Raw genomic sequence first — 72,089 nt, 5'->3', positions numbered from 1 at the left:
CTGTGGCTGGAGAAGTGCTTGGCCAGTTGGGAGGGCGAGTACTCTAGCTTTCTTGGATTGTAACAAAGTGAATGGGAAGCCGGCCAACCGGCTGTACTGACAGCCGGTAGGTGTGGTGGGAGGCCGGCTTGTGTTATATAGGTTCTTTAGTCCTTCCGTTTTTCGTGTGGGCATCCTTTACTGCCTTTGGCTCTTGCCACTCAGACATTCGGTTCTTCGAGCTACGACTTCAATAAGAGAGGGCTCGGGTGCCGGCACACTACTTGTCTGACTGCAGCCACAACTTTAATATAACTCAAGGCGGCCTGTCCCCGGGCCGACTGGTCGAACCCGGTGCCAGATAGAAAATCAAATGTAATAGTACATTCATAGGTATGACACTCGTCATCCATAGATAAAAGAGGGTAGTCCCCGAGTGCGCCTCGGGGGGCCCGTTGTCTTGTACTTAATACAAAAGGTAGCGTGATGCATACTGCTTTTAACTGTAAAATCTTCTTAGGAGATTGGCGTTCCATGGTCGTTCTGATTCCTTGCCAGAATCGTCCCTCTTGCGTGCCTTCGGCTTCTATGCGTCGATCAGGTAGTAGGAGTCATTGCCTAGGGCCTTACTGATGACGAATGGGCCTTCCCAAGGGGCCGAGAGCTTGTGCTGGCTGGCTGTTCGCTGGATCAGCCGGAGCACAAGATCGCCTTCTTGGAAGGATCTTGGCTTGACCTTCCGGTTGTGGTAATGGCGCAAACCCTGCTGGTAGATGGCGGACCGGCTGAGTGCTAACAGCCGGCCCTCTTCCAGCAGGTCGACACCGTCTTCTCACGCTTCCTTGGCCTCCGCCTCCGTGTACATGGTGACCCGAGGCGAGTCGAACTCGATGTCAGTTGGGATGACAGCCTCGGCACCATATACAAGGAAGAAAGGAGTGAAGCCGGTTGACTTGTTCGGGGTAGTACGCAGACTCCAGAGGACAGCCGGCAGCTCATCGAGCTAGCAGTCGGCCGAACGCTCCAGTGGTACGACCAGTCGGGGCTTGATGCCGGAGAGGATGAGGCCGTTTGCTCGCTCGACCTGGCCGTTTGACGACGGATGGGCAATGGATGCTAAGTCCAATCGGATGCCCCGTGTCGTGCTGAATCGTGCCAGTGCTCCCTTGGAAAAATTCGTGACGTTGTCGTTGATGATTCTATGTGGTATACCATACCGAGTGGTGATATCTGCGATGAATGTCACAGCAGTCGGCCCGTTCAGCTTCTTGATTGGCTTCGCTTCAATCTACTTGGTGAATTTGTCCACGGCGACAAGCAGATGTGTCATGCCACCGTGGGCCGTCTTGAATGGGCCCACCATGTCCAGCCCCCAGACGCCAAAGGGCCAGGTGAGGGGGATGGTCTTGAGTGCAGAAGCCGGCAGGTGCTGCTTGGAGCTGAAGACTTGGCACCCTTTGTAGCATTTGACTAATTCCTTGGCGTCCTCCAAAGCAGTCGGCCAGAAGAAACCATGGCGGAAAGCTTCGGCGACAAGTGATCTTGAGGCCGCGTGGTGGCCGCGTTCGCCTTGGTGGATATCCTTGAGGATTGCTATGCCCTTCTCTGGCTCGACGCAGCGCTGGAAGACTCAAGTGACGCTACGCTTAACAAGTTCTCTGTTTATTATTGCGTATGATCCGGCTCGGCGTTGAACTAGTCTTGCCGAGATCTCATCAGTCGGCAGCTCTCTGTTTACTAGGAAGTTGAGGATGGGCTGGGCCCATGATGGAGCTATGACTTCTTCTATTGTCAGTACGGCTACTGTGACCCGAGTGGCTGGGTTGGGTGGTGAAGAGTGGGAGTCGGACACCGCCTGTTGTGTCGTTGCAGTCCCCGGGCCGACTGCTGCAGTTCCCGGGCCGGGTTCTGAAGTCCCCGAGCCGGGTGCGACTACGGCAGTCCCCGAGCCGCCTGCTGGGTTCCCCAAGTTGGATCCGACTGCATCAGGGGCAGGCGGTACGAAGATGGAGTCTGATTCTGGAGACGGCTTGACAGACGGTTTGAGGAGACGTTGGAGGGAGACGCCGGATGGGATAGCTTGTCGGGTGGAGCCAATTCGTGCCAGGGCATCTGCTTGCTCGTTGTCGGCTCGTGGCACGTGGAGGAACTCGCATCCTTCAAAGTATCCACTGATTTGCTGGACGAGGAATCGATAGCTCGCCATGTTTGCTCCTTGTAGTCTCCGGCTATGGTGATGATCCCCTTTGAACTCGGCATCTTCATCTTGAGGTAGGCGTAATGGGGCACAGCCATGAACTTGGCCAGGGCAGGTCGGCCAAGCAATGCGTGGTAAGGGATCTCTAGATCCACTACTTCAAACCAGATCGCTTCCCGTCGGAAGTGGTCCTTGTCTCCGAAGAGAACATCCATCTTGATCTTGCCGATTGGAGAACAGGACAGGCCGGGTACGATGCCGTGGAACACAGTCCGGCTTGCCATGAGTTGCTTCGTCTTGATGTTCAACTTCTCCATGGTGTCGCGGTACAGTATGTTGATGCTGCTTCCACCATCAATCAGCACACGGGAGAAACGGGCAGCTCGCCTTTCTGTCGTGAGGGTGGCGTCCAACACCAATGCATAAGTGCCGGGAGACGACATCACCTCTGGGTGATCGGCCCGGCTCCAGCTGATAGGCTTCTCAGACCAATGCATGAACTCGGGGTTGCTGGAGGCGACCGCGTTGACTTCTTGGTGCTGTCGGCGCCGACTGCGCTTGTCTTCAATTTGGCTTGTGAAGACGACATAGGCGGCGTTCTCATCTGGGAACTCATCTTGAATGGCTCCGACTGCTGGTCGAACAGCCGGCTGCTGAGGGGCTGGAGGCGGCGGGCCAGGAGGTGGAGGCGGCAGCAGCCCCTCACCCTTGGATATCCACGTGAGCCAATGGCACTTTTGGGTCGTGTGGTTGGACGGCTTCACACCGCTGTGGAACTTGCAGAGGGCATCAAGAGTTTGCACGTAGGAGAAAGCCGGCTGCCAAGCCAGCCTGCCGCCCTTCTTCTTGGGCGCGGGCCGCTCTTCGGGCTGTTTGTCTTCGATGGTGGCTACTTGCCGACTGGTGGAAGGCGGCATAGGGGCCTTGCGCTTGTTTTGATTCTGGTAAGGGCGTCGGTTGGAGTCTTGGGAGCCGGAGCGAGCACCTTTCCAGAGGCGTCCACTCGAAGCTCGGTCTTCATCGAGGAGTCGGCCGTGGCGTACTTGTCTGCTATGATCAGCAGCTCGTCGAGGGTAGTCGGCTCATCGCAGAGGAGTCGGTGCTTGAGGAGGGTGCCCTCCCGGCACCCGGCGGTGAAGTACTCTATGGCTTGAACCTCGTGCACCCCCTCGCAGGAGTTGTGGAGCTCGGCGCAACGCGTGAGGTAGTCGCGAGTTGATTCGCTGGGCCCTTGGACGCACAAGGAGAGCTGGCGGGGCTTGGGAGGCCGCTTGTATGTGCTGGTGAAGTTGCGGACGAAGACTTCCGTGAAGTCTAGCCAGCTGTTGACGCTATAGGGCTTGAGGCTGTTCAACCAGGTGCGTGCCGTGCCTTGAAGCATGAGCGGGACGTACTTCACGGCAACGCGCCTGTTGCCGTTTGCTATGCTCACTGCGGTGGAGTAGTCGATCAACCAATCTTCCGGCTTCATGGAGCCGTTGTATTTTGGTGTGTCTCTTGGGAGTGAGAACCCTTTGGGGAAGGGCTCGTCGCGGATGCGGGGGCCAAAGCAAGGCGGGCCGACATCATCTTCTTCTTCTAGCGCCAGGGATCGCGCTAGGTGGTCGATCCGGTGGCGGGCATCATTCTCGCCGACTACTTCGCGGTGGCCTAGTCGGCCGCCGAGAGTCGGATGCGTGACAGGCGGCGGGGTGGGATATCTCTCCCCACGAGGCGGGGGGGAGGCGGATTGCCTTGTCGTTCCACCGCTCGGGGGCGGCCTTCTGCGTCGCGCTCAAGGGTGACCCGAGTTCGACTACGGCTAGCAGCCGGCTCCTTGTCTTTTCTTGCGCGGGCGCCGCTTGCAGTCGGCGTCCGGGATGTCGCGCCGTGCTCTTGGCGTGGGGGAGGACTTTCAGCGCGGGCGCCGGCTTCATGCCGTTCTACGGCCGCGTCGATCAGTTGCTGGATGCGTCTAGTCATGTAGGGGAGCTCATCAGCCCCCAGCCCGTTCAGCTCATCTACGGCCGCCTGAGCGGCACGCAGGTTCTCGAATGACGTGGCGTAGACTGGGCGGTCTGCTCCCAGCATGCTGGCGATGGCCGCGCCGCGCTTCTTGACGATGCCGGCCTGGCTCGGCCCGCCAGGAGGCGGCGTATCGAAGGCGGCGTGGTCGACTTCGCGCTGGTGAGCCTCAGTGAGGCGTCTCATGGATGCTATCTTCTGGCCCTCCGCGATGAGGGCAAGGCGGCGTGCCTCCAGAGTCTCGGCGTCGGCGTCGGCCGGGATGGGGACGGACAAGTCGTGCAGCGCCGCTTGTAGGGCGTCATGGGCGTTCTCGCCCGAGACGGCGCCGTGGTTGATGACCAGCACCTCAGTGACAGCGCTGCTGCCACTGTCGGCTCGAGGGAGAGGGTCGTCGATGATCACCACGTTGGTGGGGAAGGCGTCAAGCGATGCCGTGTCGGAATCGACAAGCATCAGGTCGGTGGAGCTGACCGACTCCAAGTCCATAGCAAGCTCGCTGGAGACATGAAGCTGGTCGAGGAGGCTGACGAGGCGGCTCTCGGGGCAGTCTGTGCCCGCGTCGGACGCAGGCTCGTCAGAGATGCGAGCCTCGCCAAGAAGATCGGCGAGGCAGCTCGCTGCGCAGCCGTCGTCGACGCCTTGCAGCGCGTTGGGGCAAGCGCCATCGAGCGTGGCGGGCTGGCTACGCTCGCGGGGGAGGAAAAGGGTTCCCGTCCAGAACAGGTCTCCGGACGACGGTGCACCTGGCCCCATGGTGGGCGCCAAATGTCGGGTGGTAGGTGCGACATATGCCAACGGGTGGCTTATCATTGTGGGAGCCAGTAAGACATCACCGGTACCTGGAAACGGGATAAGGCGAAGACATGCACGCCGGCGAATCTTACCCAGGTTCGGGGCTCTCCGTGGAGATAACACCCCTAGTCCTTCTCTGCGGGGTCTCCACATGATCACTAGATCAACACAAGTAGCTACAAGTGCTCCTTGAGTTGTTTGGCTAGAGGAGGAAGAAAGGCAAGGCTAGCTCTCCTCTTCCCTCTACGTGGTGTCTAAAACTATCTCAGAGATCCACCCTTTGCATGGGTGCCCTGGAGGGGTTTATATAGGCCTACCCCCTAGGGATACAATGGTAATTCGACTGGGTGCGGGTCCCAGCCGTCAGTGTCTGTACTCGCCGGCTTCTCCGCCCGCCGTTGGGGCCCGCCGACTGGTGGGTCCCGCCGGCTGCCGGCCCCACCGCCTGGGGGCCTTGTCGGCAGCTCGTTACTGTTGCCTCGCCCCTGATGACGAGGGCTTTGTCGAGGTAAGCGTGGCTACAGTGCCGCCGCCTAGCGGGCTCTCACTGTAGCCTCACCTCGTCTTGTCTCCTTAATGATGCACATACTTCGAGGGAGGGAGGTAGCCGGCTACGCCCCAGGCCGACTAGGGGAGGCCGGGTCGCCTTCGAGCATCTCTCTGGCTGAAGGGGCCCGCCACCCGCGGGCCGTACTGGCGCCTATCGTGGGTGGCGTCACGGTCAACATGGCAACAGTGCCGCGCCGGACGGGGGATGGCTGACCCGTACGGCGCACTGTGGCCATGCATGCTCCGGGATTCGGGGGTGGCAAGCTGTACTGTGGCCACGCCCCATCTCATCACCATTATGTGGGTGCAGCCCTGGTGGGTGCAGTCTTGGCCGGCTTCTGGGAGTCGGTCTTCTTGTGGCCAGCTTCTGGGAGTCGGTCTACTTATGGCCGACCTCTGGGAGTCGGTCTACTTATGGCCGGCTTCTGGGAGTCGGCCATCTTATGGTTATCTTCGGGAAGGTTTTTGAGGTCGGGTCACCTTCCGGTAGTCGGCCTGTGAGATAGCCGACCAGGGGAAGCGGCCCTGTGTTTTGGATGCTTGAAGGCCCAATCGGCCTGATAATTTTTCAAAGAGTCAGGGGGTTCGGTTAGGCTACCCGTGGCCATTTACTCGACACTTTGCTTATTATAAGAGACCGTTCTGGCTTGTCCTTTAGCTCAAAAGGATTGGGCTACCATGCTGCACTTTTGTTACCATTATCATTACATGCTCGTTACAAATCATCTTTGCTATCAAACTATCTGTTACCGAAAATTTCAGTGCTTGCAGACATTACCTTCTGCTCCTCGTTGGGTTCGACACTCTTACTTATCGAAAGGACTACGATTGATCCCCTATACTTGTGGGTCATCAAGTGCTCGCCCACGGCCCTGGCCATGCCCGTTACTCCTGTTGCCGCCGCGACCGCCAGCTCGCTGCTGCCGCTGCTATACCACGGCCCCGCGAGCACCCATCCGCCGCAGCCGAACGGCCCCATGCCCACTATTGCACCTGTTGCTGCCCGGCGGTGCACGCCCCCATGCTCGCTGCCGCCCATGTCGGCGCCCTGCACTGCTGCGTCGCTGCGCTCGGCCGACCGCCCACCTACGCCGCCACGACCGCCCCGCCTCCACCGCCTCTGGCGGCCGCCCCGGCCCTAGCTGCTCTGGTCGGCCACGCCATGGCCGTGCGTATGCACGCTCGCCCCTGGTGGCCTCGACCTGCTTAGGATTAGGGGGTTAATCCCCTTTTTCTTTTACAACTAACTCCCTAACCCCCCACTGACAGGTAGACCCCACCCCTAATTATCATATTAAAAAGAAAATGTTAAAAATGTGTGTATGACACATGGGCCCATCTGCCAGATTTGACCAATCAACAGTCAACTCTGTTGACTGCTGACTGGGCTGTTGACTAAGTCAACTAGGCCCCTGGCCCCACATGTCAACCTGAGTGGCTAGCCCACTGCTAGGGACAAAAGTATTTAACTGTGTTTTTGTTTATTTTTATTTTTGAATTAAATAAATCCAGAAATTAGAAAATCATTAAACCTAAAAAATAATAGTAGAAATCATAGTAAAACTTCCAGGCAAGCAAAACCTCCTTGATCATCCCGATATCGCCTACTCCTTCTTTCTACGACTTGCACTAGAGTAGTGTAGTTGTTATTGTTCATCGGGTTGATCCCATACTGATGCATAGCCTATCCTTGTTACTACTGTTGTTAACTTACCTACAATCCTGAATGCTTGGTATAGGATGCTAGTATTTCATCAGTGGCCCTACATTCTTGTTCGTGCCATGCTATACTATCGGGCCGTGATCACTCGGGAGTTGATCACGGGTATATACTATATACACATTATACTTGGAACATGTTATGACTAATGTCGGGTCGGCTTGTAGAGTACCCGCGAGTGATTCACGGACTGGGGGATGAAAGCACATGTTTCCGGACGACCCTCTGAGTGGATCTTTGTGGCAAAGCGACAGGGCGGGATGAGACACCCAGGAGAGAGGTGGGCCTAGTCCCTGGTCGTTGTCCGCGGTTATTTCATAATAACATGCTTAACGAGATTTGGATATTTGATCTGAGTTGGTCTTTTGGCCTATACGCACTAACCAACTACGCAAGGACAGTTATGGGCACTCGACGTCGTAGTATCAGTCGAAGCTCTTCAGACGTTAGCGACTGAGTGGCGCACGTCGGGTTGGACTAGAACGCCTGCGCTTGTATAAGGGGGATAGGTCTGCTCACCAGTCGCGTTCGCAACATGCATGAGTGCAAAGGGTGATGGGCCCAAGATCCATGCGTGCATATGATGTAGACCGGCGTGCTGGCCTCTCTGTTGAGTCTAGGTAGGGCTGCGACGTGTTGATCTTCCTGAAGGAAATATGCCCTAGAGGCAATAATAAAGTTGTTATTTTATATTTCCTTATTCATGATAAAGGTCTATCATACATGCTAGAATTGCATTGATCGAAAACCTTAATACACGTGTGAATACATAAACAAACATAGTGTCCGTAGTAAGCCTCTACAAAAATAGCTCGTTGATCAAAGATGGTTAAGGTTTCCTAACCATGGACATGAGTTGTCATTTGATAACGGGATCACATCATTAGGAGAATGATGTGATGGAGAAGACACATCCGTTAGCTTAGCATAATGATCGTTCAATTTTATTGCTATTGCTTTCTTCATGTCAAATACATATTCCTTCGACTATGAGATTATGCAACTCCCGGATACCGGAGGAATGCCTTGTGTGTTGTCAAACGTCACAACATAACTGGGTGATTATAAAGATGCTCTACAGGTATCTCCGAAGGTGTCTGTTGAGTTGCCATAGATCAAGATTAGGATTTGTCACTCCGAGTATCAGAGAGGTATCTCTAGGCCCTCTCGGTAATACACATCATAAGCTTGCAAGCAACGACTAAGGAGTTAGTCACGAGATGATGTATTACCGAACGTGTAAAGAGAGTTGCCGGTAACGAGAGTGAACTAGGTATGAAGATACCGACGATCGAATCTCAGGCAAGTAATGTACCGATGGACAAAGGGAATTACGTATGTTGTCATAACGGTTCGACAGATAAAGATCTTCGTAGAATATGTAAGAGCCAATATGAGCATCCAGGTTCCGCTATTGGTTATTGACCGGAGAGGAGTCTCGGTCATGTCTACATAGTTCTCGAAATATTCGATGACGATATAGTCTTATATGAGTTATGTGATTTGGTACATGACGAGGAGTCTTGAAATGGTCGAGAGGTAAAGATTGATATATAGGACGATGGTATTCGGACACCAGAAGTGTTCCGGAGGGTACCGGGTACATATCGGGTCACCGGAAGGGGTTCCTGTAGGATCGAAAGTATGTCTAGAGGGGGGTGATTAGACTACTTGACCAAATAAAAATCTAGCCTTTTCCCAATTCTAAGTCTTGGCAGATTTTAGCGCACAAATCAAGCAATCAACCTACACATGCAATTCTAAGAGTATAGCAGCGGAATGTAAAACAATTGCATATGAAGGTAAAGGGAGGAGTTTGGAGGGAGAAAACACAATGTAGACACGGAGATTTTCTATCCGTGGTTCCGATAGGTGGCGCTATCGTACATCCACGTTGATGGAGACTTCAACCCACGAAGGGTAACGGTTGCGCGAGTCCACGGAGGGCTCCACCCACGAAGGGTCCATGAAGAAGAAACCTTGTCTATCCCACCATGGCCAACACCCACAAAGGACTTGCCTCACTAGGGTAGATCTTCACGAAGTAGGCGACCTCCTTGCCCGTATAAACTCCTTGGTTCAACTCCACAGTCTTGACGGAGGCTCCCAAGTGACACCTAACCAATCTAGGAGACACCACTCTCCAAAAGGTAATAGATGGTGTGTTGATGATGAACTCCTTCCTCTTGTGCTTCAAATGATAGTCTCCCCAACACTCAACTCTCTCTCATAGGATTGGATTTGGTAGAAAGATGATTTGAGTGGAAAGCAACTTGGGGAAGGCTAGAGATTAAGATTTATGTGGTTGGAATGGAATATCTTGACCTCAACACAAGTGTAGGTGGTTCTCTCTCAGAAAATGTATGTTGGAAGTGTAGGCATGTTCTGATGGCTCTCTTCACGAATGAAGAGTGGGTGGAGGGGTATATATAGCCTCCACACAAAATCTAACCGTTACACACAAATGATCAAACTCGGTGGCCGAATTAGAAAACTCGGTCAGACCGATTTAGTTCAAAATGTGAACGTTGGGATTTTCGGTGGGACCGACATGTCAACTCGGTGGGACCGATGTCGTAGGGTTAGGGCATAACGTAATCTCGGTGAGACCGATTACACAAACTCGGTGGGACCGATTTTGGTAATAGACAAACAGATAGTTAGTCAGGCAAACTCGGTGGGACCGATTCGCTCATCTCGGTTAGACCGAAACGTTACGAAGGGGAAACAGAGAGTTTGCATTGCAATCTCGGTGGGACCGATCGCTCATCTCGGTTGGACCGAAACTTTATGAAGGGAAATAGAGAGGGTGCAATCCCATCTCGGTGAGACCGATATCCCTATCGGTGAGACTGAAGTGACTAGGCTTTGTGGCAGTGGCTATGTCAAGTGAACTCGGTGGCGCCGGATAGAAGATTTCGGTGGGGCCGAGTTTGACTTTTGGTTTGGGACATATGTGGATATGAGAAAGTAGTTGAGGGTTTTTGGAGCATATCACTAAGCATTTTGAGCAAGTAACTCATTAAGCAACACCTCACCCCCTTTTAATAGTATTGGATTTTCCTATGGACTCAATGCGATCTTGGATCACTAAAAGTAAAATGTAGAGTCTTGTGCTTTGAGCTTGAGCCAATCTTTTTGTCCTTAGCATTTTGAGGGGTCCACTTTCTAATCCATGCCATGCCAATCATTGAGCTTTCTTGAAATATTAATCTTGAGATAGCATTAGCTCAATGAGCTATATGTTGTTAGGAATTACCAAAACCACCCAGGGATAGTTGCACTTTCAATCTCCCCCTTTTTGGTAATTGATGACAACATATAGATCAAAGCTTCGACAAATGATCATAAGATTGAAAAACATCGTCGCTTTGAGAAGTATGTGATAAGCAAGAGCTCCCCCTAAATTTGTGCATTATTGAAATTTGCTTTTGAATGCAAATGCACAATCGATTAGGATCATGGGTTACTCTTCCATATCGCATACATCTTGGTCGAGCGCTCAAAATGATATAACTTAAAACCATGCACTCTTCACCAAGCAATTGAATGATCATATAAGGATATAAGAGATAATATCATCCAACAAGCATTAAGGTAGCATATGATCAAACACATGATCAAACAAGTATCTCACACAAGGACATAGAGTATTTAAGCAAGCACACAATAAAGTTCAACCAAAATAGCAGGAGAGAGAAAAAACAACACTCTCTCTCGAAGCCTATGATCTATACATTTTTCTCCCCCTTTGGCAACAAGTTACCAAAAAGTTCAAAAATGCATAGTACTAAACGTCTCTCAGGCTTGGTCTTTGGGAGGTGGTGTAGAGAGAACTCCAAGGACGAAGGCATCTGTTGATGTAGTTGGAGTTGTGGAGTGGCTGCTGGAGGTGGCACTGGAGCTATGGCTGCTGGTGTTGATGCTGTAGCTCTAGAATCTCTCACTAGCACTGCAGCAGACCTCTGTCCTCTAGGCACTCGCTCAAATGCATCAGTAGTTTCCTTGCCTCTCTTCTCTTCTACTTCCTCCTGAAGCTGCTCAACTGCTGTTTGAATCTCAGTTACCTTCAGATCAAGATCATAAAATTTGGTTTCTATGATCCTCTCAAAGCTCTCCTGGTTTTGAGTCAGGGTGGCCAAGCCCTTCTCAATCCTCAGTGTAGACTGGATCAGATATGCAAGTTGATCTTGCTTGCTCTTCAGGAAAACTTGAGATGCCTCTTCAACACTTGGCATCTTGGCAGCTTTCTCAGCCTTTGCTTTGGCTCTCTTCTTCTGTGCTTGAACAGATGTGGGGTCTTCCTCATTCATCACAACAGTGTTATCTTCAAAATCAGGATGTAAGGGTAGATGCTCCTTATCCAACAGATATGTTCATGTGCCCATCTTGGAGTTGATGAGCTCCAGAATGTGTGGAGCATACCCACAACTTCTCTTCTGGTCAGCAGCAGTCCTCTTGATTGTCTCTACAATCAAACTCATAACCTTGAACTTCTGAGGGACATCAAATAGCTGGAGCAGGTTGATAGAATGCCCTCTGATCATCTTGTGATCTCCTGACTTGGGTAGCAATGTGTGCCTTAGGATCCAGTTGATGGTAGGTAGACCAGACAACAGATAGTGTACAGATCCAAGCTTATGTGTCTCCAAAGCTTTATCTGGGATCTCCTTCTACATGTTTGCCATGGAGTTGTGGTCTTTCTTCTTGGTGGCATACACATCCAAGTCATCTTCATGTTCTTCAGGGGCATTTATTAGTTTGGCCCACTCCTCAACTGTGGATTGGTACCTTGTACCCTCAGACATCCATACTATCCTTCCATCTGGGTAAAAGTGAGCAGTAGAGTAAAACTGCATGATCAACAGATCATTCCATTTTTTTAGCTTCTGAGCAACAAATTTTTCAACTCCACATGCTTTGAAGTTGTCATGTACTCCTGGATAGTGATCTTCATTTTCCTTGATGAATTCCCAATCAACCCATCTCATGTCACAAACAATGGGCTTCTTGTCAAGCAAAATAGTTTCATAGGAGTCTTGTTGTTCCTTTGTGTGAAACCTGTAATCAACTGCTGTCCTTCTCCTCACAGCATAAGGATCAGACTGTCTCCATAATCTCAGTCCAGCATCCTTTCTGATGTGCATGTATTCAGCCACTGGATGAGCATCATTATGGTCTGGAATCTTGGGCTTCAACTTCCTCAAAACAAGTGACTCATCTTCCTCTTCTTCTGTTGGGGAACGTAGTAATTTCAAAAAAATTCCTACGCACACGCAAGATCATGGTGATGCATAGCAACGAGAGGGGAGAGTGTTGTCCACGTACCCTCGTAGACCGAAAGCGGAAGCGTTATCACAACGCGGTTGATGTAGTCGTACGTCTTCACGATCCGACCGATCAAGTACCGAACGCACGGCACCTCCGAGTTCTACACACGTTCAGCTCGATGACGTCCCTCGAACTCCGATCCAGCCGAGTGTTGAGGTAGAGTTTCGTCAGCACGACGGCGTGGTGACGATGATGATGTTCTACCGACGCAGGGCTTCGCCTAAGCTCCGCAACGGTATTATCGAGGTGTAATATGGTGGAGGGGGGCACCGCACACGGCTAAGAGATCTCAAGGATCAATTGTTGTGTCTCTGGGGTGCCCCCCTGCCCTCGTATATAAAGGAGCAAGGGAGGAGGAGGCCGGCCCTAGGAGGGGGCGCACCAAGTGTGGAGTCCTACTAGGACTCCCTAGTCCTAGTAGGATTCCACCTCCCATATGGAATAGGAAAAGAGGAAGGGAAAAAGAGAAGGAAGGAAGGGGGCGCCCCCCTTCCCTAGTCCAATTCGGACCAGACCAAGGGGAGGAGTGCGGCCACCCTTGAGGCCCTTTTTCTTCTTTCCCGTATGGCCCAATAAGGCCCAATACGTATTCCCGTAACTCTCCGGTACTCCGAAAAATACCCGAATCACTCGGAACCTTTCCGAAGTCCGAATATAGTCGTTCAATATATCGATCTTTACGTCTCGACCATTTCGAGACTCCTCGTCATATCCCCGATCTCATCCGGGACTCCGAACTACTTCGGTACATCAAAACTCAATAAAACCGTCATCGTAACGTTAAGCGTGCGGACCCTACGGGTTCGAGAACTATGTAGACATGACCGAGACACGTCTCCGGTCAATAACCAATAGCGGGACCTGGATGCCCATATTGGCTCCCACATATTCTACGAAGATCTTTATCGGTCAGACCGCATAACAACATACGTTGTTCCCTTTGTCACCGGTATGTTACTTGCCCGAGATTTGATCGTCGGTATCTCGATACCTAGTTCAATCTCGTTACCGGGAAGTCTCTTTACTCGTTCCGTAACACATCATCCCGCAACTAACTCATTAGTCATAATGCTTGCAAGGCTTATAGTGATGTGCATTACCGAGTGGGCCCAGAGATACCTCTCCGACAATCGGAGTGACAAATCCTAATCTCGAAATACGCCAACCCAACAAGTACCTTTGGAGACACCTGTAGAGCACCTTTATAATCACCCATTTACGTTGTGATGTTTGGTAGCACACAAAGTGTTCCTCCGGTAAACGGGAGTTGCATAATCTCATAGTCATAGGAACATGTATAAGTCATGAAGAAAGCAATAGCAACATACTAAACGATCGAGTGCTAAGCTAACGGAATGGGTCAAGTCAATCACGTCATTCTCCTAATGAGGTGATCCCGTTAATCAAATGACAACTCATGTCTATGGCTAGGAAACATAACCATCTTTGATTAACGTGCTAGTCAAGTACAGGCATACTAGTGACACTCTTGTTTGTCTATGTATTCACACATGTATTATGTTTCCGGTTAATACAATTCTAGCATGAATAATAAACATTTATCATGATATAAGGAAATATATAATACTTTATTATTGCCTCTAGGGCATATTTCCTTCATCTTCAGCTTGAGGCACTGGGGCCTTGTTCTTTTCCCCAACAGGTATACTTCTGGTGTTCCTCTTGGGTTTTGGGGGCTTCCGAGCTGGAGCTTTGGGAGCATACTTGGGCTTAGATGGAGCAGCCCCTGCCTTTATAGCATCTCCCATAAGCTTCTGAGCTTTGGGTGCTGGTGCAGCATCCTCTTCCTCTTCCTCTTCTTCAAAATCTCTCATCATTGAGGGCTTCCCAATAACTCTGGCAATGTTCTTCTTGACCCTTTCCTTCCTCTTCTTGCCTTCACAACCTTCTTTGCGTTCAAGAGTGAACTCCATTGTCTCTTGAGTAGAGGCTTTGGCCTTAGACATAGGAATTCTTCTTGCTGGTGCCTTCTTATTCAGCCCTGGCTTACGTGCAGCAGTTGTGCCATACTCCTTTTTCAGCACCTTCTTTTTGGAGCTTACTTCCTCCTCAGTGGCAACATATTCCTCATCCTCATATTCTGAGGTTCTCTTCTTCCTAGACCTGGTGGCTGCCTTTGGCAAGTTGCTTGGAGTGCTCCTGCTGCCATCATCAGAAGTGCTAGAGGGATCTGAACCCTCACTCAACTGCACATGTTCCTCTGACCTGTTCTGACTGTCACTTTGATCAGACATCTCTGCAAACTTACTGACAGCAGACCCTGTGAATAGATATAGATGAGGTAGAGTGGATGAGCATCACAAAGTGCAGAGTTTTTGCAAAACAGATGACTTAAAAACTTAGTTTTAGTTCTTCACAAAAAGCATTTCGGATCTACCGATTTCTAAACTCGGTGATACCGAAGCAGCTTTTGGAACCTAAACTAGTGAACTCAGTCAGACCGAGTCACAGTTTGGTGGCACCGAGACTGCTAGGGTTTCACAGAGAATCGAACTCGGTCACACCGATTTGCAGTTTTCGGTCAGACCGAAAGTGCAAGTGCAATGGCCTAAGCCAAATCGGTGAGACCGATTTCTACAACTCGCTCAATTTGAGATGAGTTCTACGGAGACCTAACCCTAAATTTTCAAATCAAACCTAACCTAAGGGATGTTTTCAGTGGATAGAGTGTTTGCATACATGGTGATGATCATGGCAGAACAATGTGCTACGAATCAGAGGTAAAAGAATAGCACAAAGGATCGAACTCGTACCCTAGTTCGGCGGAGTTCGCTACGGCGGCAACGGAGGTGCAGAATTCCGTTGACGGCGATGGAAACCAGTGGCGGGAGGTCGCTGGCGGCGAGAAGATGATCCGGAGACCCGAGGCGGCAGAGCAAGATACGCGCAGGCTGAGAGGTTTCGAAGAAATTTCCAAAGTCTCGCCCGTGGGTTTATATATCCTGACCCTGTCGGTGTGACCGAGTGGAACAACTCGGTGGCACTGAGATGCAGAATCGCAAGCGGTTACTGCAACTCGGTGTGACCGAAGAGTTCAAATCGGTTGCACCGAGATTGAAAACCTAGATCAACTTAGTGATCTCGCTGTGACCGAAATGGATGACTCGGTCATACCGAAATACACAAAGAGGTTTTGGAAGTTTAAGTCTATGACGAATTGGGGACTCCGAGTGCTCCTCACACAGAGTGGTTCGAATCTGACTTGATCAAACTTTGTGATGTAGCATGAATAGAGTTTGAGATGAGAAAAACATAGATAGCTAGAGGGAGTTCTTAGGCATTCTTGTCCATCCATTTGGCAAAAGAAAAAAAAAGCCAAACAATCAAAGCAACAAATGGATGTCCTCAAATGAGTAAAATATGCATCCAACATGCTCACACAATAAAATGACAAATGAAATATGTGACAAAGCATGCACAATCACTCTAGCATCTATCAAGCAATTTGGCGATGACTAGGTCATCTATATATGAGTATATTGACTTAGGAGTCAAATGAGAACATATGATCATAGGTCATACTCATCGTTTAGGGATAATTAGATTGATGCCCCTAGTTGTGTCCCACTCGTCTATTTTACCCCTAATTTCCAAAAGTCACTGGTTCTGTACAAGTCACTTTGCTACTCTTATGCTTTTGCCCTTTGACCGTTTTACCGTCAGTTTGAAAACTTCATAAATAATTTATACTAAATCAGAAAAATGCAAATAAGATACAAAAATGTTCAGAAAAACGTCACCTATATGCCAGTGACATTTGCATTCATGAAAGAAGTGTTGGAAAGTGCACATCCGAGTTTTAGCTCTTTTGATACCACCATGAATAGTAAAATAAAAAAATACAAAAAAATCAAAAAATATGATGGCAAAGAACAACAAATGTTCTAAGTGCTTGCCAAGTTTCATCAGGGAACGACATTCGTGGAAGTCGTGGCAAAAAAATAATCTATTTTGGAGTGCTGATTTTTTTTTGTCGGGGCACCCATGAATGTCATTCCCTGATGAAACTTGGCAAGCACTTAAAACATTTGTCATTCTTTGCCACCAATTTTTTTAAAAATGATTTTTTTTAGATTTTACTAGTCATGGTGGTAGCATAAGAGCTAAAACTCGGATGGGCACTTTCAAACACTTTTTTCATGAATGCAAATGACACTGACATATAGGTGATGTTTTTCCGAACATTTTGGTATCTTATTTGCATTTTTCTGTAGTATGAATTAGTTATGAAGTTTTCAAACTGACGGTCAAACGATCAAAGGGCAAAAGCATAAGAGGAGCAAAGTGACTTGGACAGAAGCGGTGACTTTTGGAAATTAGGGGTAAAACAGCTGAGTGGGACACAACTAGGGGCATAAATCTAATTATCCCCATCGTTTAAGCACAAGTGGGGTTGCCACTTTTACATAAAGCATTGTTGTGCTCACATCATTAGAGTTGCTTTAGCTCAATTGATTAGAGTAAAGCTCCCCCTAGATGTGATATCCCCCCTAAGAGGGATGAGCTAACTTTGGGTTTTGTCGATGATGACTTCATGTAGGTGTTGAAGATGTGGTTGCTCAATGTTGATGTAGATCATTCGGAGCAATCCTTTGGAGTGAGTTGCACTTTCAATACCTACACGGGTTAGTCCCACAAGGAACAAACAAGGATATCCACAGACATAGAGTGATGTTCACATAGGATGATGTCCATGAAAGCATTAGGTTACTGATAATCCCCAAGTGCAGGGAATCATCGTAGCAATTTCCGAAGATGGAAGTGATAAGTATGGAGTGTCGAACCCACAAGGAGCTAAAGGTAAGATCAATATTCTCTCAAGCCCTATCTTCCACTAATGCGACTCTACGTACACCGAACGTTTGCTTCCAACTAGAAACAAGAATTAAAACTACGTTGTGGGTATGAAGAGGATAACTTTGCATGGTATCGGAGAGCTAAAATATAAAAGTAGGTGTTGTTATCATAAAGTTAGAATATGTTACTAAATATTATAAATAGCGAGTGTGGAATAATGGTGGATCGGCGTGCGGAATTGTCCTAGGCAATTGTTAACAAGACCGATAGTCATCATTGCAATTTCATATGAGGGAGAGGCATAAGCTAACATACTTTCTCTACTTGGATCATATGCACTTATGATTGGAACTCTAGCAAGCATCCGCAACTACTAAAGATCATTAAGGTAAAACCCAACCATAGCATTAAAGCATCAAGTCCTCTTTATTCCCATACGCAAAAACCCCCTTACTCGGGTTTGTGTTTCAGTCACTCACCAACCCACTATAAGCGAATCATGAACGTATTGCAATACCCTACAGCGAGAATCCCTCACGCTTGCGCGACACGGAGAGCACCATAGGACAGCACCAAAATAAAACATACAACTCGTACCAATCTAGATCATCAATCAACCCAAAGACAAAGGATATCTACTCAAAACATCATAGGATGTCAACACATCATTGGATCATAATATGTGGCATAAAGCACCATGTTCAAGTAGGGATTACAGCGGGGTGCGGGAGAGTGGACCGCGTAAAAGAGATGAGGATGGTGGTGATGATGGTGATGTTGATGAAGACGATCACCGCGGCGATGATTCCCCTCCCGATGGCACTCCGGCGCCACCGAGAGAGAGGAGGAGAGGTTCTCCCCCTTGTGCTTCCTCCTCCATGGCCTCCCCCCTAGATGGGGAGAGGTTCTCCCTCTGGTCCTTGGCCTTCATGGCGATGATGGCCCCTCCGGGATCCTCCTTCATGGCCTCCGGTGATGATGGCCCCCTCCGGCATGGTGCCAGAGAGGGCCAAGATTGATTTCTCGTGGCTACAGAGGCTTGCGGTGGCGGAACTTCCGATCTAGGTTTCTTTCTGGAAGTTTTTGGTATATATGAGAGGTGTTGGCGTTGATTTCACGTCAGGGGGGTCTCCGGGCTGTCCATGAGGCAGGGGGCGCGCCCCAGGGGGGGTGGGCGTGCCCCCCACCCTCGTGGGCAGCCCAGGACTCTTCTGGCCCAACTCCGATGCTCCGTGGTCTTCTTCTGGTCCAAAAACAAGCTCCATCAAGTTTCAGGTCAATTGGACTCCGTTTGGTTTTCTTTTTGTGCGATACTCTAAAACAAGGAGAAAACAGAAACTGGCACTGGGATCTAGGTTAATAGGTTAGTCCTAAAAATCATATAAAATAGCATATAAATGCATATAAACATCTAAGATTGATAATATAATAGCATGAAGACTTCATAAATTATAGATACGTTGGAGACGTATCAGCATCCCCAAGCTTAATTCTTGCTCGTCCTCGAGTAGGTAAATGATAAAAGAAATAATTTATGAAGTGCGAATGCTAGCAAGTGCTTAAGTTTGATCAACGATAATCTCAATCACTTTTTCTAGCATCATTATATGTCATAACAGTAGCTCATCTCATAAAACTTTTCATGATCAAGTAACAAGCTATTCACATGTTACAGTATAGATCATAAACTTTCTTGAAACTAACAAACTATATTCTCAGTCATAAAACAATTGCAATTCATCTTATTTTCAGGAAGGGTCTATGTGAGAGCTTTGATTCAGCAAACTCCACATACTCAACTATCATTAAATCTTTCACAATTGCTAACACTCACGTGATATTTATGGGATCAAAGTTTTAATCGGACACAGAGAAAGATAGGGGCTTATAGTTTTGCCTCCCAACCTTTTACCTCACGGGTAATGTCGACAATAATACTTCATGATAACTTACATCCAATTGGATATATATATCGGGATCTTTCCAACACAATGTGCTTGCCAAAGGATAAAATGTAAAAAGGAAAGGTGAAGATCACCATGACTCTTGCATAAGGTAGAAGAATAAAAGTAAAAGATTGGCCCTTCGCAGAGGGAAGCAGAGGTTGTCATGCGCTTTTATGGTTGGATGCACAAAATCTTAATGCAAAAGAACGTCACTTTATATTGCCTCTTGTGATAGAGACCTTTATTATGCAGTCCGTCGCTTTTATTTCTTCCCTATCACAAGTTCGTATAAAGCTTATTTTCTTCGCACTAATAGATCATACATATTTAGAGAGCAATTTTTATTGCATGCACCGATGACAACTTACTTGGAGGATCTTACTCAATCCATAGGTAGGTATGGTGGACTCTCATGGCAAAACTAGTTTAAGGGATATTCGGAAGCATAAGTAGTATCTCTACTTGGTGCAAAGAATTTGGCTAGCATGAGGGGGAAAGGCAAGCTCAACATGTTGGATGATCCAAGACAATATACTTTATTTCGGATATAAGAAAACATAACCCATTACGTTGTCTTCCTTGTCCAACATCAACCTTTTATCATGTCATATTTTAATGAGTGCTCACAATTACAAAAGATGTCCAAGATAGTATATTTATATGTGAAATCCCTCTTCGTTCAATATTCTTTCATGAATTGTTCAAGTGACCAATTCTACGTTTGCTAACTTTCAATAAGTTTACTACCTATACTTATTATGTGTAAGTCATTACTCCCCATGTTATAAGCATATGAAACATATATAAATTCAGATTTATGACATTCAATTCATTCAACCATTTACTCATAGGATATACGTGAAGCACATGAGTAAATGACAAACTACTCCAAAAGATATGAGTGAAGAACACTGAGTAGTCAAATAAGTCAAATAATTAACTAGCCATGGGAGGATTATTTTTCATTCAATATTTCAGATCCAATGATTTTATTCAAACAGCAAGTAAAATTGAAAATACGCTCCAAGCAAAACACATATCATGTGACGAATAAAAATATAGCTCCGAGTAAGGTATACCGATAGTTTTGAAGACGAAAGAGGGGATGCCTTCCGGGGCATCCCCAAGCTTAGGTACTTGAGTCTTCCTTGAATATTACCTTGGGGTGCCTTGGGCACCCCCAAGCTTAGGGTCTTTCCACTCCTTATTCTCCACATATCGATATCTCACCCAAAGCTTGAAAACTTCAATCACACAAAACTTAACAAAACTTCGTGAGATAGGTTAGTATGATAAAGAGTAAACCATCCACTTTGGTACGGTCTAAGACAAGGTTCATAATTGTTCCCACACAATGTCTACTGTACCATATCATTTCTACAATTTATATTGAGACATATAAGCCATAGAAACTAGAAAACAAGCAAACTATGCAATGAAAACAGAATCTGTCAGAAACAGAACAGTCTGTAATGATCTGAACATAAACCATACTTCTTCTACTCCAAAAATTATGAAATAAATTGCTATACATGAGGAATTTGTCTATTAATCTTCTGCAAAAAAATCAACTCAAAAGCACTCTTCTGTAAAAAAAATGGCAGCTAATCTCATGAGCGCAAAGTTTCTGTTTTTTATAGCAAGATCACATTAACTTTCACCCAAGTCTTCCCAAAGGTCTTACTTGGCACTTTATTGAAACAAAAGCTATAAAAAACGATTACTACAGTAGCTTAATCATGTAAATACACAAAAACAGTAAGGGTAAATAATGGGTTGTCTCCCAACAAGCGCTTTTCTTTAGTGCCTTTTAGCTAGGCATGATGATTTCAATGATGCTCACATAAAAGAAAAGAATTGAAACATAAAGAGAGCATCATGAAGAATATGACTAGCACATTTAAACATAACCCACTTCCCATGCATAGGGATTTTGTGAGCACACCATTTATAAGAACAACAATCAACTAGCATAGGAAGGCAAAACAAGTATAACTTCAAAACTTTAAGCACTTAGAGAGGAAACTTGATATTATTGCAACTCCTACAAGCATGTATTCCTCCCTCATAATAATTTTCAGTAGCATCATGGATAGCAGATTTGTTCTCATACTCAATTGGAACCTCTTCCGAAATAGTGGAATCATTACTAGCTAAAGTTGACACTCTTCCAAATCCACTTACATAAATATCACACTAAGATTCAACACCCTCCAAAATAGTGGGATCACTAATTCCTAAAGTTGACACTCTTCCAAACCCACTTTAAATGATAGTATTATTCATACTCCAAAAGATATAAGTGAAGTTCATGGAGCATTCTACAATTAATATAGACTAACCAAGCTCAAAATGTATAAGTGAAGCACACGAAGCATTCTATAAAACCATACTCAAAAGATTTAAGTGAAGAACAAAGAGCAATTCTATAAGATCATTCTTAAAAGATATAAGTGAAGCACATGAAGTATTCTATAAATTGATGAAGGGACATCTCACACTAGCATGGTTCTCGAAGAAAAAAAAACAAAGGACACAAATCATGTGAACAAAACAAAAACCGAGGTATACCGATATTTGTTGAAGAAGAAAGATGGGATGCCAAACGGGGCATCCCCAAGCTTAGATGCTTGAGCATCCTCTTAAATATTTACTTGGGGTGCATTGAGAATCCCCAAGCTTGAACTCTTGCCTCTCTTTATTCTTCTCATATTGATAGCTCCTCGATCTTCGAACACTTCATCCACACAGAACTTTAACAAAAACTTGTGAGATCCGTTAGTATAACAAAGCAAATCACTACTATAAGTACTGTTTTAAACCAATCCATATTTTGTTTTTGCATTATATCTGCTGTAATATAACTTTAACATGGCTTAATCCACTGATAAAAATTGATAGTTTCATCAAAACAAGCAAGCAATGCATCAAAAACAGAATCTGTCTTAAACAGGACAGTCTGTAGTAATTTGGAAGTTTAGCAAACTTCTGTAACTCCTAAAATTATGAAATAAATTTGAAAATTTGAATAATTTGTACAGAAGTAATGTAAAAAAAGTTTCAGACCCATTTGACCTTCCAGTAAAAAATGTAAATTCAAGCACTACAGCCAAAGTTTCTGTTTTTGTTCTGCACATAGTAAACAAGCAATCTAATCGTCCTAAAACCAAAGCTTGGCACATTATTTTTATAATACAATGGATATATATCAGGGGAAAATTATTTACAGAGAAACTTCCATCAAAGATTCTACATTGTTTCCGTGAGCATGAATACAAGTGCTCAAGGTCGACCCTCACTTCTTCAATGCATAACTTTCCAATCACTTCTCTTTTTGAAAAACTTTTTAGGCATGAGAGGCAAGTAATTTTTTTTGAATTTTCATTCTTTTAAAAAATTGTATGTTTCACCCACAACTAAACAGAAACAAAAAGGAAAAACAAAATCTACTTAGTGAAGAAAGCAAACCAGCACACACGAGAATATCAACCCCACGCTATTGCTCCCCGGCAACGGCGCCAGAAAAGAGCTTGATAATCCCCAAGTGCAGGGAATCATCATAGCAATTTCCAAAGATGGAAGTGATAAGTATGGAGTGTCGAACCCACAAGGAGCTAAAGGTAAGATCAATATTCTCTCAAGCCCTATCTGCCACTGATACGACTCTACGTACACCGAACATTTGCTTCCAACTAGAAACAAGAATTAAAACTACGTTGTGGGTATGAAGAAGATAACTTTGCATGGTATCGGAGAGCTAAAATATAAAAGTAGGTTCCGATGATGCTTGGTATTCCTATGTTCAAGTACTTGGTGACTTCCTTCAAGTGTCGTCCAAACGGCGTGTCTTCATCTGGTTGCATGAACTTGCTCCTTGCATTCGCCATTCCTAAAAGAGTAGAAAGTGGAGAGGGGTCAGAAATGAGAAGAGAGAAACTTTCTAGGGCTTAAGCTTAGTGGTCGTGTCCTACAGTCAGCGTGTGCTCTGATACCAACTTTGTAGCGACCAGACCTCAAATGGTCTGTGCTGCTGTGCACCAGTGTCATCCCTGGATCAGTAATGCTGACACGCACAGTACAAATGGAGGATTTATAACAGAGTAGCAATCACACACTTATTACATCGAATATCTCCAAAGAGATTAAGTATGATAAACATGGCTTAAGGCCATCTAATAACGATAACAGCGGAAGACTTGGAAGATAAGTGAGTCCATCAACTCCAGCGGCATCACTGAGTATAAGACCACGACCTAAGGCACCTTACTCGTCGTCTGAAAAGTCTGCAACATGAAACGTTGCAGCCCGAAAACGGGTCAGCACATAGGATATGCTGGCAATGTAACACATAGAGATAATGAACAATGACAATGCTATACTACATGCATATATGGCTGGTGGAAAGCTCTATGGTTACAGTTTTGCGAAAAGCCAATTTTATCCTACTTCAAAGGAATAAATTTTATTTAACTATCATGGTGGTTGTGAAACATTGAGATGGTTGACAGCATCTCAATCCCAATTAAATGTCATCAATAACCCAACAAAATTAATTAGAAGTAACATAGTGATGAGATTCACATGATAATCCAAGTACTAGATACTCAAGTTGTCCATAACCGGGGACACGGCTAACCATGATTAGTTTGTACACTCTGCAGAGGTTTGTGCACTTTTCCCCACAAGACTCGATCGCCTCCGCTTGATTCTCGCACTACATGATGTTTGAGAAACGGATGACCGAGACACAGTCTTTCAGAAGTGTTTGCACCTTACGTATGGGTAGACAGTTACACCTACTTTCCCCTACATCTGCTAGTCTACCACTGTAAGAGTTCACACAACTTAGTCAACTATGCTAGAGCCCATAATAGCTTGCGGCTGCACACGGAAGTTTCTAGCATGAATAATCTTATGATCCCTTTGAACCTGGGTGGCGGTCCAAAAGAAAAACAGGCAATCCTGGAATACCCAGGTACCTCAATCCACCCAGATGTGAGTTTTAGTTGCCACCTTAAGTAAACCATTAATTAACAATCTCACATCTGTCATGAAAATCTCTCAAACCCAATCCACGTCTACGAGCATAGCATGGCAATAATAATAGCAAACGTAGAAGTAACTCCCAAGGGTTTGATAATAAACAGGGCAATAGGTACTACCACATCTACTTCCCAAAACCCACAATTTAATTAGATCCTAATCATGCAAGTGTTTGAGGAAAACAGATCTAATGCAATAAAAACTGGGTATGGAAGGAATATGATCAAAGTGTTACTTGCCTTGCTGATGATCCGCAAAACCTAGCGATTCGAAGTAACAAGCGGCACACTCCGGGTACTCTATCGCAAACAAACAAGCATACAATCAGTACTCATCTAATGCACAGGTAAAACTCGAATGAAAGATCCAACCAGAAAGTTCAACTTAAGAACTCCGGTTTGCAAAAAGAATCAACTAGAAAGAAGCAACGAAAGTCAAACGGCGAAAGAAAATAGCTTCGTTTACTAATCTGGATCTAGGTCAAATTTTACTGTAGCAAAAACTTGTTTGAGTAGGTTAAACGGAAAGAGAATTTCGAGACGAAACTCTAGGCGCTTGAATCGCCAGATTCCGATAAACGAGCGAGAAGTTAAACAGAAACGAAGATTCGATCAGAAATCGAATCTGAGAAAAATAGCGGAAAATCCGACGAAAAGAAAAACGGATGAACGGTTAAAGAATGGACGTTCGTTAACAGAGAAAAACCGACGAACGCTCGCAAAATAATAAAACCGAAAAAAAAACCGATCTAGGTTTTTTTTAAACGAAGGGTTTTTTTTAACAAAAACCGGCAACGACGAACGGGGCAGCGAGGCAGTACCTCGTCGGGCGGCTCCGGCGAGGGCTCCTGGCGGGGCTCCGGGCGAGGGGCGGCGAGGTGCGGGGCTCGGGGGGGGCGCGAGGGGCGGCGAGGGGCGGCCGGCGGCGGCGGCGAGGCGAGTGCGGGCGGCGGCGGCGACTTGATGAGAGGAGAGAGAGAGGGGGTATAAATAGGAAGGGGGGGCAGCAGCTTGGGGGAGGGGGCAAGGTGCGGCGGCGGGGCTTCCCGTGTCAGCCATGGACACGGCGACGGCGGCGTCGTGCGGGGAGAGGAGAGGGGCGCGGGGGTGGGCCGGCGGCCTGGGCTCGGCCCAGCGGGCGCGCGTCCTTTTTTTTTAAAATAAGTTCCGCGGAAAATAATTCACAGAAAAATAAATAAAAAATCAGAAAAATATAAAATAAATTTTCCCCGTCTAGTTAGAAAATCTAGAATAGGGTGAACATTTTTTAACACAAAATAAATATTTTGAAAACATGCAATATTTTTAATGCAATAAAAATTGCAAATAAAATCCAAATAAATTCCAATAAATGATTTTAACATTTTACCTCCAGTATTTCAATTGTTTTGGAGAAGTCATATTTTCTCCTCTCGTTTATTTTGTTTAATGAAATATTTTTCCGGAGAGAAAATAATTAAAACCAAAATCCTCGTCTTATTATTTGATGAAAATCAAATATGAAAATTCGAGAAAATCCCCAACTCTCTCCGAGGGTCCTTGAGTTGCTTAGGATTTATCGAGGATTTTATCAAAATGCAAATAAAATATGATATGCAATGATGATCTATGTATAACATACCAAATTGAAAATTTGGGATGTTACAAACCTACCCCCCTTAAGATGAATCTCGCCCTCGAGATTCGGGTTGGCTAGAAAACAGGTGGGAGTGGTCTTTCCGTAGATCTTCCTCTCGCTCCCAGGTGGCTTCATCCTCCGTGTGGTGACTCCACTGGACTTTGCAAAACTTGATAACCTTGCTGCGGGTAACTCGGCTGGCATACTCAAGAATCTTAACTGGCTTCTCCTCATAAGTCAAATCACTTTCCAGCTGAATCGCTTCCAGTGGCACAGTATCTCTCAGTGGTATCTCAGCCATCTCTGCGTGGCACTTCTTCAACTGCGAAACGTGAAATACATCATGAACTCCAGACAATCCTTCGGGCAATTCCAGCTTGTAGGCAACCTCTCCCATACGTTCCAAAACTCTGTATGGTCCGATAAAACGGGGTGCTAACTTTCCCTTAACTCCAAAGCGCTTCACTCCTCGAAGGGGTGATACTCGAAGATATACTCGGTCTCCGACTTCGTGAACTGTCTCTTTTCGTTTAGAATCAGCATAACTCTTCTGCCTGGACTGGGCTACCTTGAGCCTATCGCGAATCAACCTCACTTTCTGTTCAGACTCCTTAATCAAATCTGGTCCAAACAACTGACGGTCTCCAACTTCGTCCCATAACAACGGCGTTCTACACCTCCTTCCGTACAAAGCTTCGAAAGGGGCCATCTTCAAACTGGTTTGATAACTGTTGTTATAAGAAAACTCCGCATATGGCAAATTGTCGTCCCAACTAGATCCATAATCTAGTGCACATGCTCTCAACATGTCCTCCAAAATCTGGTTGACTCTCTCGGTCTGTCCATCTGTCTGTGGGTGAAATGCTGTACTAAATTCCAGCCTGGTTCCCAATGTTTCATGTAACTGCTTCCAAAACTTCGAGGTAAATTGGGTTCCTCTGTCTGATACAATGGTCCTCGGAACTCCATGCAAACATACGATCCTGGTCATGTATATCTTTGCCAACTTAGCACTGGTGTAAGTGGTCTTTACTGGAATGAAATGAGCCACTTTCGTCAATCGGTCAACTACAACCCATATTGAGTCATAGCCTGAACGAGTCCTGGGTAATCCTGTGATAAAATCCATGCCTATTTTATCCCACTTCCATTCGGGTATCGGCAATGGTTGTAGCAATCCTGCTGGCTTCTGATGCTCTGCCTTCACTCTCTGACATACATCACAAACTGCTACATACTCTGCAATATCCTTCTTCATTCCGGTCCACCAGAAAGTATTCTTCAAATCCAAATACATCTTGGTATTCCCTGGGTGAATCGAGTACGGTGAATCATGGGCTTCTTGCAAAATCAACTTCCTGATCTCCGGATCATTTGGCACATATACGCGGTCCTCGAACCATAAGGTATCGTGCTCATCCTCACGAAATCCCTTGGCTTTTCCTGTGCTCATCTTCTCCTTTATCTCTTCAATCTCCTTGTCTGTCTTCTGAGCTTCTCTGATCCTTTCCATCAAGGTAGACTGAATCTCCAATGTCGCTAAATAGCCTCTTGGGACTATCTCCAAACATAGCTCGCGAAGGTCCTCGGCTAACTCCTGAGGTAACTCTCCTGTCATGAGGGTGTTGATATGACTCTTGCGGCTCAACGCGTCTGCTACTACGTTAGCCTTTCCAGGGTGATAATGCAATCTCATATCATAATCCTTAATGAGCTCCAACCATCTCCTCTGTCTGAGATTTAACTCCTTCTGCGTGAAAATGTACTTCAAACTCTTGTGATCCGTGTACACCTCACAATGGTTTCCGATGAGAAAATGTCTCCATGTCTTCAATGCATGCACCACGGCTGCTAACTCCAAATCATGCGTAGCATAATTCTTCTCATGGGGTTTAAGTTGTCGTGAAGCATATGACACAACTCTTCCTTCCTGCATGAGCACTGCTCCAAGTCCTCGACGAGAAGCGTCGCAATAAACTTCATAATCCTTGCGTTGATCTGGCAGAATCAACACTGGTGATGTAACCAATCGTTTCTTCAACTCTTGGAAACTAGCTTCACATTCCTCAGTCCAATTGAATTTGGTGTCCTTCTTCAATAGCTCAGTCATGGGCTTAGCAATCTTCGAGAAATTCTCGATGAATCTCCGGTAGTATCCTGCAAGTCCAAGAAAACTCCGGATTTCTCCAACTGTCGTGGGTGATTCCCAACTTGTCACTGTGTCAACCTTGGCAGGGTCTACTGCTATTCCTTCTCCAGAAATAACATGTCCAAGGAATCCAACTTCCTTCAGCCAAAACTCACATTTGCTGAACTTGGCGTATAATTGATGTTCTCTGAGCTTCTCAAGTACCAATCGTAAATGCTCCTCATGCTCTTCCTCATCCTTGGAAAAGATTAAAATATCATCAATGAATACCATGACGAACTTATCCAAAAACTCCATAAACACTTTGTTCATCAGGTTCATGAAATAGGCAGGTGCGTTAGTCAGACCAAATGACATAACGGTATACTCATACAATCCATATCTGGTGGTAAATGCCGTCTTGGGTATATCCTGCTCTCGAATCTTTAACTGATGGTATCCTGATCGTAGATCGATCTTGGAAAATACTTTAGCTCCTTGTAAACGGTCAAACAAATCATTGATCATCGGCAGTGGGTACTTGTTTTTGATGGTCACTTCATTCAATCCTCGGTAATCAACAACCATCCTCAGCGATCCATCTTTCTTCTCCACTAGAAGTACTGGTGATCCCCAAGGTGACGAACTTGGGCGAATATAGCCTTTATCCAGTAACTCCTTGATCTGCTTCTTAATTTCCTCCAAATCCTTTGCGGGCATCCTGTATGGTCTCTTAGATATTGGCCCTGTGCCTGGCAAAAGTTCAATCAAGAACTCAATGTCTCTATCTGGTGGCATGCCTGGCAACTCTTCTGGAAATACATCCGGATAATCCTTCACCACTGGTACTTCCTCCTGTACAACTCCTGATAAGGAATTTACTTGAGTCCTCTTCGGCATATGTCGGGATACATACTTGATCCTTTTCCCTTCCGGGGTGGTAAGCAAAATTGTCTTGCTGGCACAATCGATGTTTCCTCCATACAACGATAGCCAATCCATTCCCAAAATCACATCCAAACCTTGCGATTCCAAAACAATGAGGTCTGAGGGGAAAACATGCCTACCAATGGCCAATGGTATCTGAAAACATCCTTGGGTGGCCATATACTCTGCTCCTGGCGAGGTTACTAACATAGGGGTTCTGAGAACTTTGGTGGACATCTTAAACTTATTCACGAATCCCCTTGATATGTATGAATGCGATGCACCAGTATCGAAAAGAACGGTTGCAGTAAATGACTTAACCAAAAACTTACCTATTACTGCATCAGGCTGAGCTTCAACCTCCTCCACGCTCACGTGGTTCACATGTCCTTTGTTGAACGGGTTCGGCTTCTTCCCAGAGCTTCCATTGCCATTTCCATTTTGGGCTTCAGGACATTCATTGGCATAATGTCCATTCTTCTGACACTTAAAACAAGTGACTTGGCTCAGGTCCCTCTTGGCTGGGGTAGATGGGTTGGTGCGGTTCTGTCCGTTGCTTCCTCCATTCCCATTACCATTTTTAGAGCCATTATGGTTGTGCGAACTACCTCCTCCATGGGTATGCTGAAACTGTCCTCCCGGCTTCGGGGTAAATCGAGGCTTCTGCTGAGCTCCTGAGTTATACTTCCCTTGTCCATACTTCCTCTTACGGTTTTCAATCTGCTGTTGCTTCCCTTCAATCATGAGAGCTCTATCTACCAGCTCCTGGTAGTTGTTGAAGGTTGCTACCATCAACTGCATACTCAGTTCATCATTCAGTCCTTCCAAAAACTTCTCCTGCTTGGCTGCATCTGTAGCAACGTCATCTGGTGCATAACGTGCTAACTTACTGAATTCCTCCACATACTGGCCTACGGTGCGTCCTCCTTGGCGTAGGTTGCGAAACTCACGCTTCTTCATAGCCATAGCTCCTGCTGAAACATGTGCTGTACGGAAAGCTTGCTGAAACTGGTCCCATGTGACAGTGTCAATAGGGTGTGTGGCTGTATAATTCTCCCACCATGATGCTGCGGGTCCATCAAGCTGATGTGCGGCAAAACGCACTCTTTCCGCATCTGTGCATCCTGCAGTGGTCAACTCCCTTCCAACTTTGCGGAGCCAATCATCTGCAACAATCGGCTCGGTGCTACTGGAAAACACCGGCGGGTTTAGCCTTAAGAAACGGGCTAAGTGATCAACAGGTGGTGGTGGCGGTGGGTTGTTGTTGTTGTTGTTGCCTTGGTTCTGCACTAACACTTGCATCAGGGCATTCTGTTGCTGAATCAACTGGGTGATCTCTGGCGGGAAAACAAATCCGGTGTCGCGTCTCGGAGGCATCTGATAGGTTTAGAAAAGATGAGAGTTAAGAATAGAATGAGGTCTAGAGAGAAAACACTACCCATATGCTCATGAGACAAATTCAATCAATATCACTCAATCAATTCAAACAAGGCAAAACAATCGATCTAACTAGCGTTTACAAAGTGCTTGAACTATTCTATTAAATGGGGGAAAACTACTACTGATATGGTGGTCTACTAGAAATTCTGATCCGTTGAAGACTCCATGATGTCTGCTCCAGCTTCGTCAACCCAGTCATCTTCACTTGGTTCCGAGTCAGTGTCGTCGATGATGATGTAGTTATCCGGACAAGTGCATTCGTCGACTTCTGCTTTTGGCACTGGATTTCCCATGAATACTCCAATCTTCTTCTCCAGGTCGTCATTCTTCCCTACTAGTGCGTTGATTTCCTCCAAATAATCTTCGCGTGTAGCCTTGAGTTCTTCTTGGAGTTCCTTGATCTTCGTTAATGCCTTCTTCAGTTCTTCCTTGTCCGTGCACATCTGGTTCTCCTGGCGACGAATATGTTGGTTCTGCTCCTGGATGAAAGCTGCAATTGATCCATCCTTCTTGGTTCTGATCATCTCCCATTGCGCGTCTCGGCGTCCACAAATTTGGTAAATTGTATCCTTAAGCTCCTGGTGATAGACTTCTCCAATGCGTCCCATGGCGATGTGTGCGGCCATGCTCTTCCCTAAACTCCAAGTTGGTGCTTCGAAAACCAATCTTATGGGTTCAGTAACTGGCACAAATGTCCTTCCTGGAATGATAACTTGAATCTTCCAGCTCTCCTCTTCGGGTAATGTGGCGTTGTAGGTTCCGGTGATGCTTGGTATTCCTATGTTCAAGTACTTGGTGACTTCCTTCAAGTGTCGACCAAACGGCGTGTCTTCATCTGGTTGCATGAACTTGCTCCTTGCATTCGCCATTCCTAAAAGAGTAGAAAGTGGAGAGGGGTCAGAAATGAGAAGAGAGAAACTTTCTAGGGCTTAAGCTTAGTGGTCGTGTCCTACAGTCAGCGTGTGCTCTGATACCAACTTTGTAGCGACCAGACCTCAAATGGTCTGTGCTGCTGTGCACCAGTGTCATCCCTGGATCAGTAATGCTGACACGCACAGTACAAATGGAGGATTTATAACAGAGTAGCAATCACACACTTATTACATCGAATATCTCCAAAGAGATTAAGTATGATAAACATGGCTTAAGGCCATCTAATAACGATAACAGCGGAAGACTTGGAAGATAAGTGAGTCCATCAACTCCAGCGGCATCACTGAGTATAAGACCACGACCTAAGGCACCTTACTCGTCGTCTGAAAAGTCTGCAACATGAAACGTTGCAGCCCGAAAACGGGTCAGCACATAGGATATGCTGGCAATGTAACACATAGAGAATAATGAACAATGACAATGCTATACTACATGCATATATGGCTGGTGGAAAGCTCTATGGTTACAGTTTTGCGAAAAGCCAATTTTATCCTACTTCAAAGGAATAAATTTTATTTAACTATCATGGTGGTTGTGAAACATTGAGATGGTTGACAGCATCTCAATCCCAATTAAATGTCATCAATAACCCAACAAAATTAATTAGAAGTAACATAGTGATGAGATTCACATGATAATCCAAGTACTAGATACTCAAGTTGTCCATAACCGGGGACACGGCTAACCATGATTAGTTTGTACACTCTGCAGAGGTTTGTGCACTTTTCCCCACAAGACTCGATCGCCTCCGCTTGATTCTCGCACTACATGATGTTTGAGAAACGGATGACCGAGACACAGTCTTTCAGAAGTGTTTGCACCTTACGTATGGGTAGACAGTTACACCTACTTTCCCCTACATCTGCTAGTCTACCACTGTAAGAGTTCACACAACTTAGTCAACTATGCTAGAGCCCATAATAGCTTGCGGCTGCACACGGAAGTTTCTAGCATGAATAATCTTATGATCCCTTTGAACCTGGGTGGCGGTCCAAAAGAAAAACAGGCAATCCTGGAATACCCAGGTACCTCAATCCACCCAGATGTGAGTTTTAGTTGCCACCTTAAGTAAACCATTAATTAACAATCTCACATCTGTCATGAAAATCTCTCAAACCCAATCCACGTCTACGAGCATAGCATGGCAATAATAATAGCAAACGTAGAAGTAACTCCCAAGGGTTTGATAATAAACAGGGCAATAGGTACTACCACATCTACTTCCCAAAACCCACAATTTAATTAGATCCTAATCATGCAAGTGTTTGAGGAAAACAGATCTAATGCAATAAAAACTGGGTATGGAAGGAATATGATCAAAGTGTTACTTGCCTTGCTGATGATCCGCAAAACCTAGCGATTCGAAGTAACAAGCGGCACACTCCGGGTACTCTATCGCAAACAAACAAGCATACAATCAGTACTCATCTAATGCACAGGTAAAACTCGAATGAAAGATCCAACCAGAAAGTTCAACTTAAGAACTCCGGTTTGCAAAAAGAATCAACTCGAAAGAAGCAACGAAAGTCAAACGGCGAAAGAAAATAGCTTCGTTTACTAATCTGGATCTAGGTCAAATTTTACTGTAGCAAAAACTTGTTTGAGTAGGTTAAACGGAAAGAGAATTTCGAGACGAAACTCTAGGCGCTTGAATCGCCTGATTCCGATAAACGAGCGAGAAGTTAAACAAAAACGAAGATTCGATCAGAAATCGAATCTGAGAAAAAAATAGCGGAAAATCCGACGAAAAAGAAAAAGGATGAACGGTTAAAGAACGGACGTTCGTTAACAGAGAAAAACCGACGAACGCTCGCAAAATAATAAAACCGGAAAAAAAACCGATCTAGGTTTTTTTTAAAACGAAGGGTTTTTTTTAACAAAAACTGGCAACGACGAACGAGGCAGCGAGGCAGTACCTCGTCGGGCGGCTCCGGCGAGGGCTCCTGGCGGGGCTCCGGGCGAGGGGCGGCGAGGGCGGCGAGGTGCGGGGCTCGGGGGGCGCGAGGGGCGGCGAGGGGCGGCGGCTCCGGCGACGAACGCGGCGGCGGCGGCTCGGGCTTCCGGCGGCGGCGGCGAGGCGAGTGCGGGCGGCGGCGGCGACTTGATGAGAGGAGAGAGAGAGGGGGGTATAAATAGGAAGGGGGGCAGCAGCTTGGGGGAGGGGGCAAGGTGCGGCGGCGGGGCTTCCCGTGTCCGCCATGGACACGGCGACGGCGGCGTCGTGCGGGGAGAGGAGAGGGGCGCGGGGGTGGGCCGGCGGCCTAGGCTCGGCCCAGCGGGCGCGCGCGTCCTTTTTTTTTAAATAAGTTCCGCGGAAAATAATTCACAGAAAAATAAATAAAAATCATAAAAATATAAAATAAATTTTCCCCGCCTAGTTAGAAAATCTAGAATAGGGTGAACATTTGTTTAACACAAAATAAATATTTTGAAAACATGCAATATTTTTAATGCAATAAAAATTGCAAATAAATTCCAATAAATGATTTTAACATTTTACCTCCAGTATTTCAATTGTTTTGGAGAAGTCATATTTTCTCCTCTCGTTTATTTTGTTTAATGAAATATTTTTCCGGAGAGAAAATAATTAAAACCAAAATCCTCGTCTTATTATTTGATGAAAATCAAATATAAAAATTCGAGAAAATCCCCAACTCTCTCCGAGGGTCCTTGAGTTGCTTAGGATTTATCGAGGATTTTATCAAAATGCAAATAAAATATGATATGCAATGATGATCTATGTATAACATACCAAATTGAAAATTTGGGATGTTACATTACTAAATATTATAAATAGCGAGTGTGGAATAATGGTGGATCGGTGTGCGGAATTGTCCTAGGCAATTGTTAACAAGACCGATAGTTGTCATTGCAATTTCATATGAGGGAGAGGCATAAGCTAACATACTTTCTCTACTTGGATCATATGCACTTATGGTTGGAACTCTAGCAAGCATCCGCAACTACTAAAGATCATTAAGGTAAAACCCAACCATAGCATTAAAGCATCAAGTCCTCTTTATTCCCATACGCAACAACCCCCTTACTCGGGTTTGTGTTTCAGTCACTCACCAACCCACTATAAGCGAATCATTAACATATTGCAACACCCTACAGCGGGAATCCCTCACGCTTGCGCAACACGGAGGGCACCATAGGACAACACCAAAATAAAACATACAACTCGTACCAATCTAGATCATCAATCAACCCAAAGACAAAGGATATCTACTCAAAACACCATAGGATGGCAACACATCATTGGATCATAATATGTGGCATAAAGCACCATGTTCAAGTAGGGATTACAGCGGGGTGCGGGAGAGTGGACCGCGTAAAAGAGATGAGGATGGTGATGATGATGGTGATGTTAATGAAGACGATCACCGCGGCGATGATTCCCCTCCCGATGGCACTCCGGCGCCACCGAGAGAGAGGAGGAGAGGTTCTCCCCCTTGTGCTTCCTCCTCCATGGCCTCCCCCCTAGATGGGGAGAGGTTCTCCCTCTGGTCCTTGGCCTTCATGGCGATGATGGCCCCTCCGGGATCCTCCTCCATTGCCTCCGATGATGATGGCCCCCTCCGGCAGGGTGCCAGAGAGGGCCTAGATTGATTTCTCGTGGCTACAGAGGCTTGCGGCGGCAGAACTTCCGATCTAGGTTTCTTTCTGGAAGTTTTTGGTATATATGAGAGGTGTTGGTGTTGATTTCACGTCAGGGGGGTCTCCGAGCTGTCCACGAGGCAGGGGGCGCGCCCCAGGGGGGTGGGCGCGCCCCCCACCCTCGTGGGCAGCCCGGGACTCTTCTGGCCCAACTCCGATGCTCCATGGTCTTCTTCTGGTCCAAAAACAAGCTCCGTCAAGTTTCAGGTCAATTGGACTCCGTTTGGTTTTCCTTTTCTGTGATACTCTAAAACAAGGAGAAATAAGAAACTGGCACTGGGCTCTAGGTTAATAGGTTAGTGCCAAAAATCATATAAAATAGCATATAAATGCATATAAAACATCTAAGATTGATAATATAATAGCATGAAGACTTCATAAATTATAGATACGTTGGAGACGTATCAGTTACCTTGTCCCTTGTCTTACCAACAAGAGGGTTTGTGACTCCTTGTTTGCACGTGTCCTTGCCAAAATGATAAGAGTGAAGTATGTTGGCGGAGTCACCCTCAAGAACTCTCTAGTTCTTCTTCTTCTGGATCCACACCATCTTGATGGGAATCCCTGGAGTTGTAGTCGTACTTGATGAAGTGGAACTTGATGTAGTCTTGGGAACCCACTTGACCAAGGCCTTAGGTGCTTCTTCAAATGAATCAATCTCCTCTTGAAGCTTGTCCTTGCCTTTTAGCTTGTGGTCTTGTGGTGGAAGATCATCTTGAGCTTGTGTTCCTTGGAAAGATGTAGGATCATACTTCTCTTGTTGAGGAACAAACTTCATCTTGGGGTATTGATCTTCTTCCCACTCAACTCCATTGGCATTGAACTTTCGTTCAAAACCAATACCTTGATTCTTCTGGTGCCTTCCTTGCTTGCGTACAATTTCCTCAAATTGCTTACTTCCGGCAAGACTCTTGTAAACACCTTTCTCTATAATTCCCTTCAATAAGCTATTTTCTTGCTCAAGCGTAACTTGGCTAAGAGAATCATTAGTGGAATCAAGAGAACTACTAGAAGCAACAACATTGGATTTAGCATGATTGTTGTTACTACTAGAGGAAGAATCTTTCTTGTTCTTTTTGCTAGATTTAACTTGTGGCATGTAAGTAGACAAGAGTAAACGCTTGGCAATGTAAGAAGAACTTTTCTTGCGAAGATCATCATGATTGCTTTTAAGAACTCATGCTCTTGCTCAAGGTTGAGCTTTTCAAAGCGTAGCTTCTCATGAGTCTTTAAATGTTCTCGATGATCTTCCAAGGTAGTTTCATGAGCTAACTTAAGAGTGTTTAGTTCTTTAGTTAGACGCTCAATCTCCTTCTTATCATTGTCATTCATTTTATCTTGATTATCATGATTAATAGCAAGTTCATCATAGTTTTCATAACTAGAGTTGTCAACAAGTAAATCATCATCTCCTAGCAAATCATCTTCATCACTATTGAAATCAACATACTCGGGGTGTGTTACCATTGGACCTTTAGCAATGAAGCATCTTCCAATTCCTACATTTGGTGAGTAAAATATGTCGTAGGAGTTGGTTGACACAAGTGCTAGACCGGCAACACCTTCATCTTGAGTATATTCGGAGTCGGAGTGATAACTTCTTTCGGAGTGATGGTCGGAGTCGGAGCCGGATACCCATTCACCAACATGAGCTTGATGTCTTCTCTTTGTGTAGCTCTTTGATGATTCGTCCTTCCTCTCCGAATCCTTGCTTCTCCGAGAGGGTCTTCGTTCATAACGATCATCTCTACTCCTTCTCTCTCTTGGCGGTGATTCTTATCTTCTACTTCTTCTTTTGGGAGAATCTTCTCTTCTTTTGTAGGGAGCCGTACAGTCATTGGAGTAGTGTCCGGGTCTTCCACAATTGTAGCAATTTCATTCACGACTTGAAGATCTCTTGTCACTGTAGGACCTTGACTTGGAGCTTCTTTCCTTGCTTGTACTCTTGTAGAATTTGTTGAAGTTCTTCACCATTAGGCTCAATTCTTCATTGAAGGTTTGTTTCTCACTTGATGATGTGGGAGCTTCACATGAGGCTTTGTAAGCGCCACTTGACTTGTTGTGGAGCTCTTCCTTATCCTTAAGTGACATCTCATGAGCAACAATTCTTCCAATGACTTCCGTTGGCTTGAGATCTTTGTAATTGGGCATCATTTGGATCAATGTGCACACGGTATCATATTTTCCATCCAAGGCTCTTAGGATCTTCTTGATGATGAATCTATCGGTCATCTCTTCACTTCCTAAGCCGGCAATCTCATTTGTGATGAGAGCAAGCCTAGAGTACATTTCAGTGACACCTTCACCATCCTTCATTTTGAACTTGTCAAGTTGACTTTGAAGCACATCCAATTTGGATTCCTTGACGGAGTTGGTACCTTCGTGCATATCAATCAAAGTATCCCAAATTTCCTTTGCATTCTCAAGACGGCTGATTTTGTTGAATTCTTCGGGGCACAATCCGTTGAAGAGAATATCACAAGCTTGAGCATTGTATTGCAGCATCTTCAACTATTCCGCGGTAGCTTCACGGTTCAGTTCTCTCCCATCAAAGAATTCACCTTGCAAGCCAATACACACAATAGCCCGAACGGCGGGGTTATGTCCAAGAATATGCATTTTCATCTTATGCCTCCAACTAGCAAAATTAGTACCATCAAAGTAAGGACCTCTACGGTGGTAATTTCCCTCACTAGACGCCATACTCTCCTAGGTTGTGAAACCAAGGCTATGATCACCAAAAGCTATGGAAATCAAAGCAAATGGAGACCAAAGCTCTGATACCACTTGTAGGATCGAAAGTATGTCTAGAGGGGGGTGATTAGACTACTTGACCAAATAAAAATCTAGCCTTTTCCCAATTTTAAGTCTTGGCAGATTTTAGCAACTTAGCACAAATCAAGCAATCAACCTACACATGAAATTCTAAGAGTATAGCAGCGGAATGTAAAACAATTGCATATGAAGGTAAAGGGAGGAGTTTGGAGGGAGCAAACGCAATGTAGACACGGAGATTTTTTATCCGTGGTTCCGATAGGTGGCGCTATCGTACATCCACGTTGATGGAGACTTCAACCCACGAAGGGTAACGGTTGCGCGAGTCCACGGAGGGCTCCACCCACGAAGGGTCCACGAAGAAGCAACCTTGTCTATCCCACCATGGCCAACGCCCCCGAAGGACTTGCCTCACTAGGGTAGATCTTCACGAAGTAGGCGATCTCCTTGCCCGTACAAACTCCTTGGTTCAACTCCACAATCTTGACGGAGGCTCCCAAGTGACACCTAACCAATCTAGGAGACACCACTCTCCAAAAGGTAATAGATGGTGTGTTGATGATGAACTCCTTGCTCTTGTGCTTCAAATGATAGTCTCCCCAACACTCAACTCTCTCTCATAGCATTGGATTTGGTAGAAAGATGATTTGAGTGGAAAGCAACTTGGGGAAGGCTAGAGATCAAGATTTATGTGGTTGGAATGGAATATCTTGACCTCAACACAAGTGTAGGTGGTTCTCTCTCAGAAAATGTATGTTGGAAGTGTAGGCATGTTCCGATGGCTCTCTTCACGAATGAAGAGTGGGTGGAGGGGTATATATAGCCTCCACACAAAATCTAACCGTTACACACAAATCACTAAACTCGGTGGGACCGAATTAGAAAACTCGGTCAGACCGATTTAGTTCAAAATGTGAACGTTAGGATTTTTGGTGGGACCGATGTCGTTAGGGTTAGGGCATAACGTAATCTCGGTGAGACCGATTACACAAACTTGGTGGGACCGATTTTGGTAATAGACAAATAGAGAGTTAGTCAGGCAAACTCGGTGGGACCGATTCGCCCATCTCGGTTAGACCGAAACGTTACGAAGGGGAAACAGAGAGTTTGCATTGCAATCTCGGTGGGACCGATCGCTCATCTCGGTTGGACCGAAACATTACGAAGGGAAACAGAGAGGTTGCAATGCCATCTCGGTGAGACCGAGATCCCTATCGGTGAGACCGAAGTGACTAGGGTTTGTGGCAGTGGCTATGTCAAGTGAACTCGGTGGTGCCGGATAGAAGATTTTTGTGGGGCCGTGTTTGACTTTTGGTTTGGGACATATGTGGATATGAGAAAGTAGTTGAGGGTTTTTGGAGCATATCACTAAGAATTTTGAGCAAGTAACTCATTAAGCAACACCTCACCCCCCTTTTAATAGTATTGGCTTTTCCTATGGACTCAATGTGATCTTGATCACTAAAAGTAAAATGTAGAGTCTTGTGCTTTGAGCTTGAGGCAATCTTTTGTCCTTAGCATTTTGAGGGGTCCACTTTCTAATCCATGCCATGCCAATCATTGAGTTTTCCTGAAATATTTATCTTAAAATAGCATTAGCTCAACAAGTTATATGTTGTCAGGAATTACCAAAACCACCGAGGTATAGTTGCACTTTCAGTTCCGGGCACCCCCGGCAAAAGATATGGGCCTTATGGGCCAAGAGGGGAAACGCACCAGCCACAAGGGGCCGGTGCGCCCCCCATATGGGCCGAAACAGGAGGAGAAGGAAAGAGGGGGATTCGGCCTCCCCCTTCCCTTTCTCCCCCCCTCCGCTTTCCTTCCCCCTCCGGCATATATGGGAGGGGGGCACGCGGCTAGGGCGATCTATGATGTCTCTTACCGATTTACCACTATCGTTTTGGGGTTATGCATTAGAGACAGCTGCATTCATATTAAATAGGGCACTGTCTAAATTAGTTGAGACGAGACCATATGAACTATGGATTGGCAAGAAACCTAAGCTGTCGTATCTTAAAGTTTGGGGTTGCGACACTTATGTCAAAAGGCTTCAGACTGATAAGCTCAAACCCAAATCGGAGAAGTGCATCTTCATAGGATACCCTAAGGAAACAATTGGGTACACCTTCTACCACAGATCCGAAGGCAAGATCTTTGTTGTCAAGAATGGAACCGTTCTAGAGAAGGGGTTTCTCTCGAAAGAAGTGAGTGGGAGGAAAGTAGTACTTGATGAGGTAATTGTACCTTCTCTCGAATTGGAAAGTAGCACATCAGTGAAATACGTTCCCGTGATGCCTACACCAACTAGTGAGGAAGCTAATGATGATGATCATGAAACTTTAGATCAAGTTACTACTGGACCTCGTAGATCGAATAGAGCATGTTCCGCACCAGAGTGGTACAGTGATCCCGTCCTGGAAGTCATGTTACTAGACCATGACGAACCTACGAACTATGAAGAAGCTATGAGGAGCCCAGATTCCAACAGATGGCTTGAGGCCATGAAATCTGAGATAGGATCCATGTATGAGAACAAAGTGTGGACTTTGGTGGACTTGCCCGATGATCGGCAAGCCATAGAGAATAAATGGATCTTCAAGAAGAAGACTAATATTGATGGTAATGTTACTGTCTACAAAGCTCGACTTGTCGCAAAAGGTTCTCGACAAGTTCAAGGGGTTGACTACGATGAGACTTTCTAACCCGTAGCGATGCTTAAGTCCGTCTGAATCATGTTAGCAATTGCCGCATTTTATGATTATGAAATCTAGCAAATGGACGTCAAAACTACATTCCTTAATGGATTTCTTAAAGAAGAGTTGTATATGATGCAACCAGAAGGTTTTGTCGATCCTAAAGATGCTAACAAAGTGTGCAAGCTCTAGCGATCCATCTATGGACTGGTGCAAGCATCTCGGAGTTGGAATATACGCTTTGATGAGGTGATCAAAGCATATGGTTTTATACAGACTTTCGTGAAGCCTGTATTTACAAGAAAGTGCGTGGGAGCTCTGTAGCATTTCTAATATTATATGTAGATGACATATTGTTGATTGGAGATGATATAAAATTTCTGGATAGCATAAAAGGATACTTGAATGAGAGTTTTTCAGTGAAAGACCTCGGTGAAGCTGCTTATATATTGGGCATCAAGATCTATAGAGATAGATCAAGACGCTTAATAGGACTTTCACAAAGCACATACCTTGATAAAGTTTTGAAGAAGTTCAAAATTGGATCAGTCAAAGAAAGGGTTCTTGCTTGTGTTACAAGGTGTGAAGTTGAGTCAGACTCAATGCCCGACCACAGCAGAAGATAGAGAGAAAATGAAAGTCATTCCCTATGCCTCAGCCATAGGTTCTATCATGTATGCTATGATGTGTACCAAACCTGATGTGTGCCTTGCCATAAGTCTGGCAGGGAGGTACCAAAGTAATCCAGGAGTGGATCACTGGACAGCGGTCAAGAACATCCTCAAGTACCTGAAAAGGACCAAGGATATGTTTCTCGTTTATGGAGGTGACAAAGAGCTCGTCGTAAATGGTTACGTCAATGCTAGCTTTGACACTGATTCGGATGACTCTAAGTCACAAACTGGATACGTAGTTATATTGAATGGTGGAGCTGTCAGTTGGTGCAGTTCCAAGCAGAGCGTCATGGCGGGATCTACGTGTGAAGCGGAGTACATAGCTGCTTTGAAAGCAACAAATGAAGGAGTCTGGATGAAGAAGTTCATATCCGATATGGGTGTAATACCTAGTGCATCGGGTCCAATGAAAATCTTTTGTGAAAACACTGGAGCAATTGCCTTGGCGAAATCCAGGTTTCACAAGAGAACCAAATACAGCAAGAGACGCTTCACTCCATTCGTGAACAAGTCAAGGATGGAGACATAGAAATTTGCAAGATACATACGAATCTAAATGTGGCAGACCCGTTGACTGAGCCTCTTCCACGAGCAAAACATGATCAGCACCAAGACTCCATGGGTGTTAGATTCATTACTATGTAATCTAGATTATTGACTCTAGTGCAAGTGGGAGACTGAAGGAAATATGCCCTAGAGGCAATAATAAAGTTGTTATTTTATATTTCCTTGTTCATGATAAATGTTTATATTCATGCTAGAATTGTATTGATCGGAAACCTTAATACATGTGTGAATACATAAACAAACATAGTGCCCCTAGTAAGCCTCTACTAGACTAGCTCGTTGATCAAAGATGGTTAAGGTTTCCTAACCATGGACATGAGTTGTCATTTGATAATGGGATCACATCAATAGGAGAATGATGTGATGGAAAAGACCCATCTGTTAGCTTAGCATAATGATCGTTCAGTTTTATTGCTACTGCTTTCTTCATGTCAAATACATATTCCTTCGACTATGAGATTATGCAACTCCCGGATACCGCAGGAATGCCTTGTGTGCTATCAAACGTCACAACGTAACTGGGTGATTATAAAGATGCTCTACAGGTATCTTCGAAGGTGTCTGTTGAGTTGGCATAGATCAAGATTAGGATTTGTCACTCCGAGTATCGGAGAGGTATCTCTGGGCCCTCTCGGTAATACACATCATAAGCTTGCAAGCAAAAGACTATGGAGTTAGTCACGAGATGATGTATTACGGAATGAGTAAAGAGACTTGCCCGTAACAAGATAGAACTAGGTATGAAGATACCGACGATCGAATCTCGGGCAAGTAACATACCGATGGACAAAGGGAATTACGTATGTTATCATAACAGTTCGACTGATAAAGATCTTCGTAGAATTACTAGGAGCCAATATGAGCATCCAGGTTCCGCTATTGGTTATTGATCGGAGAGGTGTCTCGGTCATGTCTACATAGTTCTCGAACCCGTAGGGTCCGCACGCTTAACGTTCGATGACGATATAATATTATGTGAGTTATGTGATTTGGTGACCGAATGTTGTTTGGAGTCCCGGATTAGATCACAGACATGACGAGGAGTCTCGAAATGGCCGAGAGGTAAAGATTGATATATAGGATGATGGTATTCGGACACTGGAAGTGTTCCGGAGGGTACCGGGTACATATCGGGTCACCGGAAGGGGTTCCGAGCACCCCCGGCAAAAGATATGGGCCTTATGGGCCAAGAGGGGAAACGCACCAGCCACAATGGGCTGGTGCGCCTCCCATATGGGCCGAACCAGGAGGAGAAGGAAAGAGGGGGATTCGGTCTCCCCCTTCCCTTTCTCCCCCTCCTCTTTCCTTCCCCCTCGGGCATATATGGTAGGGGGCGCGCGGCTTGGGAGGAGCCCAAGTAGGATTCGGTCCTACTTGGGCGCCTCCTGGCCTCTTCCCTCCCCCTCCCACATATATATATGTGGGGGTGCCCCTAGCACACACCAGACAATTGCCTAGTCGTGTGCGGCGCCCCCCCTCCACCGTTTACTCCCTCGGTCTTATTTTCGTAGTGCTTAAGTGAAGCCCTGCGAAGATCACTTCACCATCACCGTCACCATGTCGTCGTGCTGACAGAACTCATCTACTACCTCGACGTCTTGCTGGATCAAGAAGGCGAGGGACGTCACCGAGCTAAACGTGTGCAGAACTCAGAGGTGCCGTACGTTCGATACTCGATCGGTGGATCACGAAGAAAGTTCGACTACATCAACCACGTTGTGGAACGCTTCCGTGGTCTACAAGGGTACTTAGACACACTCTCCCCCTCGTTGATATGCATCTCCATGGATAGATCATTGCGTCTGCGTAGAATTTTTTTGTTTTCCATGCAACGATTCCCAACACCTCCGAGGCCAGGTATGACCCAGGAAAGTGTGCCCGGCCAGAGGGATCGAGCGTGTTGGGCAATGTGGTGCACCCCTGCAAGGAAGTTGATCTATTCGAATAGCCATGTCCACGGTAACATGACGCTTGGAGTTGCATTCCGACCTCTGACAACTAGAACCGGATACTTAATAAAACACACCCATATAAGTTCCAGAGATAACCCGGTGATCGCTTTCCCATAGGGCGACGAGGGGAGGTTCGTCGGGTAGGATTATGCTATACGATGTTACTTGATGTTATACTTGCTACTCTTTTCTATATGCTTCAAGATGGAGGCTGCCAGAAGCGTAGTCTTCAATAGAACTAGCTATCCTCCTCTTATTCTGGCATTCTGCAGTTCAGTCCACAGATACTACCCATTTCTTTGGTACCGATGCATATGTAGTGTAGATCCTTGCTTGCCAGTACTTTGGATAAGTACTCACGGTTGCTTTGCTCCCTCTTTTCCCCCTTTTCCTTTCGTCTCGGATGTCGCGACCAGATGGTGGAGCCCAGGAGCCAGATGCTACCGACGATGTCTACCACTACTCCGAGGGTGCTTACTACTACGTGCGGGTTGCCGACGACCAGGAGTAGTTTAGGAGGATCCCAGGAAGGAGGCATGCGCCTCTTCGATCTGTATCCCTGTTTGTGCTAGCCATCTTATGGCAACTTGTTTAACTTATGTATGTACTCATATATTGTTGCGTCCGCTAACTTGTTTGTATTCGAGCTTTTGTATTCGAGCCCTCGAGGCCCCTGGCTTGTAATATGAAGCTTGTATTATTTTATTTGTGTTTAGAGTTGTGTTGTGATATCTTCTCGTGAGTCCCTGATCTTGATCATACACGTTTGCGTGTATGATTAGTGTACGATTGAATCGGGGGCGTCACAAGTTGGTATCAAAGCCGACTGCATGTAGGAATCCCCCTTCCAAACTCATTGGCCAAAGCCGAGTCTAGTCATTGCTAAACTTTTACTAACATGGCTGTATGGCTTACGAGCCCACATCGCCATTGGGTGGTATTAGGATCTTTTATTCCTCGTCTATACTCTGGGACTCTGATCTCTCTTCTATTTCGAGTTAAAGATTTTACTAACTCTAACACTAGGTTCTCAAAACTACTTCCTCCTGGAGAGCCCCTTCATTCTAGATGATCGCCTGCTTCACCAGAAGATTCCGAAGATACCCTTCAATGTTTCCCGAGACCTTTGTACCCATCCCTCTTGCAATTCCCTACCATCGATATATCCTTATGTAAAACTTCATACACTTGCCATGCATACGTCTATTCCCAGTTGCTCTTGTATCACAAGATGCCTCGAAATACTCTCTGTTGTTTCGAGACCCCTTTGAGCTACTGCCTTGCAGCTCTATTTCACATGAATACACCTACGAATAATTCCTCACATCTACCGGGGAATATGTCATCCCAAGTTGCTCACGTGTTTTACAAGATACTTCATAATGCTATTCGATCCTCCAAAAATCCTCTGCCAACTATTGTTCTGCAAATACTTGTCTACTGGCATTATGGTTATTTTCCATATGTCTAGCAATATTCATTTGTATCCTTTGTCATCATCATTGTGAGCCTTTGATTCGATATGTTTGTGAATGGTCGCAATCATCATTCGAAACTAGAATTCGTCCCTTTGGCTCAGACGTCACTCCAGACATGAACCAGTTCTCGACCAATAAAATTGTCGTCGATTGTACCCCTAAGTCTATTCAATTTATCCATCCCTAATTAGAGTGTTTGCTTCTAATCCCTTGGTTTGGAAATAATAGTTCCTTTGCATTTGAGCTTTGAATTAGTCAGTTGTTTCTATAATCTGTTCTCCTTGCATTCTTTCTTCTTCTGGTTGAGTACCGATGCTCACATCAGATCCCTTGTGGAGCACCAGATCCTTTGTTGGGTTTTATCCGTCGGTGTCCTTCATATTCAATAACCTTATCTGTTCTTCCCCTGATATTTAATGCCTTTGGTAAATTGTATCCTCTAAAATGTGCAAGATAAGTGTGAGTGCTATGGATGGCCTTCTTGTAGGGAGACGGGAGTGGATCCATAGTGGTGTATTGTTATGGTGAATATGTGGACTCGTGTGCGCTTTCTCACCTCAAAAGAAAGTACTCGTAGTCGTTGTATAGGATAGCCACTGAGTCAAAACTGGCTTGTTGCATTTAAACTCCACCACCCCCTTGTTGCTACTGATGCATATGTAGCTAGTTCTGATGTAAGTCTTGTTGAGTACATTTGTACTCACATTTGCTTAATTTATGTTTTTTGCAGAGGAGATTTCCGTCTCACTTTAGATTCCTGCGATGAGTTCGACATTGACCGATTAGCTTGGGAATCCCAGACAGGATAAGGTTCCGCACGTGCTTGTTGCTTTTATGACTTTGTATGTTGGGTCATGAGACCCATGTTTGTAATATCATGCTATGTATGGCTCCTCGAAGCCTTTTAAATAAATACTTGAGTCATAGAGTTGTGTTGTGATGCCATGTTGTATCTACACGTATCGAGCATATCGTGTGTATGTTATTGAAATGCTTGATATGTGTGGGATCCGACACCTAGTAGGTTATTCTTGGTAGCCTTCCTTATGGGGAAATGCCTCCTAGTGCCTCCACTGAGCCATGGTAGTTCGCTACTGCTCCAGAACACATGGATTGACAGGCATGTATCCTTCTTTGCTCATGTGTCTGTCCCTTCAGGGAAATGTCACGCGGTGTTTTACTAGAGTCCTTGTAGCTTGCTACGACTCGGTTGCACACGCTGTTGACCGATACATGCATTGTTGGGTTACGTATGCATGTCCCTGTAAGTTTGTGCCACCTTGGTTTACGACTAGTCATGTAGGCCCGGGTTCTCTGTCATATGGATGCTAGCGACACAATCATATACATGAGCCAAAAGGCACAAATGGTCCCAGCCAATGTAAGGCTGCAGCTGTGGGGATACCATGCGTGAGACCACAAAATGATATGATGTGTTACTTGTTAGATCGGCGTGACTTAGGATCGGGGTCCTGACAATTTTGGTATCAGAGCCTGGCTGCCTGTAGGATTACCAAGCCAAACTGGTCGAAGTCGAGTCTAGAAATGCTTTAGTTACATATGGGAATTGATTGTGGAAGGGAACATAAGGATCTTTTTACTCCTTATCCTTGTGTCATTCTGATTCTGAGTCACCCTCCTCTTTTCTACGGGGATCAAGAACTAGGCTTTCTCATCTATCTATCAGGGTGACGAGTTACCATACTGGAGACTTATAGGAAAGTTGTTGTCTTCCTGGATTGGTTTTACGTAGGATTCAGTTGATATGTTGCCATTTGTCATGCAGGTTGTCTCATTTTTCATGCTCATATAGCCGTTATGCTGTTCGAGTTATCCAAGGTTTCTAAATAATCTAATGCATTTGCAAATCTCCCCCCCCCCCGGTTTTCGATGTACTTTGGGTCAGATTTAGCACACTAATCGGTGTGTTGAGGTACTCCATTGCCTCGACGTATATGTTGAAACTATTATTATGACACTAGGGTATCTTAGAGAACCACCTAGTAACCCAACCTTGCGTTGTGTTCTCAGTGTGATGATTCTGGCCACCATTCTCAAAAGCATCTTGTGATGTTATTTAGTTAGTAGGTATTCAATTTCTGGGTTCTTGGACCCAAGATTCACTCTACTTACTTCCTGTTGATTGTGTTTGCTCGTTCCTTTAGGATATTAGTAACCTTTGTGATAGTCTTCGAGATCCATGGTATATCGTTCTTCCAATACCATGAACCAATATGGCAGAAGTTGTTTCGAACCAAAAGATCACAACCACAGTGATCTTGATGATTTCTTCGTTCTACATTGTGAATCTGCCAATCCTTTCTTCCTGCATGGCTTATCCAGAAGAAATATGTTGAACTTGTTCGACATGCTAATCCATGCATTCACAACTCAGAAAATCATGTGTTCCTTTGAGTTGTTCCCTTTGTAGCTGTATTCTGGCCCTCATCTATCAGTTGATAGTCATGAGTTGTTGTGCATTCGAGTTCATTGATGCCTTTTACTCTTGTGGTCCATCAATCCATTCTATTCTGGAATGACTAGGAGAAACAAACTCCAGCACCTCATCCATTTCTTGGATTGGGTTAAAGCAGTTGTATTCCGCAGATCAAGAATGCCAATCCAGCTTCTAATATGTTCTACCTTGGAGTGTTACCCCCTTTCATATCAACTATGTCATGGGAATTGTACCACCTCTTATGACTTCTTGATATATTGATACTTCTCGCCATCATTATTCATTCCTCGGTCTCCATGTTGGTTATAACTGGAATGCCGACAAGTGAAGTATGATGTGTGACATCAATACTCCTAACAACCATGTTGCTTGGTAGTTAATGGACAATGATATCATTCTTAGCGTGTTGGTTACGGAAACACCATCCTAAGACTGATCGTGCTACCTAGTCCATTTTTCCTGGTGCACTCTTTGATCAATGAGTTAGGATTGTTTCAATCCCTCTCTCTTTTGATCATATCATCTTGCCCTGAAAAGCAAGATTGTTCTCGAGCTTAATAACTTATCAGTGGTTCGTGATTTTCTGAATATCTTCTCGGAAGTATCACCAGGTTGTCCCCTGACCATTATGTTGAGTTCGTGATGAAGTTGATTCCCTATAAACCATCTCCTCTCCAAGAATTTGTGTTAGATACCCCTGAGCTAGTTGGTTAAGCTAAACAATAACTTGGGGAGTTGGAGGATAAGAACTTTGCCTAACTTAGTTTGTTCCGAAGGGATATCTTTGTGTTTGTGTGTCAGTATTGAAGAAAAATGATATCCTCATCGATTGATCTTCGTGATCAGTTGTTGGCTCCATTGTCTTGTCCAAACTTTGATTTTGGTGTGGGCTATCATCAAATCAAATCGGAACCAACGATGTTCATAATATTGTCTTACTCGTGGTTGTTTCCTTGAGCACGCATCATTATATTCTTTTGGTCTGACCAATGCTATCACTTTGTTCATATAGTTATGGAATTTCATCTATATGGAAACCCCAATAAATTATTGTTGAGCCCATTGACAACATTTTCATCTTCTCCATGATCTATGTTGAGCATCTAAGCTAGTGTTGGAAACTTTTGAAAGCATTTCTTCATGCTAGTTCATGAAGTATATGTTTAGGATGAAAGAAGTGACTTCCTCTAATTCATGTGCATTTGATGTTAGTTGTCGTCGTGGATTCGAGAAAGCTTGTTTTTTTCCTCTGGAATCATCCTAGGACAGTCATGCACGTCCGAAGTATACTATGGTTTGATAGATTTGTAACCCCCATTCCATATGTATTCCCTAGCACACTAACCCACCGATTGATTTGTTCAGGGAGAAGAAGTTCCTTCTTAAGAGCTAACTGATGTTGGCTTGAACTACATCGGTATTTCCCCAAAGAGGAAGGGATGATGCAGCACAATAATGGTAGGTATTTCCCTCAGTTGAGACCAAGGTTATCGAACCAGTAGGAGAATCACGCAACACCACGTGAATGGCACCTGCACACAAATAACAAACACTCCCAACCCGACGTGTTAAAGGGGTTGTCAATCCCTTTCGGGCAACGGCGCCAGAGATAGGCAAACGGACATGAGAGAGTTGTAAATATTGATAGATCGAATGCCAAATAAAATAAAGTGCAGCAAGGTATTTTTGTATTTTTGGTTTAATAGATCTGAATAAAAGCAAAGGAAAAATAGATCGCAAAAGAAAATATGATAAAGAAGAGACCCAGGGGCCATAGGTTTCACTAGTGGCTTCTCTCGAGAAAAAATAACAAACGGTGGGTGAACAAATTACTGTTGGGCAATTGATAGAACTTCAAATAATCATGATGATATCCAGGCAATGATCATTATATAGGCATCACGTCCAAGATTAGTAGACCGACTCCTGCCTGCATCTACTACTATTACTCCACACATTGACCACTATCCAGCATGCATCTAGTGTATTAAGTTCATGGAAAACGGAGTAATGCAATAAGAACGATGACATGATGTAGACAAGATCTATTTATGTAGAAATATACCCCATCATTTTATCCTTAGTAGCAACGATACATATGTGTTGGTTCCCCTTCTGTCATTGGGATCAAGCACCGTAACATCGAACCCACTACAAAGCACCTCTTCCCATTGCAAGATAAATAGATCAAGTTGGCCAAACAAAACCCAAATATCGGAGAAGAAATACGAGGCTATAAGCAATCATGCATATAAGATATCAAAGAAGATTCAAATAACTTTCATGGATAAAAAGATAGATCTGATCATAAACTCAAAGTTCATCGAATCCCAACAAACACACCGCAAAAAGAGTTACATCATATGGATCTCCAAGAGACCATTGTATTGAGAATCAAACGAGAGAGAGGAAGCCATCTAGCTACTAACTACGGACCCGTAGGTCTACAAAGAACTACTCACGCATCATCGGAGAGGCACCAATGGACATGATGCACCCCTCCATGATGGTGTCTAGATTGGATCTGATGGTTCTGGAACTGTCAGATTTCGGGTTCCGCAGACCCTAGAGAGGTTCGAACTCTGGGGTGCGCACGAAGAACACTCTCTCCCCAGAGTGCTCGCTCAACGATCCCACGGCCTAGCTCGACGAACCCAAGGAACAAGAGACACAGGGGTTTATACTGGTTCGAGCCACCCTGCGGTGTAATACCCTGCTCCAGTGTGTGGTGGATTGCCTCGAGGGGCTGAGGATGAACTAGTACAGTGGATGAACAGCCTCAGGAGGTGAGGTGTTCTTGGGCTCGATGAGCTGGTGAGGGTGAGGATGATCTGAATGATCCGTTCCGCGCTATGGTGGAAGACTGATTCCTCTCCCCTTTTTTCCTCTATGGTGGTGGCTAGGTCCTATTTATAGTGGCCTTGGTCCTCTTCCCAAATGTAGGCGGGAAGGGATCCCACGACAGCCAAATTTAAAGGGGGACAACTAGTACAAACTATCCTGACAAAAGTAGTCTTTGTCTGCCAAAGGCTCTGGTGGTGACGCTGCCCTGGGCTCCACGATGACCTCCGTCCTGGTGGTCCTTGGTCTTGTTGCACTGATATGGAAACCTTTGCCTGATTCCTCGGGACTCCGCACCCGCGCTTGCCTCCTTAGCACCAAAGGGGAAACTGGTACACTGCGCCTGCTGGCGCTCGCCTGGCCTTGGTCATCATGGCTTACGTCACGTGAACCTCGCGAGGTGCACCTTGCATAGATATCTCCGCTCCTCGGGAGCCAGCCCAGTGAGGCTTCCCCCAGGGAGGTCTTGCTGTCGTCCACCTCGTGAGGCTTGGCCCCTCGCGAGGGTCTTGAGTTGTGGTTGCTGAAGCTGGGCCGTACCAGGCCGTTGATGGAGCCACGTCATGGGCCACAGGCAGGCAGGTCTGGGTACCCCCATTCCCACAGTAGCCCCCGGGCCCAAGGCGCGCTCGAACTTGGCTTCAAGGCAAAGATAAGGGGCAAGAGCGGAGAGCCGCATGCCCCAATCGCCTGCGGCCTTGGTTAACGCGTGGTGACTGATTGGACGTGGGCATCTCCGCTTCCCCATGCGGCCTCGGCAACTGCTCTCGCCTGACAAAAAGGCTGGCACACGCTGCAGAGCTTTCACTGCCTTCCTTCGTCTTGTTCCAGATCCCCTTCTCCTTCCTGCCCCAAGAGACTCCAGATCCGCCAGATCTCTTCCCTGAGTTCGCAGCCGATGGCGTCCGACAAGGCGAAGTCCGCACGCTCGCCTCCCTGGTTCGAGCCTGCCTTGTGCGCTCCTACGGTCACGGGGAAGAACCTTGCCGCCGTGCTCCTGATGACGGCGGGCGATATCAATGAGGGGAAAGAGACCGCACTCCGGGCCGGCTCCGCCGCGCCGGAGGCCTCAGGCACTACTTTCTATCCTTTCTTCATGCACAACGCCTTCATGGGGCTGGTCCCCCCTTTCTCCGACTTCTTCTATGCCGTCCTCAGCCACTATAATCTTCACGCCCTCCATCTTCATCCCAACTACGTCCTTCTTCTGTCGATCTTTGCCTTTTATTGCGAGGCATTCATGGGGGTGATGTCGTCCGTGGCGTTGCTTCGCCACTTCTTCTACCTCCAGATCAAGGAGGGCCAGTGCTCGGGGTGCGCCAACTTCATCTTGGCTAATGGGACCAATGCAATCTCAAGAGCCGAGAAGAAGGTGGAGGGCTTCAGGAACAAGTGGGTCCTCATGGATGCGAAGAGCTCCTACCCTCAGCTGGTGCTGCGGACGGGGATGCCAGTGCCTCACGAGGGGTGGACCAGCATGAAGCTCACCGACCCCCGGGCAGAGCAGCTACTGGCGAGGATGGAGGCTGACCTGAAGCCTGATGACCCGAAGGTGGAGAAGCTGATGGGGGCCATGATCGTCAAGGAGTTTCTGACGCAGCGCCTGGCTCCACTCCAAGCACGCTCGTGCCCCCTGTGGAAGCTCATGGGCGAGGGAGACGACCTCCGCCTGCGCCTGGACGCCTTGTCCGACGAGGAGCTGGACAAGGCCTTCCACCTCCTGGTTGCGGAGGACCAAGGGTACCCGCCAGACACTCAACTTCCGCTGTATCGCCGCCCGGACGGGGCGAAGATTGTCACCGGCATGCCCATCTTCAACGAGCGCGGGCTCGTGCTGTTGGCGCCCACCGGAGCCCCGGTGGTGTTGTCCTCCAGCGAGTCCGGCCAGGAGGAGGGGTCGGACTCGGAGGTGACCCGAGAGGGGGCGGGGGAGACTTCTTCTCCGCGCCTGGCCGATCTCCTCCACACCCTCCCTGAGGACGACGATGCTGGCGAGCATCCAGTGAAGGAGTCACTGCGCCCCGCTGGGGTCACCACGAGGTCGAAGGGCACCCCCCCCCCCGAAGAAGCCGCAGACCGGGTTCTGAAGAAGGGCATGTCGGCGCTGATCCCCCAAGGCGGTGCCTCTGCTCCGTCGCCGGCTGGCACCGCTGCGGAGCCGGCCGCCGTGCCCCTATATGTTCTTGGGGCTCGCGCGTCGGGGCCCCAGGCTGCGAAGCTTTCGGGCTTGGTGCTTCAGAAGAGGGCGAGGGAGTACGCTGCCGTGGACCAGTAAGTGCTCCGCCCTGATTTTTGTTCCTGTCTTTGCCGCTGTTTCTTGATGCTTCTCCCTTGTACTGTCAGGCCAACGTCGGTGATGAAGAAGAAGAGGGAGACGGCCGCGACTCCTGGAACCCAGCAGCCTGCCGCGGCCGCGCCACCTCTGGTGCAGAAGGATGGTGACGATTCCCGCGCCTCAGCGGCCGGGTCATCCTCGCGAGGTTCAGAGGCCCGACCTCAGGAGAAGGTGATCTCCATGGCCAAGCTGGCTCCGAAGGCGCCTGCCCCCAGCTCGTCTACCGGGGCTTCGAAGGCTCAGGAGCCCCCAGCCTCTTCTGCTGCTGCCAACCTGCAGGCCTTGGCACCAGTGTTGCCTCCTCCTCTTCCCGTCACGCCATTGGGCCATGATCCTTCCGCCTCACCTGACGCTCTGGAAGGGGCTCTTTCCGTGCTGACCCAGCTTCAGGACGACCTTCAAGGCGCCGACCGCCGCCTGGCGTCGTGGCGCCTGGAGTTGATCTCAGGGTGGTTGCGATCCGATGCGTCTGTCAGGGCGGCATGGAGCCAGGCCATAGCAGCCTCCGAGGAAGGTGATCGGGCCACCAGCCTGGCCACGGATGCCCGCGACGCGGCGCTGAAGGATGCTGAAGCTTCCAAGGAGCGCTGTCGGGTGGTGGAGGCCGAGTTGGAGAAGCTGCGCAACAAGCGCACCACCGAGACACGGCAGCGTGAGGAGTGGGAGGAGAAGATGAAGGCTCGAGAAGACGCGGTCGCCGGTCGTGACACCGAGCTGGAGCAGTCGGCGCGGGCGCAGGCCACAGAGCGCAGCCGCCTGGAGGAACTAGAGAAGAAGGTGGAAGCGGAGAAGGCCCAGCTGGAAGCCTAGGCGAAGGTTCTTGTTGAAGATTGTGCGACCTTCAAATCCCTTGAGCAGAAGTCCTGTGAGGCACTGCGGGAGCTCTACGGGAAGGGCTTGAAGAAGCCGTTGGTAACCGACGAGGAAGGCCCCGCCGAGCTACTCCCTCAGCTTGTCACGGCGCTCGAGGGCGTTGTTAATGGGATCGGGCCCATGGTGGAGGGGGGAGCCCGCGCGCTCTCTGCTTCGGCCTTGACGCGCGTCTTCAGCCACCTCCATCTTCGCGACCCGAGCACCGACCTTGGAGCTCTGCTTGAGTCTGTGGACGAAGAGGGTTGTGCAGCCGCTGCCGAAGCCGTGAAGGACCGGGTGGATGCCCTACTGGAGAAGTTCCTCGCCATCGACCCTGCGCCTCCAGCTGGTGATGCCGCCGACCCTGCAGCTACGGCCGACAGCGACGCCGACGTCGAGGGGGCACTCCTTGTGGGCGACCGCAGCACCCAAGGCTTGCTGGCGGCACTTCCCTCCGCTTTTATTTCCTACAACATGCACCGTGCATCGTGGAGGCGTTAAAACTTATGTTTGGTATTTGAAGAACAGTATGTTTTGTAATAATTGCTGGGATTCCACGATCTCCTTCCCGTTTGCTTTAGTGTTCTGCATCGACAGAGCCCGACCCTGATACGTCTCCGCCGTATCTATAATTTTTGATTGTTCCATTCAAATATTATACAACTTTCATATACTTTTGGCAACATTTTATACTATTTTTGGGACTAACATATTGATCCAGTGCCAGTGCCAGTTCCTGTTTGTTGCATGTTTTTTGTTTCGCGGAAAATCCATATCAAACGGAGTCCAAACAGAATAAAAACTGACGGAGATTTTTTTGGAATATATCTGATTTTTGGGAAGTGGAATCATCGCGAGACGATGCCCGAGGGGGCCATGAGGCAGGGGGCGCGCCCCAGGGGGGCAGGCGCGCCCCTGACCCTCGTGGACACCCTGTAAGGCGGTTGTTGCCCTTCTTTCGCCGCAAGAAAGCTAATATCCAGATAAAAATCGTGTTCAAATTTCAATCCAATCGGAGTTACGGATCTCCGATTATAAAAGAAACAGTGAAAGGGCAGAATCCAAAACGCAGAAACAGAGGGAGACAGAGAGACAGATCCAATCTCGGATGGGCTCTCGCCCCTCCCATGCCATGGAGACCAAGGACCAAAGGGGAAACCCTTCTCCCATCTCGGGAGAAGTTCAAGGAAGAAGAAGAAGAAGGGGGCTCTCTCCCCCTCTCTTCTGGTGGCGCCGGAACGCCGCCGGGGCCATCATCATCACCGCAATCTACACCAACAACTTCACCGCCATCATCACCAACTCTCCCCCCTCTATGCAGCGGTGTAACCCCTCTTTTACCCGCTGTAATCTCTACTTAAACATGGTGCTCAACGCTATATATTATTTCCCAATGATGTATGGCTACCCTATGATGTTTGAGTAGATCCGTTTTGTCCTATGGGTTAATTGATGATCGTGATTGGTTTGAGTTGCATGTTTTATTATTGGTGTTGTCCTATGGTGCTCTCCGTTTCATGCAAGCGTGAGGGATTCCCGCTGTAGGGTTTGCAATATGTTCATGATTTGCTTATGGTGGGTGGCGTGAGTGACAGAAGCACATACCCGAGTAAGTAGGTTGTTTGTGTATGGGAATAAAGAGGACTTGATGCTTTAATGCTATGGTTGGGTTTTACCTTAATGATCTTTAGTAGTTGCGGATGCTTGCGAGAGTTCCAATCATAAGTGCATATGATCCAAGAAGAGAAAGTATGTTAGCTTATGCCTCTCCCTCAAATAAAATTGCAATAGTGATTACCAGTCTAGTTATCGATTGCCTAGGGACAAATAACTTTCTCGTGACAAAAAGCTCTTTACTAAAACTAATTTAGTTGTGTCTTTATCTAAACAACCCCTACTTTTTATTTACGTGCTCTTTATTTTCTTGCAAACCCATCCAACAACACCAACAAAGTACTTCTAGTTTCATACTTGTTCTAGGTAAAGCCAACGTCAAGCGTGCGTAGAGTTGTATCGGTGGTCGATAGAACTTGAGGGAATATTTGTTCTACCTTTAGCTCCTCGTTGGGTTCAACACTCTTACTTATCGAAAGAGGCTACAATTGATCCCCTATACTTGTGGGTTATCAAGACCTTTTTCTGGCGCTGTTGCCGGGGAGCAATAGCGTGGGGTGAATATTCCCGTGTGTGCTTGTTTGCTTTATCTCTAAGTAATTTTTATTTGTTGTTCTTAGTTGTTCTCTATCTTTAGTTATGGATATGGAACACGAAATACCAAAAAATTAGGTGTACTTGCTACTCATGGAGATGGGGAACCTCCTAAAACCCTCGATGCTGGTTATGTGAAAAATATTATGTACTACTTTGATAATCCTGAGAAAACCCCATTCAATTATGTAATGGGAGACACGTTGGATCAACGTGAATACTTTAGGGATTATCGCTTGACTCAAAAAGGGAAACTATTATGGGATCAAATTCATATGTTGCATTGGTATGCTCGGGAACTATGCTTGAGGTATGATTATACTTGTTGCTCTAGGATGAAGGTTCCACACCTTCCCTTTTCATGCAAATTTAATTTTGATAAAACCTTGGCTTCTTATGCTAATGGTATATATGATTACTATGATGTGGAACAAATAGAAGAATTCGTTGCTTTTATGGGTGCTTATGAAATTGAATCTTTGTTTAAAGAGTTTGAAGATTTTGATGATTCAGTTTATAGACCTGAAAATTTTGCTATACTTAAATATTGCTATGAGAATTATGAATTCAATTCCGATATTGATGATTTTATTGAGAGAGTCTCCGCTGTCCAAGAAGAGACTAATATTTAGCAGGAGTCTATGGAAGAAGAAATTGATGAAACTGTGAGCTCATTGGATGAAAAAGATGATGAGGAGAGCGAAGAATAAAAGGAGGAAGATCGGATTGATCACCCGTGCCCACCTTCTAATGAGAGTAACTCTTCAACTCATACATTGTTTAGTTTCCCTTCGTGCTTACCGAAGGATGAATGCTATGATGATTGTTATGATCACGTTGATTCTTTTGAAATATGCCTTTTTCATGATGCTTGCTATGCTTGTGGCGAAGATGCCAATATGAATTATGCTTATGGAGATGAACTTGCTATAGTTCCTTATGTTAAACATGAAATTTTTGCTATTGCACCCACGCATGATAGTCCTATTATCTTTTTGAATTCTGCGGACTACACTATATCGGAGAAGTTTGCCCTTATTAAGGATTATATTGATGGGTTTCCTTTTACCGTTGCACATGATGATTTTGATGAATATAATATGCATGTGCTTGCTGCTCCTACTTGCAATTATTATGAGAGAGGAACTATATCTCCACCTCTCTACGTTTCCCACACGATAAAATTGCAAGAAACTGTTTATACTATGCATTGGCCTTTACTGTGTGTGCATGAATTGTTCTTTTATGACATGCCGATGCATAGGAAGAGATTTAGACTTCGTTTTTACATGATATATGTTACTTTGTGCTCACCACTAAATTACAAATCATTGTTAGTTAAAATTGGCTTTGATATACCTTGGGATCCGGGTGGATCCATTACTTGAGCACTTTGTGCCTAGCTTAATGGCTTTAAAGAAAGCGCTGCCAGGGAGACAACCCGGAAGTTTTAGAGAGTCATTTATTTCTATTGAGTGCTTTTATATAGTTTAAAAACAAAAAAATAAAGAGGGGACCCAAAACTTGTTCAAAAAGGAAAGTGAAAGTGAGAGAGACAAGCATTGTTGAAGTGGGGGAGCTCCTTGAACTTTGTTCATGCTCACGGAAACTTTGTGAATCTTGATTACAGAAACTTTTCAACAAAAATAATTATCCCCTTGTACAATTCCATTGTATTATAAAAATAATGTGCCAAGGTTTGCCTTTAGGATGTTTACAATGCTTGTTGGTTTGTGCGGTGGAGAAACAGAAACTTTGGCTGTAGTGCGCGATTTTACATTTTTTACTGGAACGCCAAACGGTTCTGAAACCTTTTGCACTGTCTTTCTATACAAATTTTTTATTTTTCCTAATTTTGGCAGAATTGTTGGAGTACCAGAAGTATGGCGAATATTAAGATTACTACAGATGGTCCTGTTTAAGACAGATTCTGTTTTTGATGCATAGTTTGCTTGTTTTGATGAAACTATCGATTTCTATCAGTGGATTAAGCCATGGAAAAGTTATATTACAGTAGCTAAAATGCGAAAACGAAATATGAATTGGTTTGCAATAGTACTTAGAGTAGTGATTTGCTTTATTATACTAACGGATCTTACCGAGTTGTCTGTTGAGTTTTGTGTGGATGAAGTGTTCGAAGATCGAGGAGGTCTCGATGTGAGGAGAAGGAGGAGAGGCAAGAGCTCAAGCTTGGGGATGCCCAAGGCACCCCAAGTAAATATTCAAGGAGACTCAATCGTCTAAGCTTGGGGATGCCCCGGAAGGCATCCCATCTTTCTTCAACAAATATCGGTATGTTTTCGGATTCGTTTCGTTCATGCAATGTGTGCAAATCTTGGAGCGTCTTTTGCATTTAGTTTTCAATTTTCTTTTATGCACCATGCCGGTATGAGATAGTCCTTGTTTGATTTATAGAATGCTCATTGCACTTCACTTATATCTTTTGAGTATGGCTTTATAGAATGCTTCATGTGCTTCGCTTATATCATTTGAAGTTTGGATTGCCTGTTTCTCTTCACATAGAAACCGCCATTTGTAGAATGCTCTTTTGCTTCACTTGTATTTGTTAGAGCATGGGAATATCTTTTTTTAGAAAGAACTAAACTCTCTTGCTTCACTTATATCTATTTAGAGAGTTGACAGGACCTGGTCATTCACATGGTTAGTCATAAAATCCTACATAAAACTTGTAGATCACTGAATATGATATGTTTGATTCCTTGCAATAGTTTTGCGATATAAAGATTGTGATATTAGAGTCATGCTAGTGGGTAGTTGTGGATTGTTGCAATACTTGTGTTGAAGTTTGTGATTCCCGTAGCATGCACGTTGTAACATCCCAAATTTCCCATTTGGAATGTTTTACAATTGTAGCTAAGCATCTATGCATATTGCTTGAATTGAGTGACATTTGAATTATTTCAGAGGCTTTGGAGTTTGTTGGAATTTGGATTCAAATTGGCAGTTGAATTTATTTCAAACAATGCCTGACAAATACTTGAGCAAAAGTATGAGAGGAGTAAACATGCACTCCAAAAATGTCAGAAGAAAAATATGCCAAAAAGTTTGAATTTAAATTTGAATTTTATTTGGGATTTCCAGAAAATTGTTTTTTTTTAGTTTGAGTTTTACCACTGAAAAATGTCCACGTTGTAGGATTAATTCCCCTGAGAATTTTGATATATATATGTCCTATATAAAAATAATATATATTTTTCTATATTTTTTTTCTTTCTCTCTAATTCAAAAAAAGAAGAAGAAAAGCCCCAGGCGCCAGCCAGGCCAACCGGCCCAGCCAGCCCGAGCGCAGCCACCAGCGGCCAGCGCAGGCCACCGACGCCCAGCCGGCCTGCCCCAGCGCGCCCGCACGCCCGAACCCTCTCCCGATCGGTCGCCCGATCCCCTCTCCCTCTCTCTCTCTCACTGACGCGCTGGCCCCACCTCTTTCTTTCCCCTCGCGCACGGCACGCCGCACCGGAGCACGCGCAGAGCGCGCCCGACACCGCGATCTTCTCGGGATCGCGATCCCGCGTCGCCCCCTCGTCCAAGTCCATGTCCTATAAGTTCCCCTCGCTCTCCTCTCCCGAACCCCCCAAAAACCCAAGCCAGAAACGCACCACAGCTCACGCCCTCCTCCTTTGGATCTCGCCGCCGCCGTCTCGGTTCGCCGCCGCTGCTGCCACCGGTGAGCATCCCCCTTGCTTCCAAGCTACACCACCCGAACCCTCTGTTCGTTCCTCGTCTCCCTGACATCCTCTCTTCTCCCAGGGAGCCCCGAAGCCGTCGTCCCCGAGCTCGACCGCCGCCCGCCGGAGCAGGAGCTCACCCGAGCTCGCCCCGATCGACTCCGACGTCCCCGAGCTCCACCAAGGCCGCCCCCGACCTCCCCTCGAGCCGCCGCACTCGCCTGACGTCTTCGCCGACCTCCCCGACTACCGGAGCCGCCGCACCGCCAACGCCCGAGCCGCCGCCGTCGTCTCCGTTCGTCGCCGCCGACGCTGTAAGCCCGAGCTCCCCTCCACCGTTGGATCTCGCATGTATGGCCTAGATTAGAAACAACGAAGGGGTACGGTTTTATTTAATAGATCGGTTTTACTTACGGTTGTTTTTTTGTTAGATCGAACCGGTCGGTTTTCTGTTTAGCCGCGGGCACCTCTAGGTTATATTACGCCTGAGCGTTAGATAGCCCAGCAGCGCTAGTTGTTTTTTTCAGTTTCTGTTTTTTTAGCAGAATAGTTCTGTTTTTGTTTTGCTATTTCTTTTAGTCGGTTTATTATTTTTAGTTAATTCTTTTTTTGTGAGTTTGCAAATTTGTTGTAGTTTCTGTAGAAAATATGTTTAGCCATGTTTAAATTATTAGAAATAGTTTTATATTAGATTTAAACAGATTAGTTTTTCTGCCATAAATTGAGTTAGGATTATTATTTTTTGTGATTCTTTTTGCTACTGCTTAGTTTTGACCATGCCTAGCAGTAGGAACTTGTTTTGGTATTTTAGATTTAATAAACAATTAGTTTTATGTCGAAATCAAGTTTTTCTTGTTTATTTAGCTAGCTACTGTTTTCCTACTGTTCTAGTTAGTAAATAATTTTATTTTTGTTATGTTATAGTTTATTTTAGATTAGTTTCTGTAGCTACAGAGGATGAACTTTTATTTACAGTAGAATAAAATTTTTATTTTATTTTCTTTGCTAGCATTGTTTTAGGCATAATAGGAGTTCTATAATAGCTTTTGATGTGATTCTTTTTGCTCCTAGTTTGTATGATGTTTTTCCTTCTGTTAGTTAGCAAAACCAATGCTTAGGTTCTGTTAAGAAAGGTTTTAGTTGTGTAAAACTATTTCTTAGTTGTTGCTTGATATGATGAAAACCTTGATTTGTTTTCTCCGAGTTTTTCTTTGGTTTTGGTTTGAGTACGTGGGTGTTTTACTTCAACTTGCTGTTATGTTATATTGTGCTATACTTATTTGTGCTATTGTTTGACTCGGTAGAATTTCCGGAGTGCGAAGCCTGCTATTACGAGTCGCTAGCTTTCGAAGACCGTCAGCCAGGCAAGTCATTTGATCATGTTTTTACAATACCTATGATTTTATTGCATTAGAGTTATACCTCCCCACCATGCATGCAGTAGGAGAATTTTGTTAAGTTATGTTCTTAAGTAGTATCATGAGGTAGGATGAACCCTTCTCCCTTGTTACCAATGCCCGGGACGATGTAGTTTATTTTGCTATGCTCGTAGACGGGGTTGGTTGAGTGATTCATAAGGGAGATGTGAGAGTCAAGATGATGACAACCCCATGACGTCAAGCTCAAGATGGACTTCAAAATTCACTACTGGGTGGAGGACGGTTGACGGGCACCCTGGAGAAACCAGCGGATGGCCGGGATGCATGGAGAAGCGCCATGACATCTTGCGGAAAGCTTCACCCAGCCACGAAGAGACGGATGGATACCCCATTGACCGGAAGCTTACCTGTGCAGCCGCAAGCCATTATGGGCTCTGGCTTGGTCGACCCTAGGCGTGACTCTGGCCGGACGGTGCTACGAGATGTAGAAGAACGGTAGGATTGGATGGGCACCGGCAGTGGCCCAGAGGAACTCTTCGGAAGACCCTGTTTCGTTCGTCCCGTCTTCAAACACCAGGCAGTGCGAAGACTTAAAAGGAGGGAACGATTCTTGCGGGTAAAGTGCACAAACCTCTGCAGAGTAACAACCTAATCGATTAGCCGTGTCCCCGGTTACGGACAAATGAGCCTCTGGAATTGGAGTATTTCGGATATCTCAACACTGAACTTAATAAATTAATTGAGGGGGTTATTTAATAATTGGGAACGAGACATTGGTTGGCGGAACCATCTCAATTACTACCAACAATTTTGTAGTAATTGCAAACAAGTCCTTGTTGTAGGGAAAAACCGGCTTTTTCGCAAAACTATGAAACTTAGAGCCCCACAGCCAAATTGCATATAGTATTAGTAGTTTTATTGTTGTTCTCTCTTCATGACTTGCCGGCATATTCAAAATGCTGACCTACACGGCTGCAACGTCTTATGTTGCAGAGGAGTTTTCCGATCAGGAGTGAGGCTACGATCCACGCTTGGCGATTGCCCTTTGGAGTCGGATGGACTCGCTATTCGTCTACGCTTCCGCAGCTTTATTTAGTTTATTTCTCATGAGTTGGCCTTCGGCCGAATTTATTATGATGTAATAAAGACTCGATATGAGAATCGTGTAATAAATTCAGGTGTGATTGAACTTTGAATCTTTGCATCAATGTACTGTGTGTGCCAGCATGATCTTGGGATGGTACAGCTACACAGAGACTTGACCGATTTCGGGTCGGGTCGTTACAGAGATGGTATTCAGAGCACACGCTGACCGTAGGACGTAACCCCTAGGATCGGAAAGCCATAGGAAGAGACTATTTTATTTTATGTCCTTATCATTCCGTAATTCTCCCCTGTTCATTTCTGACTTCTCTCCGATTTTCAACATTCTAGATGGCCGCCGAGTTCACCCCAGTTCTGCTACCGGAGTTTTGCCAGCCAGATGAGACGATGCTTCTCGGCAAGAAGCTGGTTCAGATCGTGAAGAAGCTGAAGATTGCCCTGCCCTCAATCACCGGGAAGCCTATCAATGCACTTCCGACGGATACCCGCTACAGGATTATGGTGCACATTCCAGGGAGGACCTTCGGAGGACATTCAGAGCCCATTGACTTTGAGTTTACCGATTTCACTTGGATCCTCGGAAGAGACATGGCGATTTATCGTGCACTTGGACATCTTCGAGAAGAGTACAGGGCCGAGCTCGACCCATCAGACCTCGCCATGATTTCTCGCAGAGCTAGGAATGGAGATATCATCCGTACCGTAGAGGACGACTCCATTCTTTCATATGTCCAAGACTTGGAGAGTCTCATCAGGAACCGGGAAATCCAGACGCGCCGAAACTCGAAGGTACACAGGAGGTTGTTGTTCCGTGAACTGGAACTGGAGGAGAAAGCACGCGCGGACTTCCTTGAACATGAAGAAGAAGTCAAGGATTTTATGGAGAGAATCGAGGTCCGGGATAAATATATCGCCACACTGGAGGAGAAGATAGACCTGGGAGAAGACCTTTTTCCGAGTGGAGATGATGGACCTCTCGTAAGCAATGACCAGGATTATGAAGAGAGCTCCACTGAAGGAAGCCGCAAGAGGAGACGCCGCACCAGAGGACGCCGCACCGGAGGACGCAAGAATAATTGATGAAGACATTTAGTCGACCGCCATGTTACTTTTTATTTTTTTTCGTCGATCAGTTAGGCCGTTATTTTTATTAGTCGTGAGATTTCTTTTGTAATCCCAGATTGAACCTTGTTTGAGATGAATGAATAAATGATTGGTGTGATTATGATTGTGCATTCATATGGGTAGTGCTATTTTCTCATTAGACCCTTGTTCTATTCTAATTTCTCATCCACTCCAAAACACCAGATGCCTCCGAGACGTGACCCCGGTTTCAACTTTCCGCCGGAGCTCACCCAGCTGATCCAGCAGCAGAATGCCCTGATGCAGATGCTCATCCAGAACCAGAATAACGACAACAACAACAATCCACCGCCACCACCCCCTGTTGACAACTTGACACGCTTCCTAAGGCTGAATCCGCCAGTGTTCTCTAGCAGCACTGAGCCGATTGTGGCTGACGATTGGCTCCGCAAGGTCGGAAGGGAGTTAGCCACTGCTGGATGCACAGATGCAGAGAAGGTGCGCTTTGCCGCACATCAGCTTGATGGACCTGCAGCTTCTTGGTGGGAGAACTACACCGCCACTTATCCGGCCGCCACCGTGACATGGGCTGAGTTCCAGCAGGCCTTCCGCACCGCTCATGTCTCAGCTGGAGCCATGAGTCTGAAGAAGCGTGAGTTCCGCAACTTACGCCAGGGGAACCGTACTGTGGGGCAGTACGTGGATGAGTTCAGCAAATTATCTCGCTATGCCCCAGATGATGTGGCCACAGATGCCGCAAAGCAAGAGAAGTTTCTCGAGGGACTCAATGATGAGCTAGGAATGCAGCTAATGGTGGCTACCTTCAACAACTACCAGGAGCTGGTAGACAAGGCCACCATACTTGAAGGCAAGCAGCAGCAGATTGATAGCCGCAAGCGGAAATATGGCCAGGGAAAGTACAACTCCGGAGCTCAGCAGAAGCCCCGCTATACCCCATACTCAGGAGGACATACCCATCACACCCATGGAGGACATAATCATGGAGGACATAACCATGGAGGGAATGGGAACAATCGCAACCACGACAACAACTCCAAGTCAGGCAATGGAGGCAATGGCAACCAGCACCGTCCTGCTCCGGCTCAGAAGGATCTGAGTCATATCACCTGTTTCAAGTGCCAGAAGACAGGACACTATGCCACCGATTGTCCGGAGGCCAAGCAGAGGAATGGAAACGGCAACGGCAATGGAAGCTCAGCAAAGAAGCCCAACCCTTTTTCTCGTGCTCAGGTGAATCATCTTGACGTGGAGGACGTCTATGATCAGCCAGACACTGTGGTTGGTAAGTTTTTATTAAATTCACATCCAGTATTGGTACTCTTTGATTCCGGTGCAACGCATTCATTCATATCAAGGGTAGTTGTGGAAAAGTACGGGTTGCCCACTAGAACCCTTAGAACCCCGCTTCAGGTCACTTCCCCAGGAGGAGAGATGACGGCAGGCTTAGGCTGTCATTCGACCCTCAGCATCGGAAACCATGATTTTCCCGCAGACCTCATAGTATTGGAATCCCAGAGTTTGGATGTAATTCTAGGCATGGATTGGTTGACCAAGTTTGAAGGAAACATCGACTGTGCTCGCAAGACGATTTTGCTCACCACCCCGAAGCAGAAAAGGGTCAAATATGTATCCAGACGCACACCGATGAAGAATCGGGTGAATTCCCTCACGGGTGTTGTTCAGGAGGAAGTGCCCGTAGTGCAAGATTTTCCCGATGTGTTTCCAGAGGAATTACCAGGAATGCCACCGGACAGAGACATTGAGTTTTTGATTGAGTTATTGCCCGGCACAGCCCCAATATCCAAGAGACCCTATCGGATGCCCCCGAATGATTTGGAAGAGATCAAGAAGCAAATTAAGGAACTATTGGAGAAAGGATATATTCGCCCAAGCTCGTCACCTTGGGGAGCCCCAGTTCTTTTGGTAGAGAAGAAGGATGGAACCCTGAGAATGGTTGTGGATTATCGTTCATTGAACGATGTGACCATCAAGAACAAGTACCCTCTGCCGATGATTAATGATTTATTTGATCAACTAGTTGGAGCCAAGGTATTCTCCAAGATCGATCTTCGATCAGGGTATCATCAGTTGAAGATTCGTGAACAGGATATACCCAAAACAGCTTTCACCACCAGGTATGGTTTATATGAGTATACCGTCATGTCATTCGGATTAACTAATGCCCCTGCGTATTTCATGAGCATGATGAACAAGGTATTTATGGAATATCTGGACAAGTTTGTCGTGGTGTTCATCGATGACATATTGGTTTTCTCCAAGAGCGAGGAAGAGCATAAGGAACATCTGCGTCTAGTTCTGGAGAAACTCCGGGAACATCAGTTATATGCCAAGTTCAGCAAATGTGAATTTTGGCTAAAGGAAGTCGGATTCCTCGGACATGTTATTTCAGGAGAAGGAATAGCAGTCGACCCCACCAAGGTCGAATCGGTCACCAACTGGCAGTCCCCCACCTCAGTCAAGGAGATCCGCAGTTTTCTCGGACTCGCAGGATATTATCGGAGGTTTATTGAGAATTTCTCCAAGATTGCCAAGCCCATGACTGAGCTGTTGAAGAAGGAAGCCAAGTACATTTGGACCGAGGATTGTGAAGCCAGTTTTCAGGAGCTGAAGAAACGTCTGGTTACAGCCCCAGTGCTAATTTTGCCGGACATACACAAGGATTACCAGGTATATTGTGACGCTTCTCGTCAAGGACTCGGAGGAGTGCTCATGCAGGAAGGAAAAGTTGTAGCTTATACCTCCAGACAGCTACGACCTCACGAGATGAATTATGCCACACACGATTTGGAGTTAGCAGCCGTAGTGCACGCACTCAAGACCTGGAGACATTTCCTCGTCGGAAACAGTTGTGATGTTTACACGGATCATAAGAGCCTGAAGTATATTTTCACGCAGAAGGAATTGAACCTCAGGCAGAGGAGATGGCTTGAATTGATCAAGGACTATGACATGAGATTGCATTATCACCCAGGGAAGGCAAATGTTGTAGCAGATGCCTTGAGCCGTAAAAGTTATGTGAACACCCTCATAGCTGGAGGATTACCTCAGGAATTAGCCGACGATCTCAGAGAGCTCCGACTGGAGATAGTACCGAGAGGATTTGTCGCCACCTTGGATATACAGTCCACTCTGACCGAAAGAATCCGTGAAGCCCAGAAGACAGACAAGGAAATTGCAGAGATAAAGGAAAAGATGTGTAACGGAAAGGGGAAAGGTTTTCGTGAAGATGAGCACGGAACTTTATGGTTTGAGGATCGCATCTATGTGCCTAATGACCCAGAGGTCAGGAAGTTAATTCTTCAGGAGGCCCATGATTCACCATACTCGATTCACCCAGGCAACACCAAGATGTATCTGGATTTGAAGGAAAGTTTCTGGTGGGCAGGTATGAAGAAGGATATTGCCGAGTACATAGCAGTATGCGATGTTTGTCAGCGAGTAAAGGCGGAACATCAGAAGCCGGCAGGGTTACTTCAACCTTTGCCAATACCCGAGTGGAAATGGGAAAAACTTGGAATGGATTTTATCACAGGATTACCGAGGACCCGTTCAGGTTATGATTCTATCTGGGTAGTGGTTGATCGCTTGACCAAGGTAGCTCATTTCATTCCCGTGAAGACCACATATACCAGCGCCAAGTTGGCCAAGATATACATGACCAGGATCGTATGTCTGCATGGAGTTCCGAGGAGTATCGTGTCAGATAGAGGAACACAATTTACCTCAAAGTTTTGGAATCAGTTGCATGAAACTTTGGGTACGAGGCTGGAGTTCAGTACAGCTTTTCATCCGCAGACAGATGGACAGACCGAGAGAGTCAACCAGATTTTGGAGGACATGTTGAGAGCCTGTGCGCTAGACTATGGGTCTAGCTGGGATGACAACTTGCCATATGCAGAGTTCTCGTACAACAACAGCTATCAGACCAGTCTGAAGATGGCCCCTTTCGAAGCTCTATACGGAAGGAGGTGTAGAACACCATTGCTGTGGGATGGTGTTGGAGACCGAAACCTTTTTGGTCCCGATCTTATCAGAGACTCCGAAGAGAAGGTCAAGCTGATTCGAGATAGACTCAAGATAGCACAGTCGAGACAGAAGAGTTATGCCGACAGTAAATGCAAGGAGATAACGTATGAAGTTGGAGACCGAGCATATCTCCGTGTGTCCCCACTTTGTGGAATCAAGAGGTTTGGTGTTAAAGGAAAGTTGGCACCCAGGTTCATTGGCCCCTACAAAATCCTCGAACGTCGTGGAGAAGTCGCTTACAAGCTGGAATTGCCGGAAGGATTGTCCGGAGTTCACGATGTCTTCCATGTTTCTCAGCTGAAGAAATGCCATGCTGAGATGGCCGAAATTCCGTTGAGAGACACAGTGCCCCTAGAGGCCATACAGCTCGACAGTGATCTGACTTATAAGGAGAAACCCGTCCGAATTCTCGAGACTGCAAACAGAGTCACCCGCAGCAAGATCATCAAGTTTTGCAAGGTTCTGTGGAGTCATCATTCCGAGGAGGAAGCCACCTGGGAGCGAGAAGAAGACCTCCGCCGAGACCACGCGCACCTATTTGCTAGCCAACCCGAATCTCGAGGGCGAGATTCATCTTAAGGTGGGTAGGTTTGTAACATCCCAAATTTCCCATTTGGAATGTTTTACAATTGTAGCTAAGCATCTATGCATATTGCTTGAATTGAGTGACATTTGAATTATTTCAGAGGCTTTTGAGTTTGTTGGAATTTGGATTCAAATTGGCAGTTGAATTTATTTCAAACAATGCCTGACAAATACTTGAGCAAAAGTATGAGAGGAGTAAACATGACACTCCAAAAATGTCAGAAGAAAAATATTGCCAAAAAGTTTGAATTTAAATTTGAATTTTATTTGGGATTTCCAGAAAATTGTTTTTTTTAAGTTTGAGTTTTACCACTGAAAAATGTCCACGTTGTAGGATTAATTCCCCTGAGAATTTTGATATATATATGTCCTATATAAAAATAATATATATTTTTATATTTTTTTCTTCTCTCTAATTCAAAAAAAAAAGAAGAAGAAAAATCCCCAGGCGCCAGCCAGGCCAACCGGCCCAGCCAGCGCCGAGCGCAGCCAACCAGCGGGCCAGGCGCAGCCCACCGACGCCGAGCCGGCCTGCCCCAGCGCGCCCGCACGCCCGAACCCTCTCCCGATCGGTCGCCCGATCCGCTCTCCCTCTCTCTCTCTCACTGACGCGCTGGCCCCACCTCTTTCTTTCCCCTCGCGCACGGCACGCCGCACCGGAGCACGCGCAGAGCGCGCCCGACACCGCGATCTTCTCGGGATCGCGATCCCGCGTTGCCCCCTCGTCCAAGTCCATGTCCTATAAGTTCCCCTCGCTCTCCTCTCCCGAACCCCCCCAAAAACCCTAGCCAGAATTTGGATCTCGCCGTCGTCGTCTCGGTTCGCCGCCGCTGCCGCCACCGGTGAGCATCCCCCTTGCTTCCAAGCTACACCACCGGAACCCTCTATTCGTTCCTCGTCTCCCTGACATCCTCTCTTCTCCCAGGGAGCCCCGAAGCCGTCGTCCCCGAGCTCGACCGCCGCCCGCCGGAGCAGGAGCTCACCCGAGCTCGCCCCGATCGACTCTGACGTCCCCGAGCTCCACCAAGGCCGCCCCCGACCTCCCCTCGAGCCGCCGCACTCGCCTGCAGTCTTCGCCGACCTCCCCGACTACCGGAGCCGCCGCACCGCCAACGCCCGAGCCGCCGCCGTCGTCTCCGTTCGTCGCCACCGACGCTATAAGCCCGAGCTCCCCTCCACCGTTAGATCTCGCATGTATGGCCTAGATTAGAAACAACGAAGGGGTACGGTTTTATTTAATAGATCGGTTTTACTTACGGTTTTTTTTGTTAGATCGAACCGGTCGGTTTTCTGTTTAGCCGCGGGCACCTCTAGGTTATATTACGCCTGAGCGTTAGATAGCCCAGCAGCGCTAGTTGTTTTTTTTCAGTTTCTGTTTTTTTAGCATAATAGTTCTGTTTTTGTTTTTGCTATTTCTTTTAGTCGGTTTATTATTTTTAGTTAATTCTTTTTTTGTGAGTTTGCAAATTTGTTGTAGTTTCTGTAGAAAATATGTTTAGCCATGTTTAAATTATTAGAAATAGTTTTATATTAGATTTAGACAGATTAGTTTTTCTGCCATAAATTGAGTTAGGATTATTATTTTTTTAGTGATTCTTTTTCTACTGCTTAGTTTTGACCATGCCTAGCAGTAGGAACTTGTTTTGGTATTTTAGATTTAATAAACAATTAGTTTTATGTCGAAATCAAGTTTTTCTTGTTTATTTAGCTAGCTACTGTTTTCCTACTGTTCTAGTTAGTAAATAATTTTATTTTTGTTATGTTATAGTTTATTTTAGATTAGTTTCTGTAGCTACAGAGGATGAACTTTTATTTACAGTAGAATAAATTTTTTATTTTATTTTCTTTGCTAGCATTGTTTTAGGCATAATAGGAGTTCTATAATAGCTTTTGATGTGATTCTTTTTGCTCCTAGTTTGTATGATGTTTTTCCTTCTGTTAGTTAGCAAAACCAATGCTTAGGTTCTGTTAAGAAAGGTTTTAGTTGTGTAAAACTATTTCTTAGTTGTTGCTTGATATGATGAAAACCTTGATTTGCTTTCTCCGGGTTTTTCTTTGGTTTTGGTTTGAGTACGTGGGTGTTTTACTTCAACTTGCTGTTATGTTATATTGTGCTATACTTATTTGTGCTATTGTTTGACTCGGTAGAATTTCCGGAGTGCGAAGCCTGCTATTACGAGTCGCTAGCTTTCGAAGACCGTCAGCCAGGCAAGTCATTTGATCATGTTTTTACAATACCTATGATTTTATTGCATTAGAGTTATACCTCCCCACCATGCATGCAGTAGGAGAATTTTGTTAAGTTATGTTCTTAAGTAGTATCATGAGGTAGGATGAACCCTTCTCCCTTGTTACCAATGCCCGGGACGATGTAGTTTATTTTGCTATGCTCGTAGACGGGGTTGGTTGAGTGATTCATAAGGGAGATGTGAGAGTCAAGATGATGACAACCCCATGACGTCAAGCTCAAGATGGACTTCAAAATTCACTACTGGGTGGAGGACGGTTGACGGGCACCCTGGAGAAACCAGCGGATGGCCGGGATGCATGGAGAAGCGCCATGACATCTTGCGGAAAGCTTCACCCAGCCACGAAGAGACGGATGGATACCCCATTGACCGGAAGCTTACCTGTGCAGCCGCAAGCCATTATGGGCTCTGGCTTGGTCGACCCTAGGCGTGACTCTGGCCGGACGGTGCTACGAGATGTAGAAGAACGGTAGGATTGGATGGGCACCGGCAGTGGCCCAGAGGAACTCTTCGGAAGACCCTGTTTCGTTCGTCCCGTCTTCAAACACCAGGCAGTGCGAAGACTTAAAAGGAGGGAACGATTCTTGCGGGTAAAGTGCACAAACCTCTGCAGAGTAACAACCTAATCGATTAGCCGTGTCCCCGGTTACAGACAAATGAGCCTCTGGAATTGGAGTATTTCGGATATCTCAACACTGAACTTAATAAATTAATTGAGGGGGTTATTTAATAATTGGGAACGAGACATTGGTTGGCGGAACCATCTCATTAACTACCAATAATTTTGTAGTAATTGCGAACAAGTTCTTGTTGTAGGGAAAAACCGGCTTTTTCGCAAAACAATGAAACTTAGAGCCCCACAGCCAAATTGCATATAGTATTAGTAGTTTTATTGTTGTTCTCTCTTCATGACTTGCCGGCATATTCAAAATGCTGACCTACACGGCTGCAACGTCTTATGTTGCAGAGGAGTTTTCCGACCAGGAGTGAGGCTACGATCCACGCTTGGCTATTGCCCTTCGGAGTCGGATGGACTCGCTATTCGTCTACGCTTCCGCAGCTTTATTTAGTTTATTTCTCATGAGTTGGCCTTCGGCCGAATTTATTATGATGTAATGAAGACTCGATATGACAATCGTGTAATAAATTCAGGTGTGATTGAACTTTGAATCTTTGCATCAATGTACTGTGTGTGCCAGCATGATCTTGGGATGGTACAGCTACACAGAGACTTGACCGATTTCGGGTCGGGTCGTTACACACGTATGGTGAACCGTTATGTGATGAAGTCGGGGCATGATTTATTTATTTATTGTCTTCCTTATGAGTGGCGGTCGGGGACGAGCGATGGTCTTTTCCTACCAATCTATCCCCCTAGGAGCATCGGCTTAGTACTTTGTTTTGATGACTAATAGATTTTTGCAATAAGTATGTGAGTTCTTTATGACTAATGTTGAGTCCATGGATTATACGCACTCTCACCCTTCCATCATTGCTAGCCTCTACGGTACCGTGCATTGCCCTTTCTCACCTCGAGAGTTGGTGCAAACTTCGCCGGTGCATCCAAACCCCGTGATACGATATGCTCTATCACACATAAGCCTCCTTATATCTTTCTCAAAACAGCCACCATACCTACCTATCATGGCATTTCCATAGCCATTCTGAGATATATTGCCATGCAACTTCCATCATCATCATATACATGACTTGAGCATTCATTGTCGTATTGCTTTCCATGATCGTAAGATAGCTAGCATGATGTTTTCATTGCTTGTCCGTTTTTTGATATCTTTGCTATGCTAGATCATTGCACATTCCGGTACACCGCCGGAGGCATTCATATAGAGTCATATCTTTGTTCTAGTATCGAGTTGTAATATTGAGTTGTAAGTAAATAAAAGTGTGATGATCATCATTATTAGAACATTGTCCCATGTGAGGTTATCAAAATAAAAGAGGCCAAAGAAGCCCAAATAAAAAAAGAGGCCAAAGAAGCCCACCAAAAAAATAAA

This window comes from Triticum aestivum, chromosome 1D, assembly GCF_018294505.1.
Source record: "Triticum aestivum cultivar Chinese Spring chromosome 1D, IWGSC CS RefSeq v2.1, whole genome shotgun sequence".
Lineage (NCBI taxonomy): Eukaryota > Viridiplantae > Streptophyta > Magnoliopsida > Poales > Poaceae > Triticum > Triticum aestivum.
Note: the sequence above shows the minus strand (reverse complement) of the source record.